Genomic DNA, 60,948 nt, shown 5'->3' on the forward strand with positions numbered 1-60,948 from the left:
CAACTTTCCAAAAATAAGCAAAATGAAGATGTACCCACTTTTACATGCCTGTAACTACCAACAGCGGCAGTACACTCTTAACTTCTGTCATTTGCCTAAAATAGCTCTCCCACTGGCACAAGAGGATTTGCCAAAAGGCATTGTGTAACAATTCTTTGGAGACTTCAAATACTTACTAAACATATTTTCATGTGAGAACAGTAAATACATTTCAGAGGCAAGTTTCTCAGAGCATTTGGCAGCATTTCCCCAGAGGATGTCAAAACATGTGTTGTGTTGTCGCATATCTGTCTACACAGCAACACTGACCTGAATCCTGAGATCTGTCATCTGGGACAGCAGGTCTTGAAACAGTGCTCTGTCTGCAGCAGGTAGCTCAGAGGACAACACTACCCCAACATAATAGCCTGGAGCTGGCGCCATCATGTCCGGAAACATAAACACACCAGTGTTACACAGTAGCACTGGAGAGTCCATGGCCATGAGAGGGTATAGCCAGTCACACACCTGCCAGGAAGCAAAAGAATGTTGGGAGGAATAAAGAAGCAACAGCTGGAAAATGTGAGAATAAACAAATGATGTTTATCAGCCCATAATTTCCAATTTATTTATTTATAACAATGTAATCTATATACAGATTGAATTTACATGGAAGTCATATGTATGAGGGGAAGAGAGCTTTAAAAAAAGAGAGAGTGATAAATATAAACCTCAAAATGATGAGCCTTACATGTATAATGGTGATTCTGATTACTAACACAGTGAACTGTCTGAGGGAAGACAAACCAGAGGACACGTCTCACTCTGACTGCTGCATGTCTAACAGGATTACAGGGCATAACCGTGTAAGCAGGGTTTAGCTAATTACTTGCACTCATGTGAATCATTGATGTCACCCACTAGCAAAAGCACCTGGGAAATTCCCCATTGAAAAGTCAAATGTCGGTCCCATGATCCACTACTGTGAGTCTAGTGGTTGTTTTATCTTATCAATTGTTGTAGTGCTACATGTGACCTCCACATTTACAAACCCATCTAGAGGTTCAAAGGCCTCATGGTCTGTACACTAGCTAAAGTAAAAGTGCAGATTGAAGTACCTAAATGTGATTTATTCCTGTGCATTTCACTGACTAAATTAAAGCAAGGCAGAAAAACAGACATATCTGGTGAACATCTCAGAATAATTTGAGTAATGTAAAAATGTATGTGCTATAAAAAAAAGACTATATATAAAATATTTCATGGTGACACAGATGCACAATGCAGAATATTCCTAACTTAGATTAGTTGCTATGTTAATAATCTGACAAATAAAGGACCCAACTCCCTGTTGTGTAACATATTTTCACACAATCTTAGCTGCTAGACAGTTGCAGGGCTTTTCCTTCATGAAGAATTTTAAACAGAAAACATTTTGCTGAATTTCCATCTTTCAAGAGTTGCCTTTACTTTATCACTGCCAACTGTAACTGCAACAGCAGAATCACTCCAGTGTTTTGGATTGCATCATAGTGCACGGGTATAACTATTTTCTGGTATTTCACTGTGTATTTTAAGCACTACAATGTAAAAAAGATGTGCTATTGCAGGCTTTTGTGAAACACGTGAGGTGTGCAACAGTATTTTATACTTGAACTCTTTGTAAACCCGACTATAATTTAGATTAAAATAACATTTTTCAATTAGTCATAAGTTCATCTGTGTTTTCTATATGTGGAGGAAGTTCATGTCTGTCATGACTGAGGTATCATTTTTGTCCAATTTTAAACCAGTCACAAACATGATTGTTGAGACTGACAGGAGGATAACATCATATCCATAAACCCATTGGGATTAGGGCACTGACTAAATAACCCTCACATGATCACAGCCATAGTGCAAGGGATAGAGATCATTAACAAGCCTATTTTCTCCTGATGATGACTCACAATCAAAGAGGTCTTGAACTGAGCAAACATCTTACAAAATCAGGTTAAAGGGCACGAGCAAGACTGAAGAGAACTGGTGACACTGCATTGATGACATTTCACTTGCAGTTATTGCATCAGATGGGCACGAGTGTGGCTTGTCTAGTCCTTTCAAGGTTTGCAACAGAAAGTGCTGTAGTGTGCTGAAAAAACCTGTGGGAAAATATGTATTTTCTCTTACCTGCAGAAATGCTGGTGGTCGGTTGGGCATTCTATCAGAGTGATCACTACTAAACTTCACCAGCCGCAGGTAGCCCGGGTATGATGGAGCACTCACTTGCCCTTCAGGTGTGACAAAGAATATCTGTACACCATGAGGGATATACAGTAGCTCCTCTCCCTCTTCGCCCATACTCTGGGGAGATGGTGTTGAGTTAGATGTACGACTGTAGAACTCATCCCCAACCAATGACATTTCCCCTGCATCTGTCCCATATGAGATAGACAAGTGGCCGTCAGCCGCCTGAGGAGAGTAAGCTGGAGGCTGCTCGACTAGAACCGCAGGCTGTCTGGTAGGTGAGAGAGGTAGACCCTCACTACTGCACACAGGCATGCCTCCTACAGCTCCTGCTGCCTGGCCATTAGCCGACAGTGGGTTTGGGGGAGCTGGCCTCTCTGGCTTCTTGTTGATGGGAAGTTTTGGGTAAAGACCTTCTGCAGACATGTCTGTAGCACCAGGGACAGACACACTGCTAGTGTTCAGTGTAGGTGCAGATCCAAGGTCAGAGCTGGTCTCTAGTATGGCCAGACGAGTGGTGATGTTGTTCAGCGTCTCCTGCATCTTCTGCTGCATCTGTCTGGCTAATTCCCAGGAGCTGCCGACACACTCCTCCCCCTGTGAGGGCACACTGGTGGCCCTGAGAAGGTGCTGTCGCCCTCGCTTGTAGAGCTCCAGGGCCTGTACCTTGTCTCCAGCTTCGTCTAAAGTGAGTCCTTTATTGATGCATTCAAAGGCCCTCTCATAGCCATCTTTGATCACTTGTAGTCTGGCATTGTCGAATGCATCTTGTTTAGCTTTCTCCATTCCCTCTGAAACAAGACAATTAGCTTTATTTTATAATTTGCTGTATCCATCCAAACATGTCTGACACTGATTCATCACGTGTATATAAGTTATCACACACACACACACACATATATATATACACATATACCTTAGCTAACGTTAGACGTTGATTATAACGTTACTTAAATTTTACAGCTTACTTAACTTTGGCCCCAGTGTTTAGCTCACCTTGTCCACAATCATAAGTGATTTCCCATCACTCAGAAACAAAGTAAGTGATATGACAAGTCTGTATTAAACGTAAACGTTACCCGATTCCCTCTATGTGCGTTTGTCCATTATCTGGTATAAAAGAGGTCGATAAAGTAGGCTAACACAGGCTTATGTTAACGATAAAGTCGCCAACAACAGCTACGAGTTCACCTGTTACGCCATGATACCTCAACATAAATATAACACTGACAAGTTAACATAATGTGCGACTTAGCATTAGCTTCTTCGTTAGCTAACGGTATGCACGCTTAACTTACCTCAGTGAGCGAAAAACTCAAGACAAACAGCTTAATTAGCCAGTTAGCTATGTAGTAGCTAACGTTACGTGTTCGTGTCAAATCCTTCTAGTTGTCGAACAGCAATAACTTCAACCGTCCACCTGAGGAGAGTTGTTGTATGTTGGCAGTGGCTGCTGGACTTTTTCACGACACACCGACGTACTGCAAGTTAGTGATGTTACGCAAACAACTGTCCACAGTATTGACCTATCAGAGCAAAAGTATCGTGGCAGGATGTGTCGCCTCAGACATCTTGCCTACGCCCACCACAATGTCATACATCTGGCCTGAGCCTTTAGCTTTATTTTGAAAGCATTAACCGGAAGTGTGAGTATGCTACTAGAACTGCATCGACGGTGAATTGATTTAAATTGTTGCAGTTCGTCCCTGTGACCATTGAAGGGCAGTAAACCACCACTCTATGATCATTTGTCCACGCTAGGCGGAGAGGACAGTTCCATATAATCCATAGACTGTACAAAAAAAAGTTATAATCACGATATTTAACTGCTGACTAGTGGGCACAGTGAGGAACAGCACTAAATTCCAATTGGTTAAGTTAACGTCAATGCAGAAATAGCGTACTAACATTTCCTGTGTAGCCTATACTTTAAAAATACAGTGACTAAATGGAAGCGTTTAGAAACGAACAAACTATGATTTTAATTGTTTTCAAGTGATCACAGAGACTACAACATGTGCTATTTTCAGTGGGAATAATATGGAGTTAATATTGATTATTAATGAATAGTCTTTAGACATATCAATAAGCATCAAAATAAGCATGCAATATAAAGCCCTATGTAATGCATTTTGATAAGTACCTGTAAGAAATCGGGAGACTTATGGAAAGCCGATGAGATCATTATTCTTGACCTTGTTCCATGTTTTAAATGTCTGTTAATTTCGTTTTATATCAGCTGGCGTTTATAAACGCAGTTGCAAAGGCCAGTCAGCGTTTGTGAATGCAGCTCAATGGCACACGTGAAGAGCATAAAAATCAACTTTCCAATTTAGCAATATCTTTGGAATTTCTATACAGTACACAAAGGTTGAATATCACTTTAATTCTGCTGGTAAAATATTATTTACACAAATGCAGATTGAAGAAGACACATTATCTTTTTAAAATAAATAATTTATATTTATTATTTTACTTATTTAAATTATTATTATTATTTTATTTAAACTTTGTGTCATTCATGTTCTCTGTTGTGTTGTAACGATCTAGTCCTGTTGTACAGATGTCTCTTTAAACTTTTGTATTCAATAAAGTGGGGGAAAAAGTTGATTTAAAAAAGCAAACTTTCTTTACATTTAAGTAGTGGCCCTACAAGTTCGGATATAAGGTGTGTTTGACTTCATGTGGCGCTTTGCAGCGCTGGCTTAACATGATACATGTTGGACTTATAGGAGACCTATTATACTGCATTTCCAACCCTATATTGTAGTTATGTGACTCCTTTATGGTAGCTTTGCATGATTCAAAGTAAAAAAAAATCCATCTCATACTGGCCCTTCATGCAGGCTCTCATTTCAGGCTCTGTCTGAAACAAGCAGTAGATTTCCCTGTCTCTTTAGGGGGCACACCGAAAAGACCACTGTCTTCTGATTGGCCAAGACCCTGAAGCATGTTTACCAGGCCTTTGGCTGAGCAGTACAGACAGAGTGAGCATAGCATTGCCAGGCTGTGGGCAAATTACCTTATATGGAAAACCTGCTCTATATGACATCATACAGAGCTGAGGGTAGAAAAAACTGTTGAAACCAGAGCATTCAGAAAAGGGGAAATCTTAAGTTTTGGCTCACAGGGATTTCTTTTAAATATGTTTACCACATTATTTGGAGCTTTGGCCATGTTTAACATGAACATCCGACATTGTAACAGTATAGATATGCCAGAAAATACAGAAAAGCATAATAAATGTATCCTTTAAGGCATATTGGATCTCTCTCTCTCTCTCTCTCTCTCTCTCTCTATATATATATATTCTTTATTGCAACACCAGTAATGACAAAGTACATATATATACCAGGGGTAAGTTGTAAAAAAAAATACAATCAGCAGTTCAGGCAATTAAGAAATTTACATGTATTAAGAGTCTTTAAGGCTTTGGGTGTGAATGGTTTGTAAGTTTTGTTGCATTTTATTCATAAAAAAATTCATTTAAAAAAAGGTTTGCGGTTACAAAATCTACATTTGTGAATGTGAAATGTTGCTAAGATAATCAAGTTGGACACATTCTAGCTCCCTTAGAGTGCACGAGCTTACTGTGAGCTCTGCGACATACTAGTTCAGCTACCCCGTTTTTTCATGCATCATGTTAAGTCAGCGCTAGCGCTGCAAAGCATTACAGTACATGAAGTCAAACCTTGGGTCTAGCTTTTCTCCAGCTGCTTTTCTCCCAGAATGTACACTGAAAAGTTTACCTACAAACTAACTGGGAAAAACTAAAATGATCAAATCAAACAAGACTTTAGGCTATGCTACTGCAGCACATAAAGAAATTATGAAAACTTCCATGGAGCTCTAAACATATTGGCTTCCATGGTTGGTTAAAGTAGTAACATAAGGCATTCATAAAATACTACAGTCGGGTAAATTAGCTGACTAACATCCCCCTCAAAATAGGTTGATGTTGGATTTAGATATTTTTAAGTCTTTGTGTGCCACAGCAATGTAAATTCTGTACATCAGCTTGTAGTTTTGTTTAAAATGTCTATCAATACTGGTGTCAATATATTGTATACAGAAGTATTACAGTAAATGGAGAGGAGTACTGATAGACAAGGACTATAATCTGCAGAGGGCGCCAGATCCAATCTCAAATGGAAAGATCTGAGAGACATGTAACTAGAGAGGGAGTGGTGTTTATACTGCTGTGGGTTCAAGATCATCAAAACGGTTTTATTACACTCATAATTTAAGCATTTTGTAGGAGTATGGAAATGATTAGACGTACAGCTTGATTTAAATGTGCCACTAATGATCATTAAATTGCATTCTTTTCATCATGTTGGCATTAAACAAAAAAGACTACAGGCATTTAAAGTCAGCAGTGCAAATCAACATGCATAATTAACTAAGAAGTCACTTTTTCAGAATCTTTCATGTCGTCATTTTATTGTTCTGACTGCTGCCAGTAATTTGCAAGAGTCCAGTAGAAAGGCATGTGATAATCATCAGTCTCATCACCAGTGTGACAGATTCCCAGCATACATCATGCACAGTTACTACAGCACAGGGATCAAACTGGACACGGTCTTTAAATATGTGGAGGTAATACCCCCCATGGCCTTTTCTCACTCCATATTCTGTTTAACTATGTCACACCCAATGACATTTTTGTTTTCCACCACAGACAAAGCACTGTAATTACTATGAGTAATTTAAGCTTTTGTTCTTAACATTTTAATGTTGCTGACTACCATGTTTACTATTGTGCATGCTATCGCAGTTTTAGTCAAAGTGAGTAAAAGAGATTTTGTTGATGATTCGTCTTTGAATAAATTCATGGTAAATACACTACACTGTACTTTAACTTCTTTATACTTTTTAGTTATATAACTCTTGTGTGGCTTATTATACATCTCAGAGTATCATATGTGCGTTGTACTCTCCACTCTGCTACTTAATTGTAGTTCTTGTCTAGCACTGACATGACTGCATCAGAGTACACTGCAAGTATATTGCATGTCTCCATATTGTTGACTATTTTTCCAGCTGAAGCTCCATAAGGAAGTTGTCAGTTTAATATGTTTCATCATAGTGAGTCCAACAACAACTAATGTCTGTAACTGAAACAGGCGGGTGTTACACATCTTGTGTCTTTCAAGTTGGTTCACATATGAGCAACATATGTGGCCTTAATCTTTTTGGATGGTTGATTTCTTTTAAATCTGTAGAACCATAGATGTGGTTTGGTCAAAGCAATCATTTGACATCAAAATAATAATACAGTTTCTTTTTACCAGTGTTAAAGAAAGCATAAACATCCACTAATCATAATTCTAGCTGCACTAAAAAGTAAAATTTAGTAAAAGTAAAAGTTAGAATGATACTATTACTGCTTTATGTGTTGTTATTGTTATTGTTATGTTGCTTTTCTTCATCAACGGTTGCCACACACAAAGAAGCTACATTTCATGTATTCTAAAACAGCTGGTCAGCATTCTTTCCACAAACTAATCAGACTTCACTGTTCCTTTACTCACTGAAATGAATGATAACACAGTGATAAATTAAGAATGATAACTTAGCCAACATTCAAATTATGTGCAGGTGCTTGGTGAAATAAAAATAAGAAGCAACATAAAACACAAAACAGTTTATTGGTTTCATTGATCCTTGGCTATTTCAGTAATTTCAATTCACTGCTGTATTTTCATAGAGTTTCAATTTTTAGTTTTCTCCTCAATTTAGTTGCAGAGAAACTTGTAATGAATGTACTGCTGATTTTTATAGGCTGCTCTGTGGCTCTCTTTTACACTATTATTATTATATTAAAAAAATCAATTCATAAAACTGTTTTGCCCAGTTTCCCTCTGTCTGACCTCTTATTTTCGTAGACTGCTGGTCTTCAGTTTAATCACCGAGTACATCAAAACACACCATTACATTTAATGATAGTCAGTATGTCACAGACCTCTTTCGTGCTTATTTATGTATTTCTGTGTGCCAGATTTTATTATTTCTGCAATGGATAAAAGTTTGGCAGTCACAGTTATATGGTATTCTACACTCCACGTCACTTTGTTTCAGATAGTCCATATTTGTTCCATAACTTGTTGTATGCAATATGAATATGTTATTGTCTATGTTTATGGGAAAATGATGGCCTAAAGTGTATAATTAATTGATGATGATGTCTATGTTTGCTAAGGTAAGGTAAAGTAAAAAATTTATTTTGTTGCATGTTTGCATAGTGTACTTTTGAAATAAGGACAGAGAAGAGGTCAACAGACAACATGCTATTGGTCTAAGGAGCGGTTTTCTCAGGTATGATCTCACTTGCAGCTTCTGCCTGTATGCCAAAAACAAGAGCCTTTCTGCAAAAACATAACATTGGTAAAAAACTTATTAGTGCAAGTAGAGCACCATAAATGTGACTTTTTGGTGCAAAAATCCCACAAATAAAGCAGCTTTAATGTCAGCCTTCGTAAAGTATTTGCATTATTTGTACCATAAATAAAGATTGCTGTCAATTTATGTCACTGAGAACAACACTATGTGAAATTACATTCATGCATTCTTTTTGTCTATGCATCAGCTGCAGTGGTCACTTATGATTAAAGCCCATTTTATAACCTATCACCATAACAAGGAAAAGGTGTCACTGCAACAGGTAATTAATTAAACAGAGCAAGCTATTATATCTACATATGTTCAAATCAATACAGAACAATGTATGCTGTCACAGACATACTGAGTACAAATATTCTATCAACAAAAGTATAAAATGTGTAATCAAAAGTGTTTCATGTTCATAAACAGATTTTTAAAGGGTGATAGAACAAACACTACCACGACTATAGACAGAGACAGATGAAAGGTATGCAACCAGGACAGAGTGGGAAAACAGAAGACACATGGTTCCAATTAATGCTTGTGTCAAAACTCATGTCAATACTTTTCCTTCTGAAGCTCTAAAAAACAAAGATATCAAGAAACGGGGCAGCTGTGTCCTCTGGCCCACATTGTTTGAGACATAAATGCATACTTCTTGCACACACCCCTCAACCGTCTGCCCAGGCTTATAACATGGTAAGTTATTGTCCCCAATGTGCAATACTAGTAACAATAACTCTCCCCTTCAGCCACCAAAAATGTGTTCTAGTTTCAAGAAAAGTGTTACCCAGCAGCTTGTTCACAACTGTTCAAATTAATCATGGTTAAAAGAACATTCCTGTAGTTGATTTTTAAACTTTTTGCGTACATAATTAGCAACTACAATCTAAGTGGAGAAACCCACCTCATGTCATACAATTATAAGGATATAATCATTCTTAGTGTCATAGAGAAGTGTCATGTATTATAGCAGTCAGGTATCAGCTCTCAGAGATACATCTTTGACCCTTGTACCTTCATTTTAAAAAGGTATGATGGGGTATTTGAAGAAACTTAATTAATCATCAGATATATACAACACTATAGTGAGAAATGACAGATGGGTGTTAGAACACATCAATAAGTCTCGTGAGCTCGGTTTATGAGTCTAGTCATTAAGTTGGAAAACACTGAAATAGTGTTAAAACCTTCAGCTGTGTCAGACATACTATATTCCTACATTTTTTGCAACCGAAACACTTTATATTTTCAAAACATAGCCATATAATATCTATTACATCTTGAAAATCTTACACTTTTACACCTAAAGGGAGAGAGACAGATTTTTTTATGTTATACAGCTTTTTTGTCATATGGAGTCCACTATTGACAAGCTAAAATCATGGATACTGGATATTCAAGAGGACATACAAAGACTGATTGCGAAAGGAGATGTTTTAATGTCCCGAAAACAATCACAATCAAGCTACTACAAATGGTTAACTTACATTACACCTGTCAAACTTAATAGTTGGTCCCCTGAAGTCCCAGACACTTACATTAAGTGCTTAGAAGGAAAGGGTACTTTGTGTCATTGTGTATGGGACTGTCCCAAATTAAAAACATATTGGGAAACAGTTGTTCAGACTATATCTGAGATTGTTGGGTACCTTACCAAGGAGGGATATATATGCATGTTTACCTCGATACATGGATGGATGAAGGAGAATTTGAAAAAGTGGGGAAACCTTAAATGGAGTTTCTTAGACGTCAAGGAGCACAATCATCTTTCATCATCTCTGCTGTGTGTAGCTGAGTGTGAGTAGCTATGTTGATGTTGTTGTCATTCTCATTGTTCTCATTCAATATCCTCATAGGTTACAGAAGGATTACATTTTTTTAAATGGTGGATAAAGACAACAACACTGGATCATAGTTCTAGTAAACATTTCTCTACCTTATGATTAATGTACAGAGAAATCCTGTTCTTTTCTGAGCTCCAGAGTTTTGAGCTATCATTCTCGGGGAGAAACAATTGGCTCCAATATTTGGAAAAACACTGTCCCCAGTTTAACCACTTGTTGCAAGTGAGCTAAATATGGAGTGGGGTACAACTAATCTGCAACAGTTGTGTATTAGGAGTGACTGAGTATAACATGAAGGTAAACTTTGCTCATAATAAAAACAGTGTCTTCAATAAACTGCTCAGCTGTTAAAAAGTTATCAGCTTTATGAGAGGCAATAGTAAGTCCTTCCAGCAATCTGACAGCACTGCATGCATGAGCACTTTATTTCAGGAGAAATGACCTTGATAACTCATGTAATCTGCACTAAACTTGTTTCTGTGGTCTTACATTTTTAATTACATTAAAAATATTTCATGGCAGTTTCAGTTTTGGCTGTGCGTGGCTCAACTGAATTGTGTTCACGTGGTTGTGGATAACTCTCAAGCAAAAGCAAATTAAGTAGTTTTGCTGACGGACAACTGTAGCTACATGATATTTAGATATAATGCATCACTCTGTTTATACTTTCAGGCCATGGAGCTAGGTCCACTTTTACTTACCAGTGAAAAAGTTATCTTTTCTCACTAATGCTCACATTGTATACTTTCTTGGCAGAACTAGAACTGTACAAACATAGACACACATAATCGCTTTGCATCCAGATAGTCTGATGAATCACATTTCCATTCTAACTGCACATATCGTCATATGTCTTTGTCAGGCCACTTTTGATAGTAATGGCTGAGCTACTAATCATCATGAACCAGATTCAGGAGTCAGGTCAAATGTATCTTGCCATATCTGTATGTTTAATATAAAGCATGTGAACCTAAAGTCACTGACCATATTTCAAGAATATCAAGTAGATGAGCCATTCTAATGACAAAGCCAGTAATGGAAGATTCGCAGACACATGCAAACATCATTGGTGAGGTTTCCCAAGACAGTAAAATATCATTGGCAGGAAAGTGTGGGAGGAAGGCCAAACATATTGGGTCTGCTACATCAACATCAACACAGCCAACAACTGATCTAAGAGCTAGAAAAATAAAGAACATATCAAGTATCTTGCTTGCATCAGATTTTTCAAATCTGTAGTGACGTGTTTTTAGATTTAAAGATCTTTTTGTAATGAATGATATGAAATTAAAAGATGCTGGATACAGTAAAATGGGGTTGAATGACTCAGTCCAATCATCCCCAAGAGAGATTAGATACTGTAATTATCATCACGACTGACAAGGTTTATAAAATGAGTGTCGAAAAAAAGCATGTTTAATGAACTGAAATGGTACCTTGAAAACCTGATGCAACAGTAGAGTTTTTTTAGAGATAAATTGACCAAAACAATATCAGAAAAATAACCTCATGTCAAAACAAAGATAAGCTCTCTGATGGGGTTCTTCATTTTGATGGACATAATACTAGTCAAAAAAGTAAAATGTATTTATTTACTCATGTAACATAACCCACAATGAAAGTGACAAACCGATACAAATCTTGCTGTACAGTAACAATGTCACTACTTGCCTCAACACATCATGACTTACAGCACTCTTGGCTAAATTCTCAAGTGTGGAAAAAGGAGATGCGTTCAGCATGCCAGCACAGATAGAGGAATTCATCAGCTGCATTTAGGTGTGGTGCTACTATATTATTGTATCTCAAGGCTATGACTGAAACAATCAAATCTCATCTCAGGGTCTGAAAAACTTGACATTTGAACATGTAATAAATTCTGAGTAATGATGTATGAATAACCTGGAAGGACCTGGTGTTAAGGTGATGCAATTCAGTATGTACCCAACAGCCAGTGGTGGAAAGTATTGCACTTGTATATAAAGTATCTAATCTTGTATATAAAGTATCTAGTACTAACAAGTACTTTTCCTTCTGATTCTTTATGTAGCCGTCATTTCGCTGCTAATACTACTTTTACTTTAGAAGTTTAGATGCATGACTTGTTATGGTACTTTTACTTGAGTAAAAGATCCAGGTACTTCTTCCACCACTGCCCACAACCCTATAGAACCCACTAGTCACAGTGTAAACTGTGAAAAAAAAAGGGGAAAAAAGGGTTTAATCACATTTTTTGTTTTTGCATGTCATGAGAGTTGGAACTCCTCATCCTATCTCACAAACCCATAAAAAAAGTCAAAAAAAGTTGTCTTTGCTACCATTATGTAAATTAGCGTTCATTATGTTAATGATGAACTCCTTGAACCTTCACATTGACAATAATCATGTTAAATTTCCCACAGAGCTTTGATTAAAGTTTGATTGAAGTTTAATTAAAGTCCACCTCCAGCCAAATGATATATTTTGCTAACTTCACTTGGATGTTTGACCTTTACTGTTTGACATTAGAATGCTGTTTTTTTTTTTTTCATCTGTCGAAGTCGGAAAGTTTCTCTGTGCTCACATCAGCTTACAGTAAATCTGAGTTAAAGGCAAGTGCACATTAGGGTTTGAACTATACTTGACCACATGAATATACTGATGGACTTGCTGCAGTCTGTGGAGATGATGAGGTTGGGTCAGACATGGCCTTAATGAAATTTTCTTTCTCTCAAAATGAAATTTATGCTGCACATGAAAAATCCACTCCTTTCTTCCAGTGAATACAACTTACATGGAATTTCTCACAATTTCTTGTGTTATGAAATCATAAATCATATAATCAATGATTCAATTAGTTAGCTTCCTAAAAATATCATATTGTTTGACTTTAAACAGCCTAGCCTACTACTGATGGAGAAAGTTACCAGTGAAATTTTTGTCTCCCTGCAGTGATGCAGAAACACTGATCCAAGTCTTAGACCATTTCCACTGGCTGGACAGAGAGGAAACGGCAGACTGGAAATCTGGACCATGAAAGCTTAGGGAATCCCATCTACGTGGCTCATAACTACCAGAAAGTGCTGGAGGAGAGGAAGGGGAGTGTTGTTGGCCACCAGCTAACTGATCTTGAAGGAAAAGAATGAAAAATGCTTTCCAAATCCTGTGACCATCAACACAAACAAAACTATATGTTGGCTATAATGAACAATGACTATACTGTGCATCTGAACACTAGTGGCTTAACTATAAAGTCACATGTAGTGGATCATTTTCAGCATCATTCCCTGAAGTAACAAAAATCAGAAATTCCACTGGCTCCGTATTGTACACGTGAATAAATCCATTCTGATGCATTGTTAGTGTAAAAACTCCTTAGATTCTACTGAAAATAAGTAAAAACAAGTGAGACACATTTTACAACTGGTTTAGGTTACAGAATAAACAATTGAAGAGGCCATGTATAGTTTTCAGTGGCATCTAGCAATGAGGTTTCAGATTACAACCACTACTTTCCAAGCGTGTCAGAGGTCAAATCAGAGGCCGACACCGGAGACGGCATCACACAAAATGCTGGAAACTCAGGTAGACTCCCACTGCAATGTTACAGTAATATTTTTGTCAGCTGGACTTTGAACTAATCCATGCACTTTAGTATAAAAGTTAGACCGTAGTAAATAACGTTACTGTACTGAATGGGTCTTCCACTGAGTTGTTGTCCTGCACCGTTATGTTGCATTATTGTATATTATGTGGGTCACATAAGTTACAGCGACTGAGACCAGCAGTGTTATCTTACTTGAGCCAACTAAAACACAAAATCACAATATCCAAGGAAGGTTAAAATCAAGGACAACTGGACTGGTTGATGATACTCGAAGACTGTTTGCCTCTCATCCGAGAGGCTTCTTTAGTTCTGACTGATTGGCAGAGAGTCCCATCATTTTAACCTCTGTGGGGTTGTTGTCAAGATGATCGATACCGCTTGGTTAATTAGTGCTCTTGGCTGTTGTGATGACAGTTGTTATGGTTGTTGGCCTTAGGTGTCTCCAAGCGGTATCAATCATCTTGACGTTTACTTTTAGTCTAAGCTTCCCACAATGCAACTTGACAGAGTCTTTTCAGTGGAACATTCCTTCTTGCAATTTGTACTTCTTCAGTGCCCCCAGCTGTAATGCAGATTTTCTGTCAAAAATGTTTGTCTCTAAGGTCAAGCCATGAAAACCCTGGTGTCATCACTCAGGTTTTTATGTCAGACTAGACATAATTTCCTCTATACACAATATGTGCTAATTTATTCTGGAAGGAGGCACAGTGTCTCCTTGTGTAAGCACAATCATTTGTTAATCTGTCAGTTAAATTTATACTGCTCAAAAAATAAGGGAACACTGAATCATCACAGTAGAGCACCATGTTAATTAAACTTCATGGATATCAGTCTGTCCAGTTAGGAAGCATAAGCCATTGTGAATCATAATTTCATATCTCTTTTGAAATTGTATCGGTATACATTATTGAACCGATATATCTCCCAGCCCTAATAGGAGTTACCCAAGGTCTGTTGCCATGACAATTTACACTGCATCTCTAAACTGCTCCGAGCAGGTTTTGTTTGTGGTTAACTCGAGGTTACCCTGCACGTGGACTACACACCACATCTGTACTCAGTGTTAATGATGAGAAGTAGGCTATTAATACACACAACTTAATAAAATATGTTTAGATTTCATCCTGATTTTTTCCACTGCGGTTGCAATGAAGTTCTGAACACAAAAGCATTAAGGAATCTTAATTAATTAACAGGATAGTTTCTTAGATGTAGCCCATCTATAGTCTATAATTGAATTCTCAAATATTTAGATTAGATAGACTATTTTGAGTAAAATAACCCCTAAGTGGGTTCACTAAGACAAAACTGAGAAATATCTTGGAGCTTTTTTTCTGATCCACATTTTGGACTGAAATTACACTTATTTAAGACACTGTAGAGATCTCATCTTTTGATCAGAGTAAGACAGAGAGGAGTTTTTTGCTCCTGAGGCCAATATAAAAAAACTGAGACATATTTGAGAAGAATCATGAGATCCAAGGAGTCATAGCTGAGTTTTCTTTGAGCTCTTTCTCTGATCTCATGGTCCAATGCTCAGGAGAATTAAATTAGACTTATTTAAGATCAGTTAGAGATCTCTTGTTTTGATCAGAGTCAGACATAAATGAGATTTGATATGATTTTTTCTCCTGAGATGAATTTGAGAAGTGGGAGAAAAGGCCTTTGGTCTCACCTTGGTATTAAAAGCAGCTCATTTGTGTCTAGGAGAAAAGAAGGAAACAACTATGAGATCTCATCTTGGATTTTGCTTTCTTATGGGCAACCATGTAGCCTAATGTACATTGTATCTACAACTAATGAAAGTTTATAAACTCTTGTAAGTCAACACATTCCCCAGACTCTCAAACCAGTTTAACATTAACTAAATAAAACTGTAACGTTTCATGATCAGCAATAAACCTGTAACCGGTTTTTCACAGAGCACAACCATGTAATATGCAATGTAATCAATGACAGCTTAAACTCTTGTAAGTCAACACATTCACCAGATTCTCAAACCAGTGTAATATTAACTAAATAAAACTGTAACCTGTTTGCAGCCAGTGTTAATAATTAATGTGATGGCAGACAGTGGGACGTAAATGATTACGTTAATCGACTGCCAGAAGTTTGGCAAGTAAACAAACGCTCATTCATCTTTTCATAATAAACGACAGTCGGAATTAGATCCCGTAGGTCATAGCTAAAGCTAGAAGCAAGCTAATGTTAGATGGCCAATGCTGAGCTAAATATGTTTACTAACCTCAGGTTACTAACCTATTTTGTGTTCAGCGCTTCTTTTGTTTGGGCCTTGTTATATGAAGTTTTAATACCAAAGTTTATGATGAATGGTGGAGCATCTTCCAGTGTTTGTTGTTCTCTCTCACGTGTGGCCACGCGCAGCTAATACTATGAGTTACGTAGGCAGGTTATAGGTAACAGAGGGAAGGGAATAACAGCAAGCTCATCAGACGTTTCCTAAAAATAAACATTGTTCACGAGTCCCGCACCTCGTGTCTGAGTCAAGTCTGAAGTCTTTTGAAGTCTCAAGTCAAGTCTGAAGTCACTGTGTGTGCGACTTAAGTCAGACTCGAGTCCCCATCTCTGCTACATGACACACGATAAAATGTGAAACGTGATCATAGGCACTTATGAAATTGAACTGAAAGATTCACACTCAACACCCACATACAAACACTAAGAACTGACATCAACTTAAACATCTTTGTTCACCACTCCTTTTTCATGTTCTACCATCCGCCTAATACAATTTCTTGCAAGCATTCAGTTTTCTGTTTGACTCTTGTCTTCCATATTTGATCCATCATCTGCAACTGTGTATTCAAACTCAAAATTAGTACTTAAACATGTCAAGTACATATGGCCGTACAGAGCAACCTATTTAATATGTACATTTTTCATAGAAGTGGATTACTTGGTCTCAACACTGGTGTAGCATCTCTAAGCTTGCTCTCTAGCCAGAATGAGGGAGAGGTACCATGCCATGTAGCTTTCATTTCAGGAGCTGTGTGCAGCTGACATTCACTAAGGTTCATTTAACTTAACTTACAAATTAGCTACACAGCTTTATGTGGCCTGTCTTGTCATTGTTTATCACGAGCAAATATGTAACTTTGGAGCAAGTTCTCACATGCCATGTCCCCTCAATCTTTCACAAAGTTAACACAGTATTGGATACTTCCCTCAATATGTTAACCAAATTAGGGAGCTGTATGCCTAGCTAGGTGGCAAATAGCTGGCAGGTAACTGAAACAAGTGTCCTAAAACATATACTATATTCATAGGTAAGCTTGCTAGCTTTGCTCACGTCACTTACACATAACATACCTTTTTAATGCTTTCTTTCTAAATGGCAATAAAAATTTAATGTGGTCCCAGGCTCTCTGTAAGCATTGCACTGCAGAATTTACAGACTGCTGTGTGTTTTCTTCTGGACGTTGTTTTACAGATTAATTCTTTATGGTGTAAGTAGCCACGTTTTATTACAAAGAACACAGTCAGTGCGTGTGAAAGGAGGCAGGGAGGGGTTGACAGCCATTAACAGTAACAAAAATCTTAAAGCAATTTTAGCAATGAGTCATATTATTGGTTTCATTTAAAGCAGTAATTTTTACATCCAATAAGGATTAGTATGTTAACAAATAAATCAGACAATGCACAGGCAAATGCGGGCGATTCCAAGACGAGACGAGACCTTCAAAAAGTACCGATCTCGAGTACTACAACACTATTGTGTGCATCAGACTTTCATGCAAGAGACTAGTTTGCATCCCATCACATACCTGCAGTTAATATTTGCCTTTTAATTAACTGTAACCGCAATTTCTCCCCAATAGTAAGTGGGTGTTTTACTGCCTATAGCCACATTTTGTAATCCTAACCATGTTGTAGCTGTCATGTGCAGTTGTTGTTGAAACATATAATATTTCACTGTTGGCTTGTAGGGGTTTTACAGAATTATTCAATATTGTTCCAAAAGTTGCACTCTCTGTGACAAGTAAACTGGTCTTGATGTGTAAATTCAGTTGAATGCCTCATTCAGTTATTTTAACAACTTCCTTAACAGTTTATACTGTTTATACAATGTGGTTGGTATACCCAAAAAGGTCAAAACTGTAGTAAATCATGTTCTGAGGAGTTACCTCATTGAGTCGCATGAAAGAAAAAAAAAACTTTACACCACCTTAACATTATAATGTATTTCCTTCTTCAGCACAATGGGAAAAGTCTGGATTCATGAAAAGTGAGTCATGAAAAAACACAAATGAAGCCAAACGTCTGCATGGTCTGTTGGTTATACTGTCCAATTAAAACTGTATTGCACTTTCCAAATAATATAAAATATTCTCCTAGCTGTCACTTAAGCCAAGAGTAAATATCCAGTAAAAATAAAGTGTATTATGATACCACTGTCCAATATATGTCTGCAACACAGGGGGATAGTGCTCCAGAGGAAAGCATAATGCTCATTTTAACAACATACTAGACTTTCTAAATCCTATTTAGACAAGTGACCACATACTTCTTGGAAGCACTAAATTTGCATTGAAACACAGTTGTTGATCTCTTGCTAGGTTGAAAAAGACCAATTGCAAGGCTGCCAAACTCATGTTAGCTGGCATACTACACCTACAGTAACATCAGTTCTCTGTCTCCTTCTAGTTGTTGCAGGGTCCTGAAAGAGTTAAAATCCTCAATGAGTCATGCAAGCTGTCATTCATGCCAGAGCTCATGACAAGTAAGGCATTTCAAAGTATTTAGGTTGGTCCTGGTAATGAAAGGTGTTGAACATGAAGGCAATGAACTGCTTTAAACAAGATTTATTTGAATATCTTACACTCACATGTATTTTAATTAGCATGCAGGTCCTGTCTGCTTTCAGGTTATAGTTCGAGTCACTAGGTCAAATAACTGCACAGTCCATAGTAAGTTCAGTAGAAATATTTTAGTGGTAACAAAAAAGTTAAAACAAGATTGATGTTTGTCAGTAATGTGGTTGAATTGATACTGGAATTCTCTATTGTGTCAAAAATAAGAGAAGAATCCTACTGAAATATTACTATATCTGTTAAAAAAATGTAACATTACAAAATCTTTTCTTTTCACATGACTGTGTTGGACAAACTGTTCGGGAAGTTGCTCCATGCTATTGATCCCTCTTGTGCTTTGGGCTAGCCATGGAATTTGAGAAAACATGAGACTCCAGCTGCAGGTGGATAAACTGCCTGTAGTATTTTTTTTGAGAGAATGCATTAATATGAGATACACAATGATTTACGGCAGGAAATCTCACAGGGAAATCTTGTGGGGTTGGGGTGGGGAGTTAACTATGTACAAATAAAGGGCTCAGGTTCAGGAAAAATTATCTCTAGCCACGAAATGGACCTGTCCATAAGCACTTAATTCATCTTACATTTCCATACAACCATCCCGGAAAACACACTGAAATGACAAGTACGTTCATAGATGTTGTGTAATGCAGTTTAAATCACTGCATTAAAAGTAAGGGTTTGTAATGTTAAAAGAAAAAAACAATTGGTTCCAAAGAAAAAAAATCCAAAGTAATTAGGTTTCAGTTCACTCACCATGTACTGTACAAACATCTCTCAGGAAAATCGGAAAACACCACATTTGGAGTACAGTAAATTTGCTTTGGTTTCATTGTTCATTCATCATTGTGTATTGACCTAAAGGCATTTATTTTCTTAAAACATAAAAAGCACATGAACATCAGATGCTTAAATACAAAAACTACCACATGAAATGAAAGTATAATGAAAGTACATAACAGAGAAAATCAAAATCACACATATGACAATATGCATAAAAACCACTTAAATTCCAGCTATTACCATCAAACTGATGTTACGACCCCTCCCCCTTCCGACTTCCTTTTCTTGCAGGAGGTTGCAGGCAGGGAGGCTGATTGGGCTGGGCAATCACCTGTGCAGCTCTACCTTCAGAGCTTATTTAGCCAGGACTGATCAGTCTCTTGTCTCTCTCCTCCGAGGCTGACGTCCTACTGGGTTTGTCTTGTGTTTCTTCTTTGGTTAATTCTGACAACATACACATCTCACTCATCCATTCACTGCTGACACATAGTCACAGTGTCATACTTTGCCACACCACATATTATTGGTGATCATTTGATCCTTCTGTTACTTTTATAATAAATCATACCATTGGGTTGGAAACCTGTTGTGTCTCCCCTCCTTTTTGTCACTGGCTAAGAGTTGGCTTGTCACACTGAAAACACCTTTTTTGGAGCAACCATTGTCAGATGTCCAACGAAGGTTAAAGTCAAGGGCAACTGGACTTGGTTGAAGATACTGGAAGACGTTTCGTCCCTCATCCAAGGGACTTCTTCAGCTCTGTGGTAGTTCAGACTTTAACCTTCGTTGGATAACTATGACCTGGATGAATCTTCAGACATTGTCACATGCCACATAGACTTAACAATTTGATAGCATCAAACTGATAGGCCTAAAATAGTGTTCACAGGTGCCAGTTGAGTTATTTTTTCCATGTGTCAATATTTCATTGAATTTCCCATTTGTTGCAGATACTACATCACCTGATTCCTATTAAGCTGTGTTTTTGTATTGTGCTAGATTTACTTCAGAGTTGACATTGGCAGGTGGATGTCCTTGAAAAGGAATATTGAAAGATTTGTGGGTAAATAAAGGGATTGCGTTTATTTAATCCACATGTGCTTTTAATTTACGTAATTATCTGCAATGGAGCCAAATGATCGGTATTTTGGACCTGCATGTGGTAATATAAAACATAATGATTGTCTGCTTTTCATAGGAGGATAATAACTGACTTCTGACATCTGTATGCAGCACAAATGTTTAAATCAAAGAGACACAGATCTATTTGAAAAAAACGCAGATAAGAAACCATGGAAAAGATACGGTTATGGTAAGGCTCAGAAGCCATTTTTTCTGTAATAATGAAGCTTATAATTCTTACATCAGTCCATTTAAACTCGGTTTGAGCTGAATGTTCCCTTCTCCAAATGATGTTGATGCATGTTTTTGCTTTTCAGAAAATGAGTAAATCCCAATTAATGGTGCAGACATTTTCAAATTCGACGAAGAGCCTACTTAAAGTACATTTTGGAGAAAAAGTGAATTTTGTACGGATAAATGGCTCAGCTTCAGGAAACATGAGTCCTTCCTATTATGAGATGTTTAGGGTAAGGTGTCTAAGTTCTTTAAAGGTGGGGTATGCAGTTCTGGAGAAATCCAATGATACCATGACAAAAACCATGAAAAAGAGTGAACAACACAACAGCAAGTAATGTAACTAATGTTAGCTAAGTTGTGCGTTGCAAACTGTCACTACAGTTCCTGCTGCAAACACCAGCTCCAGACAGAGACAGATGTTCATAGCTCTCCTGCTACTATAACTAACATCACAACAACATGGGTGTGTGTGCCTGTGTGCTTGTACTCACTTTGGCGCCATGTGCATGCTAGGTAACAACATTTAGTGTAGCTGTATTGTTGTCTGTTTGTAAACAATAGAGAGTGAGAGTTGTATGGCTTATACTCGCTGTACTGTACCAGAAACAGGTTGTGGTAATGAAAAGGACAAAAAGTTGTGAACATTTGTCATAAATCAGGAGAAATACGGGAGAATTGTGAAAAACGTCAGCACACACACTGAACAAACATCTAGTGGACAATGAGGAGATATGCGCTGAATTTGACAAAAAACATGTAGTGGATTAGAATTACATAACCCACCTTTAACTTGTTGTTAAGCTGTTTTTTCCTAGTTAACTAAAGCTTTTCATCAGCTTTGGCACCAGGAGCAAAAAAACTTTTACAATGAAGCAGCTGCAGCCACAATAAAATGTTCAGTTTGCCACTGATGGCTAACTTGTAGCTTAATTAAGATCAGTGTAAAGTTTCAACATGTTTTGGTAGTTTTTGTGTCACTAGATTGTGTTCTGTATTTGTTAACTGTTATATTCCTTCGGGGGTGGCGATGGTACAGTGGATAAGGCGTATGCCTTTGGTGTGAGAGACCCGGGTTCAACTCCCCACTGTGAGACGTCCACGAATGTGTCCCTGAGCACTTAACCCCTAGTTGCTCCAGAGGCATGTGACTTCTGACATAAATGGCAATTGTAAGTTGCTTTGGATAAAAGCTAAATTAGTTAATTTTGTGATCACTTAAGGATTTAATATTCTATACTGACAGTGTCTCCTACTAGCTGCAGAATTCACTATGCCAGAGTTGCTCTTCAATACTTGTTCACAAATGTACAATGTCCTTTAATCTTCATCGACAGATTTCAACAGATAGAGACAAAAGCTGACATGTGCTTATTAAAATATCTATGTGAAATCTGTTCTTTTGTAATAAATTCATCCAGGGGATGAAACTATAATCCTTTACTCATGCATCATTCTAGCAACCCCAATATTATGTAACATCTTGTTATTCATGAATGGAAACAGTCAAACAAAATTTAAAGTCTTCATGTTTTGGACATAAGGTGAGTCGTGTCTGGGATATCTGGCTTCATTATGACTAATAATTATGTTATTTACAATTATAGCTGGTAGTTTTGAACACATTAAATAAAAAATAAAGTTCTTACCAAAGACATTTTGGTGTGAAAGTACATAAAGGCATGATTATACAATATACACTTCTAGAAAGAAAGATTTTTAGCCATGTTGCATTAGAGTAAATAAAGCTCTTGGCAAAAGATGTTTAATAAATTGTCTGATTTGAATACAAAGAACATTATTTATTGGGCTCTATTTATCTAGCTCTGGCAATTCTTCCTGGCAGTCTGTCAGAGCATGACAGATTATGTAACTTTTGAATCTCCTTCTCTGTATGAAATATATCACAAAGATGGAAAACTAAAGTCGTTCTTCTCTGTAGATCAAATGACCTTACTTAGTATTAGGCTTAATAGCGTTAGTGAGGATGGTTTAACAGCTCATGTGATGCCAAACGTGATAATAGTCCTGCAGACATTCAGGTGTGTACCATTGTTCTTAGAACAATAAAGTTGACCTGGCTGAGGAAAGGGTGCAGATAAAGGACATTTGTAAATATATTTCTTAGAACTAATAATTCCGTTAATTGGAAAACAACAACATTGACATGTTAGAGTGTCTTGTAATTAACAAAACAATTTACATTGCAGTAAGCTAAATTTGAGGACTGATCCAAAAGGGATCTAATAAAGTCTAGTCTCCTAGATGTCAAGTGAAAAGACAATACGGCACAGTAGATTTAATAATGGAATTGGGAGAAGGCCAACAGATTGGAAAGTGAGTTTTTGAGGTAATAATCTTGGTAACTGAGGTCTATAGAATTTACCAACCCAGCTACATGTGCATTCACAAAGTGTCATAAATAACAAATAGCCAATACAAAAGCTAGGGGCACAAATTAGCCCATATCAAAGCTACAATTTTCACTTCATGAGACATGCTTGATAAAGCAAACACAGAGTTGTTAGTATTGATAAGCTACCATCAAACAAAGTTGCTTTCAAGTCATTTGTTGTTACAGAACAGTATAAAGGGTGCTTAATTCACATTTTTGCAAATAAGAGTATTTGTTATATATTCATTTCCAAAGTCACCCTACAAGTTCAGGTGTTATGGTTTTGCAGTCATGTAAGTTAAAGAAACACTTCCCTGACTTGGCACTGTCACTCCGAACTCTTTCAGATTGCTTTACTGCTAGATTACATAATGTTCAATCGTACTTCTCACGTTCTTCTTCTTCTCATGTGGATAAGTAAAGATTTTATTTTATTGCAACCAAGTCTATACATGATGGTGCTGCAGTGGAAAGTCATCTGAGACTACTCACACAGCCACTATGCCAGAAACATGTCAGCACTTTGGAGACGATGTTGCATCCAGATCACTTTCACACAGCTGCATTCAAGGCATTCACTAATATGCACATTTACTGGCCCAGAGAGTTATTTTGGTATGCTTACATGATTGATTTGGGCCAATTAAAAACAGACTGAAACCTCGCCTGAACTCCTACAAATTTTAGGTCAGATGGTAAAATTGTATACTACATCAAGAGAATCACACTATTCATCATACTTTCCAAAATGCAAATGTAAATGTCCTGCAAAATGGAGTTTGATTAGATAATTAAATCAGTCAATGACATCAGTCATTATCTAACTGGTATAACATATTTAATGTATTATTGAATTCTGGAACACACAGAAATGAATGCAGTTTTATTATAAAATTTCACATGCTAATTCCATTTTCTAGCTGTAAGAACATGTTTTGAAAATAGTGTTTTGTCCAAAATCCACAGTGTGGTAAATCTGGTGAATCCATTGTTGATGATACTAGCAGTCTCATAGATGACTTGATAATTGATTGGTAGATCGCTGCTGAGTTCAGTGTGGAAAATGAAAGACCAAATGGAAAAGCAATATGATCCTCCAAAAGATTTTTTCTCAATTCTCAGACAATTTTGTACATGTATAAACCATTTCCTGCTGCGCATCTGACTACATAATGTATTAATTTTCTATGTAGCAAGATGTTACTGTAGCAGTATGTTATTCTTTGTTGGTAAACCAAATGTAACTCAAGAATTTTAGTGAAGGTGGAAATTTTATATAAAAATCAAACAAACAGAAAGATAAATGGTTTATTTTTATGGCCATGGAGAGCTGATTTCCAGCACATCTCCAGCATTACAAACAGACAACTTAATAACAATATTTTCATACTGCCATACTGTATCTGTGCAGCTAAGGATGTCACTGTCACTGAATTAGGATCAGTCAATTCCTTCATTACATAGGACAAGACAATAAACCCCCTGGAACGAAGACAGTGTATCAAAACTCCATTTGAGATATGGTGCCTCTTTATTCATTAGTCTTTAGTGATGTAAAGCAAGTAAGCAAGCAAAAAACAAGGTATAGGATTTAAGTGCTATCATCTATTTTCTATCATACATACAGTACATCTCATACATCATATGTCACATATCTCACATGTCATACGTATTTCTTTATAGTAAATAAGGCAAATATTTTTGTACTTGTTGTTTCATTGGCAGGCAAGTAATTATTTCGATTTTCCACAGGCCACTGACGATGATGAACAGACACAATGCTTCACTTAAGATGTCATTTGAAATATTACTAAATAAAGCAGCATGTCACTGGCACCACAATGATAATGAGTAGGATGACTTCATCTTTTTAATGTACAGTAAAATTACAAATGAACAAAAAATTGCTTTTTCCATTTCTCCATGTTTGTGTTTTACCCATTTTAGTCCATCCAAGAAGCTATAAACTGCACTGAAGAGTTTTGCACATGAGCCAAAAAACAGAGGATCTGGGCCTGACCCAAAGCCACAAGCCTTACAAGTACATTAGAAATGACTCCAAAAAACCAATCTCTTGAGGTGCCCTTTTCAAATTGGTATTTTTATATCAAAGAATGCACTTTATTGGAAGATGTTTGAACAATAAACACGACAAAACTGGCAGTACATTGTTCCAAATGTTACAAGCAGAGAAACAATTTACATGAAACCTTTAAACAATGTACAGCCAGAGAAATTAAAACTATGTAACAGAATATGTCTGAAAACATGTCATCATTTCTGTTATAAATTTTATTATGCTGAGATTTATAAATCTTCCTGAACAGCTAGTAAAATATCTTTGCTTTAACCTTCACCTCTAGTAGAGGCATAGAGAAGTTTTGCTGCATATCTTTAAAGTCATGCCAACATGATAATTTGAACACTGTTTACATATGCTGAATTCAAAGACTCTTTTCAAACATTGCACACTAGTAGAAATAAATCCAAAGCACCATTAAATTGTTTATGAAATTAATTTTCTTTTTGTCAGTTATACCTATTGCAGGATATTTGAAATCACTGACATTTTAAGTGTATCCCCTATATTAAAATTCGAGTTACAACGGCTGGGTTTGGTGTTTCTCTCTGCCTTTAAAACGTTGATATTCTCATCCGTCCATGCTCAGTCCCATCCCCTTCTCCTATTGCCAGCTGGTAAAAAAAGGAAAAGAATACAACCATAGATACATGTCAGTCAGCCAACTCACGTGGAATAAATTATTATCTGAATATATTGCAAACACTGCATTGAAGTTTGGCATCTAGGCTCTGATGTCTTCACTCCCCCCAATATATATATGCTAAACTCAGCACAGTAGGAAGTGGGGAAAATGATATCGTCATACCTTGTTTGTTCAATTCCTTCAAAACTGAAATGAAAGACAACCTATTGTGGTTTTATGGTGGGTTATGTAAAGGATTATTTCTTGGCCAGACACAGACACTTCCTAAAACATTCCTAAATCGATGTCTTCTGTTTTTATTTCAGACTTGCTTTGGAAATTTAAACATCTGTTTCCCATGCCAATAAAGCCTCATTGAATTGAATATAGTTAATAAGTGAGCGTCAGAGGTTGGTAGACAGATATAGCAACCTTTGAACTGAGCCAGACTAGCGGTTTGTACCTCTTTCATGTCTTCTAAGCTATTGGCTTCTGGTTGTTGCTTCATATTTATCATACAAACATAAGAGTGGGATCAATCATCTCATCTAACTCCTGCAAGAAAGAGAGTAGTAGACTAAGCATATTTCCCAAAATGTTGAATTATTCGTACACCCACCATGATTGAATATGCCATGTAAATGTAACAGTGGACTCAGTATGGCTTGAACTGGCTCACAGGCTGCATTTGTTACAAATGCAGGATTTGTTTTAGACTGGCTGATTTTACTTTACCTAAAACTCTTTGGAGAGTGGGATTCTTTTCAATGTCAGCAATTTCTGAAAGGTCAGCTCCTGAAGGAAAAAGAAAAACATCCTTAAAGTGAAACTGGAATATGTGCTGTCAGAAACTTTACCTTATATAATAATTAGGGATGTGACACTTAAACGACAAGACAAAACACAAGATTGGGTTTACAAGATCGAAACGAGACGAGGCAAGATTTTAACACTATTTTTAGGAAATCTACAATGCTGAATTATTTGAAAATTAAACACTCAATTTCCTGCATTTTGGTGAATTTTCTGCACCAATTTAAGGAGGATATATTTTATTTATGTAAAGGGAAACAATTCAAAATACACTGGCATATAAAACGGTAAGGCCCTCAGGCATTCTGTGCTGCTTTCAGATATGTTTCTCTTGTAGTTCAACTTTTCTCACGTAATATCATGCCTGCAGAGTCAGCACACATACAGGCATGAATTAGTCTTCCCTCCTCTTTTGTGTCTTTGTTTGGGGTAGTAACCTCTTTAAATGTGCACCTTGTCACCTCAATGATAAATTAATTCATTTTAATTCAGTTATAAACTCCTGGACTTTAATTGCTCCTGTGTTTCTGCTCATGTTCAAAACTTTCACATGCACAATCAGAATCTCAGCCTCATATCTGTGTTCTCTCTCATGTCGAGAAAAAAGTCATAATATAAGAAGACTAGCGTCATCGTTTGATGAGTAATCTCTTCAGACTTGACTTGGACTCGAGGTGCGGGACTCGTAAACAATGTTTATTTTTAGGAAACGTCCGATGAGCTTGCTGTTATTCCCCTCCCTCTGTTACCTTTAACCTACCTACGTAACACATATTACGTATCTGCTGCGCATGGCCACACGTGAGAGAGGACAACAAACACTGGAAGGTGCTCCACCATTCATCATAAACTTTGGCTTTAAAACTTCATACAACAAGACCCAAACAAAAAAGCGCTAAATGCAAAAAAGGTTAGTAACCTAAGGTTAGTGAATATGTTTAGCTCAGCATTGGCCATCTAACATTAACTTGCTTCTTACTTTAGCTATGACCTACGGGAGGTTATGTCTATCGTTCGCCATGAAAACTTGAATGAGCATTTATTTACTTGCCAAACTTGTGGTGGTCGATTAACGTAATCATTTACGTCCCACTGGCTGCCATCACGTTAATTATTAATGCTGGCTGCAAACAGGTTACAGGTTTATTGTTCGTTACAGTTTTATTTAGGTAATGTTACACTGGGTTTGAGAGTCTGGGGAATGTGTTACCTTACAGGAGTTTAAGCTGAATTTGATTGTATTGCACATTACATGGTTGTGCTCTGTCAAAAACAGGTTACAGGTTTATTGTTGATCATGCATCCATCGTTAACCGCTTATCCAGGGTCGCAGGGGGCTGGAGCCAATCTCAGCGAGTGAAAGGCGGGGTACACCCTGGACAGCTCGCCAGTCCATTGCAGGGCCACACATAGACAAACAACCACTCACATTCACACGTAAGGACAATTTTGGAGATTTCACTTAGCCACCAATTCACTTAGCCTGCATGTCTTTGGACGGGGGGAGGAACCCGGAGACAACCCGCGCGGACATGGGGAGAACATGCAAACTCCACACAACCGGGGTTTGAACCCACGTCCTTCTTGCTGTGAGGCGACAGTGCCAACCACTGCACTACCGCACCGCCCTGATCGTGCAACGTTACAGTTTTATTTAGTTATAATGTTACACTGGTTTGAGAGTCTGGGGAATGTGTTGACTTACAGTAGATAATGAGCTGTCATTAATTGCATTGTACATTACATGGTTATGCTCTGTAAATTAAAAACAGTTTACAGTTACAGAATCCCTTACAGCTATGCAGTGTTATAAGCAGCCTGGATTGAACGCAGCAGTTAATACAACATTAATTATAACCACGAGTGACTTGAGACTTGACTTGGACTCTTGCTCAAAGACTTGAGACTTGACTTGGATTCTAACTCAGTGACTTGAGACTTGACTTGGACTCTAGTTCAGTTACTTAAGACTTGACTTGCTAGCTCAAAGACTTGTGAGCATCTCTGACAATACGTTATTGCTCCACTGGTGTTTTACCCTCCAGACCGTTTGACCGGCACAGTTTAGGACTGCATTTGTGATGAGGCAGAAATCTTAACACAAATCCACAACATGTTAACTTCAGAATCTCCGATAAAGTGAAGCTCACAGTCCCAAACAGAGCAAGCTTGCGCCTCAATTTTTAGATGTTATATTGCCAAACTCTACCACTGCTGGGCTCACAGCACTACAGGGTTAACCTGAATACTACCGCAGCGCACGCCAGTGTCACATCAGCTGGGCAGAGTTGATTCTCTCCGCGAATCTACGTTATCAGTTATACATTTAATTTGTGTAGTGACAGCATCCTTTTTAACCTTGTGAGATCTCATGGCAAGAGATCCCTAATATTCTGGTTATTTTAGCCTTAATATACCAATGATAGCATTCACATTGTACCTAAACAGCTTCATGTGATTTACAAATTTGTTTTAAGTCATTTTAATCAACCATTAGTATCCATTATAGTATGTTTGTATATTACTTTATTATTTTATTTATAAGTGGGAAATTGCAAGCTAATGTTAGCTAACTCACGAAGCTCTATGGGAAATTGTAGCAAGCTAGTAGGCTAGCATTTAGGTATAGGTATATTTTGTATTTGCAAAAGAAAATGCATTAGTTTGTTAATGGGGTTATGTATTTACAAACCACGCTGTATTTGTTAATGAATTATAGAGTATTTGTAAAACATGTTTGTTAGGTTTAGGCAGGATTTTAGCTCCATAATAAATAGAATTATCCTTAAATTTCTGTGTTCAAATCTGAATTAGTTCTACTGACCTTCCAGGTTGATGTGAGTGGTGCCAGTGCGAACTGAGGACTGAGGGCCTGTAGAAGACAGCATTCATGAGTTCTTAAGACAATAAATTATATAAGGCTTATGACATATTAATTCAAGTAAACTTTTTTTTTTAACCTGAGACAACCCTGGTGACTTTGGTGATGGACGGTTGACCTTCAATGACCCTGGTAACTTTGGTGGTGGAGGGTTGACCTTGGACGACTCTGGTAACCTTAGTAATGGTGGGATCCCCTTGGACAAATCTGGTAACCTTAGTAATGGTGGGTTCCCCTTGGACAACCCTAATCACTTTGGTTACATCAGGAACTAAAAAAGCAAAGAAGTCCTGTTTCAGTACATTGCAATTACAGGCAGCACAGCATTGCCCTTTGATACAGATAATTTGTAAAGGAATCACAACAAATGGACCTATGGACAAAATTGTAGTCCAAGATTATTTTTGCAAATTTGTTAGAATTTTACAAATTGTGTAAATTGACATATTTTTGTTCGGGAATTTTATTAAATAGGAAAATTGTGAATTCAACTTTGATCCATTTTTATTGCTGACTGGTACAAGAATTAGCCAGTAGCAGATAATAACAGCCAACAGCCTGATTAGAAATGACATGACGATGATACTATATAATCTTCATTACTGTACCTTCCTCGACGACACGAGTGATGATCCTCTCTGATAACAACAAGTGATAAGAAATCCATTAATGACAATGAAGAATGCCTTTTAGAAGATTAAAAATACTGTATTGCAATTTTTTTTATAAAAACACAAGTAGGCCTATCAGTTCAGCAACAGTTGTGATTGTGACATTGCGAAGGAGGTAATGAAATATACAGAAAAATATTGCTACTTACTCATAAATGTAAGCGGAATTTCCTGATATCTGATTCCTGAAATATACTGTAAAAAAGGTACACATCTGTTATAGCAGATACACATTAGCAAAATGGTGTACAGTATGACCATACTTTAAAAGGTTTGTATGTACTTCATAACAAATGCTATAATTAATGATTCTGTGGAAAATGTTCACATTTAAAGGAAAATAAAACAATTGCCATGCTAAGTCAGAACCACTACACACACTATGATAGCCTTGTTTAAAACCACTAGCCTAATGCCCTGCACAGATGGATAAGTACAAGACAAGCAGGTTCTTGTCTTGTACTTATGTTGAGTAACATAACCTTGCAGCTTTCATAACAAGAGGTACATTTTTGATACAACACCTTGATTTGCATGTAACTGATGAGCCTCTTCAATAGCATTAAGAAATCCTGGCTTCCAACAGGGACATCTGGAAGAAAGCGCAGGGCGTTAACTGCGGTCGGGCCTTTACAACAGTATATCTCTTGACAGATTTACAAAAGTAAGGGGATATTAACAAAGTTGATGGGTTGAAAATTGTACCTCCAGGATACAAGACATGGTTGACGAAGTGAATGACTCCATTTGTGGCCATGATGTCCGATTTAGGGATGTTTACAGAATTCACTTGCATAGTCTTGTTTGCCTGGGGGACACATTTAAAACAATTACAGACTAGAAAACCACAAAATTAGGGGCTTGAATAAACCTGTCTTTTAAGTATGAAGAATGAACTCTACAGTAAATGCTGTTATTGGCTTGCTGAGATCACTGAGTTACAAAATAGTTTTTTGTACTTTACATCATTACTACTTGAATTACTCTAGAAATAAAGTTTATTGACTTAAGATACGAGCTGTTCACCAAATACTTACAAATGTCACTTTGAGGTTGCTGCCCTGGAGAGTCTTGAGTAGGTTTGTTACCCAAATCTCCAAACCACCACCAATGAAGACACCATTGTTGATGTGATACAGAAGGATGGTTCTGAGAGCATTTATGTCACCTGAAATAAGGAACGGCAAAAATAAACTACTATTAATTTATTTTGTGGGATTTTTAACAAGCAACATATATTCTTGAAACACATTAAATTATAAAAGGAGTCTGTGAGACCTACTCTTCAACAAGGTCAAATCACTGTCGCTCAAACCAGTGAAAGCTTCATCGCTTGGGGCAAACAGAGTAAATTCTCCCTCCTGTTTCAGCAGGTCAGTCAAGCCAGCTGCTTTCATCAGAGACAAAAAGATCCTGCAGCACAGAGAAGAAAACAGTGGCTGTTACAGAAACCGCTGAGGGCTGACATATTGCAACAACAGCACTTCCAATATGTGCCATGTGGATTTAATGGAAAGATACAGAAATATGTGGTTTGAGTATTATGCTGCATTTTAATACCACAGTCAATTTTCACTAACATTGCTCTGTACTCACTTGAATCCTCCATTTTCTGTCAGAATCTCAAACATAGTTTTTTCCGCTGGCTTCAACAGAGTCTTCATGAGATGAAGGGCCCCATTACTTCCTTCTTTACTGCCTCTTACCAGACAGGCATTCTCAATGCACACAGCCTGCAGAAATAATCCACAAGTTAAAGGCAAGGGGATTCATGTTACATCTGAAGAATATGAGGACTGATGGTGAAATTATATGGGTAATCCACATAGTGTGTGTTTTTTGACAACCAGACACAATTTTGGGGCACAGCTTCAGAGAATAGGACGCACTGTGCGATAGATGAAGACCCTCAGAAATTTTCCTCCAATGGTCTCAAGCCTCTGCCCATTGTATAACTGTCCCAGGACAATCTTATTCTTCAAGATGTGGTTCTCCAGGATAATCTTGAGCAATCTCTGATCCATGGACATCACTTCATCTGTAGGGAAAAGAAATAGTTTTATATTTCCCATTAAAACTGCATACCAATAATATACCAGCAGCATTGTACATTAACATCTAATGTATTGTCTTTAGCAACAGAAATAGCATTTATATTCTTATTCTTATTATTTTAGCTACAGTGTCCCAAGAGCAGTAGCCACAACACTAACTTTGGGCAAGACATATCTGCTCTCACTTGATCTACTGCACAGTTCTGTAAGTGGACCATGTACAGTAACCTACAAATATGTCTCATGATTTGTAGGTTACTGAACATACTTTACAGTATGTAATGTAAGTGTCCTGTAACATCCAACTGTTGTTTTTGCGCATTCCTTGCACCCATTTAAAACTGTATGCACATAAAGATAAAAGTATTCTACCTCGATTAATTACACATTCTTGTTACAGAAACAAAACTACTCCCACCAAGTAAAGTCCAGGAATGTTCTCTGGGGCACTGAACAATATTCCCTTTTATTCCAGATTTTGACTGAGTGTGGAATGGCCAGGGTTCATATTTAGCCAACTTCGAGTTGAAAACAGAGGGACAGGCATGATGTAATGATCAGTATGTGACTCACCAGTGAAGGCAACATTGAGGGGAGCCAGCAAAGTGTACTCAGCATCTGCTCTCATGGCAGAAGAAAGGCCCAACTCAGACACCAAGTCACCAAAGGTTGACTGGGAATTTCCCAACAGTTCCATCACCTGTTTAGCTTAAAGGGCACAGGAAATCCCAACACCAGTGAGATACAGATTTTAGAAAAATAGCCTGGCACAATATATATATTTCTGACACTTAATTATGAGGAAAAGAGGAAATGGGAGTCTAACCTGAGTCTGGCATGAGCACTTGGTCAATAAGGTGGATGACACCATTGGTGGTGACAATGTCCTTCTTGTGCACCATCTTGATGCCGTTGACTGTTAAACTTTCGCCATCACAACCAATCTCAATGCTGTTACCCTCCAAGGTCTCATAAGAGTTGCCAACTGTAATGGCCTCAGAGCACTGGACTGAGTCCAGGAGGTGGGAATTAAGAAGAGCTGAAAAAGCGAGACAATGTTTTAATTTAATGTGTGGTTTAGGTGTATAGTATATGTTTGTTTCAATGAAAACCAGGTCAGTTGGCTGCATGGTTTTATGTTTTATGTTCTTTCTCATGTTACACTGCAGCTGAGGAACCCTGGGAACCTGAAGACCCTTTTGATCCCTTGGGTCCTTGACTGAGAAGACTTGGGATTTCTTCACAGTTATGTTTAACGTTGTGTTAAATGGTCTGATCCAACATCATAGGGTAAGCTGTGGACTAATAAAAAGTTTTGTGTTGTTGCCAATTTGACCAGCTTGCTCAGTGAAGCAGATGTTTCCTGCCTCTCACACAAAACAAGCTAATATTAATGTTAAAATTCTGTACTTTTTTGTTGCTTTCTCTGTGATTTTTCAAGAGCTCCCAGTCATTGCATATTTGAAGACTTCTCTGATTGACAATTATAGTGCTACAGTTTTTGCAAATGTTTAGGAAAAATAGTCATAGCCACAGTATATTAATCCTAACCTACTCACAACATTTATAAGGGTCATATGATGTGTTGAATTGTTTGACTTTCTACCCAAAATATCACACATGACTTCAAACTAGGCACTAATTTTTATTACTCTCAGACACAACTTTGGTATGTGTAGCTTGCCAAATGTGTGTAAGTTCCAGATCCATTATGGCTTCATCTGTTTTGAATTGGAAGAAGTTGAACATGTGAAAAAAACACTTTATGGGTGACTTAGTCTTAGTCAAACATGCCGCCAGGGAACCACTGCATTTCTTTTCCTGTACCATCATCATTAAATATAAATATATTCCTAGTTTTCTACAGTTAAAATAAAGCCCCAGTCTCTGCTGCAATATTTTAAATTGCCTTGAGTGATCATTTGGGCATTACAGACCTCCAAGTATAAAAAGTCATTAACCTTTGAGGACCTCCTTGTTGCTATGAAGTCTCTCCAGAACGCCGCTGTCAAGACTCTCAAAGGCTTCATTGGTAGGGGCAAAGAGAGTGTAATGTCCTGGCTCACCCAGCTTCTCCAACAGTCCAGCGCTTTCAGCCACATCCTAGATGATGATTTCCCCAGGATTATGTTTAGTGAACTTCAATAAACAATAGAGTGCAGAAACTATTGCATATAGGCATAACAAGCACAATCATCTGAAATTTTTATTTAAAGTAATAAAATCACAAATACAAGCTCTGCATGTGTTTTAATTGCATTGAAATACCTGCATAAGTTGAAGCCTGAAGTCTTTGTCTAGTTTTGCTGTTTTGTGATTGATTGTACCTGCAATATTTTTTTAAATTTTAACTTGTAATGTGTTCAGGGCCTACAGACAGACATTTTAACTTTAGCTAACTCATTTACTGTTGTGTTCACTATTCCTGTTAAATGAAAAAGTAAAGGAAACAAATGATTTGTCTTCTTTGCCCTGTTAGTTGTCTTGCATTGCTGTGAAAACTCCCTTATCAAATACCGATGCAACCCAACATGACCCACCTTTGCAGCAGTGTTTGCAATTACTTCAGAATCCTTGTCCTTGAGGAGTTTACATTATTTCACCTAAACCTGTTTGTACTCACGCTCAGAGTTGTCAGGTCATCGTCAACCTCAATGACATTTTGGATTGTGTTTCCAACAGCGCTGATAACACGGTCAATGACATGCACAACTCCATTGGTAGCAATCTGGTTGCCATAGATAATCCTGGCACAGTTCACAGTCACCACCTGCACATAATATAAATAGACTTCAATGTTATACCACTGAAAAGTGTTTTTAGTACAACTACAAGCAGACTGCTATGACAACACTGAATTATAACACTCACCCCATTGGGATAATGGTTAATTTGGAGACCAAGGTCATTGTACATGGAGGTGACTGTCAATCCATTCTTTAAATCTTTGGTCAAGAAGCGTTTGTTGGCCATGTGAAAATGCAGAGCGTTGTACAGCTCAATGTTGACATTGCTGACCAGTGCACTCCTCGTGGCCTGTTAGGTGGGAAAAATAAGATGTTAAAACCGACAGAGAGGTTCCACAGCTTTTTGTTTTGTTCTTGACTCACCTCATCCAAATCCTCCCAGGCATCGTTGCTGGGGGCAAAGAAGGTGAAGGATCCAGATCCCTCTATCTCAGTCCTTAGCTTAGAAATGTCAGCGTATCTTTGGGTTGAGGTGGCCTTCACCAGACCCAAGGTGTTATAGACATGGTCAATTTGGGCCACTAAGAAATACATTAACAACAAGTATTATTACATGTCAGCATGTCTTTCTGAAAATAGAAAAAGAAATAGAAAGACTACATGTGTTGACAATATGTTGCTGTTCTAGTTTATTTAGTCTGATTTCAAAAACAGCAGACAGCTGCTCTACAGTTGGAAGAAATGGCCTCATCTAACCTTTATACACTGTAATATTTAATGCACTATACCTGCAGGGCAACCACGCATGCCCTCCAGCTTCGTGTACCCCGGGCAGCACTCATAAAGCACAGTCCTGCAGGCAAAACACACAGATCATAAATGTGGGTCTCACCTTAAATAAGTAGATACTTTTAAATACTACTTAAAAGTATACATTAATATGGCTGTGTGGCAAATTTTTATTTTTTCTGGCTGCCATGTATTGAGCTGACTCATCATTTGAAGTTGGGCTTGTGTATCCAGTGGATCCATCTGTAACTCATTATCTCTTTCATTATCCAAACAAACTATGTGATCCAAATGCTTAGGCCAAAACCTAATGGAAATGGTGCCTTGAGGATTATGCTACCATTACAGTAGTAGATTTATATTACCAAGACCTCCTCTTTGAAGCTAAACAATTAGTTTGGACACTACTTGGCATTTGGTTAACCTCAGAAACATTACGATTTTGGCCTTGAAAAACTGGAGAGTAATTAGAGTTGAATTTTAGGAACATGTTGACACAAGGAACATTTAAATGTCTTTATGGAAACTGTTGAGCTAATCTGAAGAACAATGTTGTCACCAGAATTTACATCTTATTTTTATTTTTTTTACATACTTTAGAAAACTAATATTGTGATTTCGGTTTGGATAAATTAGTTACAAATGAATGAACATTTTTATTTGCTGTTGGATAAACATGTTAGAAGCAGTCTCTTCTTTCCACTTACTGTGTACAGCACCGCATGGACACTGTAGCCTAAGGAGGATAGTAAAAATTCTAAGCACATCTGCTACATATAAACATGATTATACCCCTTGCATCAGCAGGTTTGCACATGTTGGAACTACATTGTTTCCAGCTCTTGGAAGACAAGACATTTGGAGATGTATATTCAACTCAAATAACTAACAGGTATGCAACTAGACCCACAAAAAGTACACCACAGATGTAGTTACTAGGCGTAAACAATACCACATGTGTCCAGAGTTGGCTGGAGAGTTCATTAGTGCAGATTGTGTTTTCTTGTTAAAAAACAGGGAAGCTGCTTATTCTGACATTTTACAACTCAACACTATTAAAGTAATAATGACAAATAGTAAAAACATTATCAAGTCCTCATCTTTTACAAATTGATCACTTTCAAATGTCACTATGTAACAACTAGCATTCTATTTGGTTGTGTATGGGAGTAAACGGTGTATGGGCTGCAAATCTGAGGAGTTTGCCAAAGTTAAGCAGTTCATCTTCATTAGCAGATTCCTTGTGACATGTGCCCACCAGGAAAGCTATCTTATGTGTGGCATTTGTTGTTCAAAATGGCCAATAGTGACTTTGTCTGTAACTATACAGACAAAATCACTATTGTCCATTTTGAACAAACAAATACATACTTGAATTGAATTATCTGGTAACTATACACTATACAAATATACTGCACACAAGAATAATCTTATGTGGATAGAACAAACAATTCACAACTAAACATTGAGACTTTGGATCAAAGACTTCAAAGTATGATTTGCTTCCTTTACTGCAGTGAGAAGCTCACAGCTGCTAATGTTTTAGACAGGGTACAGACTGAGGCTTCTGGGTCATGGCTAACTGGATCTCTTTAACAGCTGTATTTGAATAAAAAATGAATAGAGTTGGAGGGACTGGGAAGAGATCACACAAGCCCCATTGGGGCAGAGTCAGCAAAGCCATCACTACATTGCACTCCCACACAGAGGGCCTGTGTCTGGCCATGGAGATGGAAACTTTTCACTTGTCAGCATTTCTATAAAATAATCTTTCCGCTAAGGTTCATGATAAACATTCAACCCATCACTAATGGGCAGTTTGGAAGTTTTGTTGTACAAAGCTTTCTTGGAGATTCTTGGAATTTGTTGAACCTCAGTGGGTGGAGACAAGTACTTTCACTGGGCTATTAAAATTCGACTGGGCACCAATTGCCAAAAACTGTTAACTACTGTTCAGTTTAAGACATATTAGATCATCTTGGTCAGTAAGTTAGACTGAATTACAGTAGGAGATATGTCTTATTATATTGTATCTTATACACAAGTTTATGTGGAAAGCTAAATTGCCCTTTAACATGTTTGTCCACCTCTGAATACTGTTTAATGAACATTTCATTAAAAAAAACAACTTAAAAGTTAAATTTAGGTGGGGTGGGGTATGCGATTCTAATCCAATACACTTCTTTTTGTCAAATTCAGCAGATAACTCCTCATGGTCCACTGGATGGTCCAGTCAGGGTGTGCACTGACATTTTATTTTGGTGTTTGTACAGCCGTGGTTCTGTAAATGGGAAACAAACAAAGAGTCTGGACTAAGCACCACCATTCCAGCCATTATTTGTGTGTCTGTTAACAATAAATCTCTTGCCCAATGACATTTAGTTTACAGTTTATTTTGCCAACATATGCTGTTGTTGTGATGTTAGCTATGGTAGCAGGAGAGTTGTGAATATAGCTGTCTGGAGCTGGTGTGCTGGCTCTGGGAAAGCGTCTCCTTATTTCTGCATGTTAGCTTTGCAGCAGCAAATGTTGCATCGGTTTGCTAACCCACAGCTTAGCCAAAGTTAATTTTCTTGCTGTGTCGTTGTTTGCTTTATCTCATGGTATTTGTCATAGTATTGGGTTTCTCCAGAATCATTTTTAATTAACCAACTAATCTATGTAAACTTAGTTTGCAGCCACATAAGAGATATTTGTGAAACTCAAATTGGAATCTTCAGTATAGTAATAAGATTTGCTTTCAGGAGACCTTGCATGAGCATAAGATTTAAATCAGTAAATCTGTTTACTGATTACTGATCATAATGACGTTGGCCCAGTAGCAAGCATAGGGAACATGTATGCATGTGTGTGGGTGTATGCGTGTGGGGGGGCTATTAAATAGGCATGGCTTTGATCCATGTTGAAACAAAAAAGTGCTGAGAGAGCTAGAACAATAAGGGAAAAAGAGGCTGACTAGAATGATTGAGCTTTTCCATTCATGAATACAGTCAACATTTTGCAGCCACATCACATCCTGGAATCAGTGGTTCACCACTGTGGCATCCAGCGAAGACCAGGCTTCCAACGTTACCTAAACCCTAAATTTCCAGTTTATAGGATTGAATAGGACAGTCTTCAGTACAAAGAGTTTAGGGCTGCTTCAATAAATGTGTTTTTCATTTTAAGCGGTAGTTTAATTCAAAGTAAGATAACAGATGTCTCTCTCCGTGGAAACATTCAAGTGTCCACCAAAACCCTTCAAGAAAAAACAGCTAAGGAGAAGCAAACACTGAAGAGAAATGCTATATTTTCAAAAATGCACAGAACTTGTCCTGTTGGAAACATGAAATAACACTCACGCTTTCTTTCCACAGATGGCCCCTTGGTGCCAATTACGACAAGTACTAAAGTACTTCTTCTTGGTCCCCATGACCTGCTGGAGCGCGCAGACATTGGGTCTGATGAGAATTCAGGGTGAAAAGGAGATGAAGCATTAATTTCCAGGTACAAGACATGAGCAAGATTCTATGGAAACTCTGATATAATTCATATTGAAATTATTATGTGACAAACTGCCCCTGCTGGGTAAGACAAGACTGTCAGAGTATCTATAAATATTTGCCAACTACCCCTGCTGCTTTGGAAACCAGACAGTCAATTATGAATAATGACATTCATGCCTGCTGGATATGAAATTGGTTTGTCGGATTTGAGTTATGTTTCTAAAACTATCTCTGCTGGCTTAACCTTTTAAGTTAAATGCAATATTATTCAATAACATTTCATGACATATGCCATAAATGAACAATGTAGCAGATTTCATCTAAATAGACAGAAATGTGCATAAATGCTACAACTGATGCTTGTTATTTTCAAGGTTCAACAGTATTACATGTAAAATGAAAGAACATTACATCAAAAGGGTGTCAAAACTCCAATATAATCAGGATGAAAAATATTGATAAGCTTACCCTTCTTGTCTTGCCCTGATGCGACTGTGAGCGACTATTTTGTCATAAGCTGAAGAATCAGCCTTGTCAATTGTAGAGAGCACAAAGAGTGCAAAGACAGCTATAAAAAGGAGCTTCATCCTTGGTTCACTAGCTAGCCAGACCCAGAGTAATGGGAGAAGACTCAGAGTGGGAGTTTATATACCACAAGTCTCACCCCCCTACTCAAGGAGGATGGCAACATTTCATGCGTACATGGACCACCCTATAAAAAGACAGACTTCTATACACAAATATACTGAGCATTTTTTGTGTGATAAATTATGCAAAATTATATTTAGTTAATGCTTTTATGTATTGAATAATTTATGAAGTAGGACCACAACCATATTTAGAAAACTTTGCCATTCCTCTTTTATGCAGGTTTAAAAGGGCATATATTTGATGCATTTCTCACAAAATGATTTCTTATGTAAATTTCTAGACTTCTTTATTTCACTTGTTTTAAGAATTCAAAAAGTCACATTACAGCACAAGCACAAAGACAGTGTTACTTGATTTAGACTAATTAAATAACACAGTTGATTGAATTATCACACTTTTTGCTTAACATTAGGTTTTGAAGAAATTGCTTAAGTAAATATATTTCTCAGTACATAATACTGTGCACAATAGCTGAGCATATTTTTTAGAGCCCTGAAGCTGAGTGCCACAATAAGAGATATCATGAGCAGATGGGATAGAGAATCCAGCTGTATCTTTTCTGTAAAAGTGTAATTTATTTGGACTGCAAACAAGGAATATTGCATAATATCTTCTTTGAACAAATGCCAGAGCACTGGTTGTATAAATGTCTCTGAATGTAGTTTGCCACCTAGTGGTGTGAGGGAGTGTATGCAGTTAGTCTCATTGCATTACTGTTTTACATGGTTAATATTTTCACATTATCATTTTTACATTGGAGGGTATGGATACTGGGTGAATCATTATTTGAACTATTAAAGACTTCCCATAAAGCCGAGACCCAGACAACCCAAACTTCACTTTTTTGTTTTGAAAGTTCAGGTTTTTTCAGTTCTAATTTCTGTATATCAATCAAACTTCTTTTATCATATTGTCAAATGTATCCTCACTGGAGCCACACTTTCCATTTAAAGGCACAAACCCAATCTATATCTGAAACACTTAAACTGATTGGCAAGTCTTGTACTACATGAATTTACAGGGCACAGACATTTGTACTTTAATATTAAACAATAGCATCTTAGCGATAACAACAGACACAACAAAATAAGCGTTTGTGAAATGGGTCAGATGTGAAATCCCAGAAGTATCCCAGTAGTTGCTGCAACTCATAAACAGCTTGAGCATACCCAAGTGGCTTACACCATTTGTTCTGCCACATGTTGCTCAACCTCCTGGCTTGCCAAATGTTACAACTTTGAGCAGGAAAGTAATGTCCCCCAGGCCAGCTAAGTTAATGGATTGTAAAAAATGGGAAAAGACCCAGCCCAGGATCAAATACTGCTGCACAGATTTGAGACAAATGGTCTTGCTTATGCTTGTGTATTTTATGTATGTTTAACAGTGATCCTGAGAGTAGAAAAGTTTTAAATATCAGAAAATAAACAATTCAGCAAGCTGTATGTCCTAAAGATGACACTTTCAAGGCAACAAGGCTCTTATGAACCAGATTAGTCAAGGCCTTTAGAAATTCACTTATGCATAAAATCCCTACCCATTTTTTTAACCTCTCCTAAAGTTTCAAAGACTGTAACACATTAACTTTACAATCCAAACATTCCAATGAGCAGGCAATTTTCAAACTAAAGACTCTGTAATTGCTTGCATGGAGAAATAATGGCATTGATTCAACTCACTGCAGTGATAATTAAATGCAGTGTGGCTTTTACACTTTGACTCAGAGCACTCTGAATCACTCACTTTCACAGACACACAAACACAAACACTGATGTGTCACAAAGAATGGATAAAGTAGGTTTTGATCTCAATTAAAGTTTACTCTCTTTGTATGTTGCTAGTGGGCTACTTTTAAGTGAAAATTAAAGGAAGAAAATGCTACAGCAATCTAAATTGAGTGAGCTTTTTAGATATAGTACAAATACCAAAATATTCTGTTGATTGGCCTTCTAAAGATAGTGTGACTTGCTCTCGGCTGCTATGGTAACAGCAACCTAAATACTTCATCCAGCACCTAAGGTTGCTTGCAGCTTCAAGCTTTGAAGGTGTGAAGTTATAAATATAGAATATGAGAAAATAAACACCATTATCAGAACACTAATAAAACTGATCACTAAATGGTACTACTGTCAATTAATTCTATGCCTACAGCAGTAATGTAGTTATTACATTACCTCAAATAAATGCAGCTAAATGTCAGGCCTATGTATTTAAAGCTTTACAGCTTTCATCACCTGTTCTGCGCAGGTTTAGTAGTTTTCCACTTTAAAAGTGCTTGCACAGTCTTTATATAGTGATGCCATTATTGAGTCATTTGCACGCTTACACATCACTAGGTGCTTGATGCATGGTAAGTAAGAATACCTTTAACACAAGCTAATTATTAACTTCATCTGCAAATTAATTAGTGTAGTAGAGTAAAAAGCATGTTAAATATACTGCCGAAGTATAAAGTAGCATATAATGGAAATACTCAAGAAGTATTTAGGAATAGGTCTTACATAAATTAACTTTGTTACATTCTATCAATGCTCCTTAGTTTTGAGAGCAACTGTGTTATGAAATACAGAAAATTTGTCTAGCTTGTTGTAGAAGGTTGTGTGGAAGGAAGATTCAGTTTACACCTGATTGGATATGAATAATGTACCAAATTAACATTTTTTTCCTGCAAATAAGAGCAACAGAGCCTTGAGAATGCTTCTCCTTCAGGTCACAAATTGCAAGAGAAATCTTTCAGAAAGAACATGTCCTTTTCAACTGTGCATCTAGTGCACTGTATTAGATGAATCAGTGGATAAATAGCCAAAGAGAAGGTAACAAACTATTACTTAAATCTTTTCCCTATAGTAAACAAGATGAGAGAGAATATTTCAACAGTAAAGCAAATCAAGACAAAGGCCAACTGATCTTCTCTATCGTTGTGCCATCTACTCTCTCTTAATATTATTAACGTCAGTATTTTGCAATGGAGAAAGAGTACAGCAACCTGAGAGGGGGGCAACATGTTGTGAATTAGTCCAAAAAAAGACATTGCTTTTTGAATTAGCTTTCTCTTTTATTTAATTGTAGAGTAATTTCATCACATTACAAGTTACAGAATTGCATAGTGACAGATCACAAGAGAGCTTTTACGTCATGGTTCTGTGTTTGTGCTGTTGATGTTATTGTTATGGTTTTGTGTTGTGGTTTCCTGTTTTATTTTTTATACCATTCCTCTTGTTTGTGTTCACTTCACTTCCTGGTCTTTCGGTTTTCCCACTTGTGTGATAGTTTGCACCTCCCCGATTGTTTTCACCTGTGTATCATTAATCACCTCACTTTTGTGTATTTAAGACTGTGTCTTCCCATTGTTTCATCTTCGAGAGTTTGTGGAGTGTCTATGCCTGACTTCAGTGTTTCCTTCCGGTGTTTCTGGATTTCTTCATGGATTATTGGATTTATAGCCTGTACCATTTGGATTTTGTTTGCTTTCTGTTTGAACTGCTTTCCTGTTTTGGACACTAGCCTTGCAATTCACTGTGTAAGCCTGTTAATTTTTGTTGTTTCTCGATACACATTATAAACTGCATCTGCTCCGCCTATGTATTCTGCGACAAATCCCTGGTGTTCTGCTATATTTGAGCTTGTGTAGCTGAAGAATACATCCTTCAACAAATGTATGAGTGAAAGAGAAGTTGAGACACATCTCAGAATCATCTAGGTGCTTGATTGTTTATCTACTAGATACTTTGTCCAAATTCAATGTAAAGTTAAATACAAATAAACATATATTTACTCAGTGTTAATTATCTTGATTATTTCTTCCTGTATAATTGATTTGACCAAAAGGAGTAGCTGTTGTAAGCATATGAGGAGTAATACTTTTTCTATAGACTTAAGAGATTTAAGATACTTTTGCATAGGACCAGGTGGAAGAAGAGAGGATTGGAAGCAGGGTTTCAGGGCTCTTTGGAATTAAATGCTCAAGGTAAACTTGCTTCACTATTCCCTGAGCATCAAGTCAGCACTCACTGAGGTCAGTCCTCACTCAGTGTTGTTGTATATCTTCATCGTATCACATATCAGCGGTGAATGCATGTAATATAATGTGAGAGAGCATAATATTATTATATATATTACCATTATATAGAGTACATTACAGGACACAAGATTATTTAAATTCAATATATATTTTAACTACTGTTTACAACATTTGTTTATTTTGATAAACTATTTTACAAAATAAATGAGTTAAAAAATGTAATCCAAAAATGTTTTCAAACTAACATAATTAACATCTCTCACTTGCAGACAGATTCATTTTGATAATTTTTGGGCCCATTTTTCACTTCCTTAGTAGGCTCTTTGCAAGAATGTTCAATCTCCTGAATGTCCTCGACTTTGTTTGAAACATCCACAATTACTTTTCCAATCAGAAGTTGCTGTTGGTTTTGTCCACCAGATCCCAACGAATCTTCTTCTGACATGTATTCTGAATGTATTTCATCACATTTCTGAGACAGAAGTATGCTCTGTCTCTGGAGGGACACAGCCTCTGAGACATCCTTGGATACCTCATTCTGAGTCTGTCTTGTGCTGGAAGGAACAACTAGTGAACAACTGGCTTGCCTGTCAGAGCCCACAGAGCTGGTGGTGTTGGCAGCTCTGCGCTGCACGGTGGTGGTGGTCACATCAAACACGTTCAGCTTCTGTTGAGGATCATCAGTACGTACTTTCGGAGAATATTTGAATGAGTTTCCAGGGTAAGCCAAGGTGGAGCTTGCAACATTACCCGCAACCCCACCTTGAGGTTTACCCTTCATCATTCCCAGGACTTCATAGCGAAAGCTGGAGATATCCTGCTTAAGCTCCTATCAATTATTGAGAAGCAGAGATTAATCAACAGCAGACATTACACAGCAACAGAGAAATGAATTGGGTAATTGAGGCTCCAATGTTAAATAACTACATACTACCTTGAAGTTCTCTTCTGTCAACCCTTCCTCTGTCTTGGCATCTCTGATCATTGCGGCCACATACCGTTTAACAAGGTTCCTTAAAACCTCCTAAAAAACACATTATTTTTAAGGCAAAACTACAGATGATTTTTAAATAAAAATAAATAAAAACGTTATAGTATTTTATGGAAAATAAATTACTACCTGATATTCATGGTTTACTCTTACATTTTCGGCTGCACGTCTCTTTAATTAAAGAAAGAAAAGCTCCATTAACAAAGTGAGACATGTAATTTCTGTTTTCAATGGTAGGCTGAGTTGTTCTTTCTTTACTTGCCCTTTCTCCATAAGAGATCTTAATTATGGGCACAGTGTACCTTTTAACTTAGTGCCTAATTAACAGGTTATATAATTGACATTTAATTAGTTTTGAGCAGCCTACCAATACCAGACAGGCATTGAAAATCACAGATCAGAGCAAATCTTTGGAAAATCCTTACCCCCAAAGTTTCGAAGGTTTCAAGCCTTTGTATGCTTGGTCTCTTAAACAAATGCATCTTTATCCATCCAATTAGATAACAAACAGACTTTGGACTGGGTATTATATTGAATGGAGATGGCAAAGTTCCCCCTTCTTCAAAGTAGCTCATCCATAATTTTGTTCTTGCAAATTTCCACTCTATATCTGCATGGTCCTGAAAGTGAAAACAAACAGAAATTTATCAAAACCTTTTTCAAAGGACTGCAAGACAACTTAGTGTGGTTAAACTATAAAACAGGTAAGCTACACCACTCACAGCAATGTGCTGGTAAGAGTTGTTCATCATCGCAATTAGCATGTTCAGAAGCACTACTAGGGAGATGACATTGTACGTGCCAAACATGGTAGTGCCCACAAACTCAGTGAATTCATGTTTTGGTTCCACGTTGGTCACATAGAGCGAAATCAGGCCAAATACAGACCAAAATAATGACTGCAGTGTCTCGAACAGCCTGAAAAGCAAACAACGATACATCACATTGTGCGCTGCTGCAAAACAAACATATTAATCATTAACAATGCAGATATGTCAGGGACAAATTATTAAACTTGCGTTGAGAAGGCGTTGTTTTGCTGATTGCAGCGAATACCCGTGCAACTATTACCCATATCCGTTTCATAGTAAAAGTATAGCTGGTTGAGGCCATTGGCAAAGGCTAATAACACTAGACAGTAGATGAAGAGGAACTTCAGGATGTCCAGGAGCATGCGACCCAGTGAGATCTGTAAGGGTCCTAGATGGGAGTTGGCAGTGAAAAGGCATATGAGGCGCAAGGAGCTGAAGATGTTGGCAATGGCAAATAATGCCTCTGCCACCAAAGTCGGGTGCCACATTTCCCAGTTGCATCTTTGTTTTTTCCCACTGTACTGTAAAAATGAAAAGGAGAATGGAGTTCATTATTTTATCATTAGAAATCAATCTTGCAAAGATTTTGGGTTTTTCAACACACAAGTTGACTTTTATACTGAGAAATTAAAGAATATATACTAATCTCATTTGGGTAAATTTTCCTCTTAAAAGTAAACTTTGATTTAGACTGCAGCAGAATTAAAAGGTGGTTAATATACCTGTTTTTTAATTGAGTAAACATGTTGCATATACTGTGTAAGCAAAAATTATTTTGAGGTTGTCTAATACCTTGCTCTGTAAGATGTACAATACCTTTGCATAAGCAACAATCTTCAGAGATATGGTTGCAAGATACAAGGAGTTCATAATGAAGTCCATTAAATTCCACCAGTCATCTATGTAGTCTTGGAAACCACTATCCCACATCTGTTTTATCTCAGTCCATATAAAGCCTTCAAGAGATGAACAAGACAACAAGAAAATCAACATTGTAACACAGTCGTTCAAGTATAGCTCCACAGGAAATAAATTATGTGACAAACAACCAGTGTGCAGATAGTACATGTACAGATCTACAACAGTGATAACATGAGAATTAACAGCTGTCTGTTAGTGTGTGTAAGTTCGTTCTTACCAAGCACCCAGGGCAGGATAATCCATTCCACAGTGGTGGGTGGTGGGCCCTGAAGGTCCCGGTTTGCAGAGGCTATATGCTGCGAGGCCAAGAAGAGCATGAAGAGGAAGGTCAGGTAAGAAGCAGTGTGACAGATGAACTTGATGAAGGGCTTACGGATGAATAAGCCATATCTGCTCTTTGGAGAGATCAGGTAGAAGATAGATAACAGTGGGAAGAGGAGGCCGATGAAGATACACGTGATTAACTTTCCTGCCCAGTGACGCCTCCTCCAGCCTGGGAACTCATCATACCACCGAGACGCCAGCAGTTGCTGACAGTTGGGCTGAGCAACAAACTGAACAAAAGAGAGAGACAAAGAAAGACATGTTAATGTTAATGTATTAATTATTATCTTGGCTAGAATTATCTCCTCTATAAAGCTGAAATAAATGATGAAAAACCTCAATAGTAAGTACATATGAGGTGCCCCTAGGGACATTATTCAGAATTACCATGCATATACATGTACTTTTCCTCTCACATACACATATGAAACCAAACTCATTCACATACTATACTGAAAAGCTCACACACATACAAGTGAAATGCTCTCACACATACAAGTGAAACACTCTCACACACACAACTGAAACGCTCACACACACACAACTGAAACGCTCACGTACATACAAGTGAAATGCTTTTACATACACTACTGAAACGCTCTCACACACACAACTAAAACGCTCACACACACACACACACACACACAACTGAAAAGCTCTCACACACACAACTGAAACGCTCACACAAATACAAGTGAAATGCTTTTTCATACACTACTGAAACACTCTCACACACACAACTGAAACGCTCACACACAACTGAAAAGCTCTCACACACACAACTGAAACGCTCACACAAATACAAGTGAAATGCTTTTACATACACAACTGAAACGTTCCCCCACACACACAAATGAAAACCTTACACACATACAAGTGAAATTCTATGGTTGGTCCCAGCCAATGATCCCAGCTTGCATTTCAGGTAAGTTAACATTAAAGCTATACACCAAAACTTTAAATAATGACTTATATGTTATTGACATTATACATAAGATTTAAAATGCCTTAATGATTTTAAGTATTTACTGTAATTGTGGTTTGCAACACAACAATTGTCTAAACGTGAATCAGCTTTAAACTAAGTTCTAACTGTTAAATGTCTAACAAACTATTTGAAGCAAATCAATTAAACCTGAATTCATATTTTCAGATGAGTCAATAATTTGGATGTCACTTGATTATAGTGTTTCTTTTAATAAGTCAATGGTAAGCTAATGTGAAGTTAAATATGGTAAAATGAGCTATTTTGCTTGCATAATGGTAGCCATAGTTATTATTTCCACTTTTTGGCCTATTAAGGCATTAAAAGGCCTTCTCTACTTCTTTTCCAACTCCCTGCTAGGAAGAGCAGCACTGGATCTCCTCATCGTCCACTGTAGTTTTAAACATCTGTGTTTTATGCCCATTAAAAAAATGGTTTATGGTTCCCATTGCAATAAATTCTAAATATATTTATACTTTAGACTTATTTTGTCTTTACTACTGACTGAAAATGTTCATTTTACATTCTGATTGTCAATTGAAAGTACCAGCTCATCATGCAACACAGATAAAACATTGAATATTAAAGCTTAACTCTTTCACTAAGGGAGAGCAGTCTAGTATAAGTTGAAAAGTGAAAATATTGCTTCGTCTTCTGACCTTGGTCAGAAAAGGTCAGAAGATGAAATAGTTATGCAGTTTTTTTAACATTGTACCTTATACTTGAAGATAACATAGGAGCCTTACACTCAGCAACTAGAGCCAGAGAAGGTTTTGAAGAGTGCCTTGTTTGCTGCTCTCATGTACAGTAAGTCTAGTTTAAAGACAAGAGAATGAGCACAAATCCAAACAAAACTAGGTACAGTGCTTAAACAAAGAATGAGAGAGAAATTATGAACCCCACTAGATGTATCATTAATTGCAATTTTGCAAACTCTGAGGTATTCTCAGGCAAGTAGCCCACACAGAGCAGCTGAATCGAATGCACTTGTAGCAAATATATGCTTTCTATCAGTTAATGTTTTTCACCCTTTTGCCTCACTACACACTATACAGTAAGCCAATAAACATGTAATATCCACAAGACCTACTCAAGGGTCACAATAAATGACACCATCTATAGAGCTTCAAAACTATTCAGTGTACAAGTAATTCTTTTTTTAATGCAACTTCTTAGTGAATGTCACATTTGTCTCTTAAAGAATTTCTCCTTCTCCTCTAGCTCTGCCAGGAGTCTGTCTGGTAAGAGTGCGCCTCCCTATGGCGCTTCCCAGCGCTGATGTGCTGGCATTTGATAACTAGCAGTGGGCTAAAGCCGACCCATCTGATTAGTATGAAATTGAGCATATACTTTGGAAGAAATCAAACTATGCGCCGATGCTTGTCAGAAGCAATAAACATAATGCCGTTGTACAGTTGTTTGCATGTATTGTGAGATGTGTGCTTTTATTTAAACAACTTCCTGTTCAACTGAAATGCCTTCCTGTTTAACTGAAATGCCTTCCTGATCAACTGAAATGCCTTCTTGTTCAACTGAAATCCTCTCATACAACGTACTAAAATGCTTTTATACAACATACATTTTACTTGTTTCAGTGTGTGAGAGCGTTTCAGTTGTGTGTGTGAGAGCGTTTCAGTTGTGTGTGTGAGAGTGTTTCACTTGTATGTGTGAGAGCATTTCACATGTATGTGTGTGAGCTTTTCAGTATAGTATGTGAATGAGTTTGGTTTCATATGTGTATGTGAGAGGAAAAGTACATGTATATGCATGGTAATTCTGAATCATGTCCCTAGGGGCACCTCATAAGTACATGTTTTTAATTTAAATAAGCATGGTTTATAAAATACATGTAAAAATTTTGTTCTGTTTATTTACAATGTCTTACACCACCACAGCCAGGATAAACATTTGTTTATTATTATGCTGTGGTGTCTAGTCCACACGTATGGTAAGTAGGAGAAGATATTAAATTTAATATTTTAACAAGATATAATAATGTTATTATTATATCACTTATATTATCACTTATTATTGTAGCCCCATGTTAGTTTTATGGAGTCGAAACTGCCATTATACCGGTGGCATAAAAACTCAGGTCTCATTGTTAGTGGTCCTACACATAACAAGCTTGTCTGCCAACAAATTTTGCATAACCGAACATGTAGAACCTTACTGAAGTCTAGTAAACGATCCTTCAGGAAGCTTTAATAACCTCTCTAACTGAAGACAATGAACAAACACATGTAAATAGATTTTCCCTTGCTAATCAGAACTGCAATCCAGGTAGGCAACACATCGTAGCATTTGCTTAAAATATACTGGTAATTTGTACAGAGAATACCAGCAAACATACTTGGAACACAACATCGCTCCCTTACACAGATGTTACACAGATTGAATCTCCTGCTGTTTTAAACTCTTCCGGGTATGATGTTAAAATTACATATACTGACTAGCTGGTAACCCTTTTATGATCAAGAACAGTGTCATACGGGTTTCCTCTGAACACATCATTGCAGCATTATTGTTCGGACACCACAACAGCAAGGGCAACATTTAGGAATGGAAAAAACATGCTTTAACATTCTTCACCCCATTCGACAGAAAGAGAGAGAGAGAAGCACTACTTATCTAACATTTAATCGCAAGAGTCTTTAAAACACTACATGTGACTCAAATGATACACGATTATTAATTAACAGAATTTTATCTTGTATCTGCTGAAACAGTCAGTTCTTTTAAATTAAGACTGAAGACTTTTCTTTTTACCATTGCTTTTAATTAAATATTTAACATTTTTCTTTTTATTGATAACTTACACTGCACTGTAACGTTTACTGTCCTGTTTTCTTTTTCTCTGTTTTTAGCTTTTTATCATTGCTTTATTCCATTTAACTCTTTTAACCCTGATTGTAACACTGTAACTTTTATTATATTTTATGTTGCTTTTATGTTTTGTGTAAAGCACTTTGAATTACCTTGTTGTTAAAATGTGCTGTACAAATAAACTTGACTTGCCTTGCCTTGCCTTGTAAGCATGCAAGACAAAAGTTTCAAGTGGGCAAAGCTTTCAGGAGTGTTCTCTGATCCTCTGATTGTCAATTGTTTCCCATACACATTGTCTCTGCCCTCTGAGATTTGATATAAACATCTGCTGGACATCTGCGGATTGTGATGGAAGTTAATTTCAATTTAACCAAGTTAAGGCCAAACGGGATCCCCATTATGTTACTATATAGCATTAAATTATGGGTGATGAGGTCATCTATCAATGAAGAATCAAACATATAAAATGTTTCCTATCTGTCCTTGTGAGATGTTGACTTGCTATTACATGCCTGGAGGCAAATGGTGGCATCTGGCAGGGCCAGATTTGGTCTGAGGACACTTTTGGAAGGTGAAAATCATTTCATCCACATGTCACACCACTCTCCAGTTCAAAAACAAGTATTAATTCTGTCCTAAGGCACATTCATAGTGATGACATACTGGAGAGTGCTTAATAATTACCCTAATAAATAACATCGACTCAGTTTATTTGAATATATGATCTAAATAAGTTCCACATAAAATATTTTCTGCCGTTTTTGGTAATTAACATTAGCAACTGTCAGTTTATGTATTATGTATTGCACTTCCATAATTAAATTTTAAAATAACATGCTATAATTTTGCAATAACAGCATGAATTATACTGCAATTATGAATATGAATTTGGGGGGTTAAAGATGTGAGCTTAACTTAGCTTGTAATTCCACTTTTAAGTTTCACAATAATGAAACGTAATAATTAACAACCTAATGATTTGAAAATAAAAGCAATTGAAAATAAAAGTAACTACTCTTTTGATAAGTGATAAGACTTTTTTGTGTTTCATCTGTAACACAAAACATAATGTATACAGTTTCATCAATATTTTACCATTACAGGTCCAATAAAAAATTTGCATCCAACGATCATCGAGTGCCAAATGGAGGAATGACTGCAGAAGGCAGCAGAAGAACAGAGGAAAACATCTTTATTGAATACATTAAAGGAAAATGTTGCCACTAAGAATGAGGACATCCAGTAAGTGCTGGTGGTCAAGCAGTCCATACATAGTACCTTTTCTTTGGAGAATTCCAAAATGGCTAACCAAAGAGCCCAGCTTAAGGATGCAGGTGTGTTATTTGTTGGGTCAAAACCAAGTCCAAGTCCAAGTCAAGTCTGAAGGCTGTCACAACAAAGTTTTCATAAGTCAAAAAAGGTTTTAACATTTTCCTTTCATAGTTTTCTAACAAACCCCTATTGTGTTTCAATAAAGCATTTGTAAAATAAAAGGGCTCTAAAATGTGTGCTACAAAAACGAACAACAGGCATTCTTACTTTAACACTAAATATAAAATACAAAATTTGTATCATTAGCTCTAATAGAAGGGGATCAGAATAAAAATTATGTGGTCCTGGCTTGTAGAACAATAAAAAGGTGACTTGTAACTAATACGTTCTTGTGCACAACTTCAGGACACATCATAGATGTAATCACGATGACAATTACTAAAATTATTATTACCAGCACATTAATTATTAATTATTAAAGTTGTCAAATTTTACTTTAGCAAATCCACTGTCTCCAACTGATTACACTGTATTTGGGTCATGAATAACACATTAATTGTTGTAATTCATAAGTCAAATACAAAACGCTCAACATTAATAATTATGTAGCATTAAATGAAAAACAACTATGATAACCAAAATGCATGAACTAAATACAGGCACATAAATAATAGCTAAAATTAGATGCACAGCTGCAGTGAGGCAAGTATTACCATTCCTCAAAACATGAGCACAAATGGGGAAAAACGATTACGCTCTTTGTTTTATCAAGTTTGTTGAATTTTCGTGATTCAGCCTCACTTTTGGTTAAATAGGCCAAATACTTAAATACTTAAATACAGTAGCACAGCTATACATGCCTACCTGAACTTATCATATTTATTAATGCCCCATGAATTTATTGGTTTAAAAAGAATCCAATTTCAGTTACGAAAGCTCGAGTCTTAAGGTATTTAGGTCTCAAGACAGTCAAATCTCACTGTTGATAAGTGAGAGGAGAAATAATATCAAACTTAGGAGCAGTAAAGCAAGACTCATCATTTTTCTGTTACATACACCACATACTGAGCCATACACCAGTCATTGCCATTACCCCTTAGACCACAGCCATTCCACCATTCCTCCTCATCGATCTGCCGGCCTCCTGCCATCATCAGCCACGTTTCTCCCCAAATCGCCAGCCTCACCTTTGTTTGTCATTAGACCACTTTAATTTTAACATCCACCAGCGAGGAGGTGGTGTTGATTTTTAAAAAAGTTTTTCCTTTTTGTAATGCAGTCTGCTGTCTTAAACTAAAATAAAAGACATCCACTGAAACTCAGTCTGTAATTTATATTGTTGTCTGGTAAGCAGGAAAGAACAAAACAAATGGTAACATTTGTGACAAGACAATACTAGTCAATTCCTACTGGAATATAAATCTAGGTACAGTGAAAGAAAAGACTATAGGAAACAAGGGAGTGGCAATTGGGCCATTTAGAGGAATGGGGAAATACATTACACTCTTAGTATTTTTGTAAAAACAGGGTACAACAAAGTTTTAAATGTGCTGAATTGAGAAAAAGGTTTATACATTTATAAATATAATACACTATAAACTTCAAAAGTAATACTTAAATTGTTGCTTACTCTTACTATGTAATCACAATGTGTACATTTTCAATATAGTTCTATTTCACAATAAATGCAAAAAGGCTGCCATTGGATTCAGGAGATAAATATTTCAAAGAAGATGTTAAAAGACAGTAAAATGTTCCCTCCCTAATTAAAATATTATGAGTTTGAATTTCAAGGAAATGGCCATCATTATCCCCAATTATCCAGTTGTCATGGGACTGTGTGAGAGGGCTACTGTAATGCATTGCTAAGAGCCAGCCTGGCAATTACATCTTGTTCTAAACTCCCCAAGGAGATCTCCACCCATCTCAGGCCATTTAAAGCCCATCTTGGCACTGCTTTTGTTACACTGTGCATGTTTGATTAAAAAAATAATGATTAATCCTTATTGTACTTGTTCCTGACACTTAAATGTCAATATACTCTACAACCGTGTCAGTTCTCAGTATGTCTGTATGTATACCAGTGTTAACAAGACTTCCAGTACTCTTCTTTACATCTTTTTCACTGTGTTGTACTACTGTAGGTCATAGCAGTCATATGACAAGGACGATATTATAACAAATAAAGAGCTTACCTCTTTCTGGCAATATTTGATAGCCAGCTTCAGTCGGGCCAGATCATTACCATTCTCATCTAGCAGAGGGTTGATGTCATCACGGTAGTTGAGGATTATTTCCAACTCTTTAGAGCTTCGGGTCTGGTCCAAGAGGTCCTTTGCAAATTGTTGACACGTATAAGACAGCATCTCATACTCTGACTTGAACTCGTTCTCCACTGTGCTGAGCTCCTTCAGCTCCCAACTAAGTTGAAAAGCCGTGAGGAAAGGATCCTCGCTGGAGAGAGCAATGAGTGATGGGCTAGCAAGGGCCTTGTAGATATTAAGACGAGAGCGTGAGTGACGAAGGCCATCCACATCTGAACTGGACACACACTCCATGCAGTTGCAGCGCACAGCATGGGGCTGAGGTATGGAAACACCTCGCTGCACAAGTAGTTTGATGATCTCATAGTTGTTGGTGTGGGCTGCAAGGATGATTGGAGTGATGTCTGGGGTGAAGTCTGAAAACTGTTTGTCCAGCAGAATTGGTGGAACCTTTTCAGGAAGTCCAGAAAGGAACACAGAGATGAACAGAAGTGAACATTGACAGTACACCAGCATAGTTAGTTCATAGTTAGATAGATAGTTTATAAAAGAACATTGCGTTTTTAACCACAGAGGAACTGCAACATCTGGTCTGAACGGGTCTAATTTCATCTGTCTTGGGTCTCCAACCACAAGCCATTAGCACACAGCTAATGGCTTGTGGTTCAGCTGGCCTCAAAGTATATTCCTGGTTGGAAGCAACTACACCCTTTGTTCTTTTTCCTTTTACCCAGCAGCATTAAAAAACAAATTTACAAAGATGTTAAGAAAAACTCTTTAGATATAAATTCCTAATTTCCTAACATAAACGCAGCCATGCTTGAAACTCAGAGACAGAGAAATGCCTTTAATTATTTATTGTTTTTATCTCGATCAGATTTATAATAAAATGACATTTTATTCAATCTGACATAACATTGACCTAAATGGTTATTTTGTCCCTTCTCTATAGCTTGGGCTGGTATTAATGAAAGGTGTTGTTACCAGAATCCCAAAATCTATATTCTAAACTGCATATGCTCTTCGGGGTTGTGGAGTGCTAAAGTCTAGAAGAGCAGGGTGGAGCCTTGACAGGTCACCATTGTATCCCAGGGATGCTGTCAGAATCATATGAACCATTATGACCAGCTGATAGCGGGCATAATTTTAAAACACTGCTGGAAGTAAATAATGAATACAAATTAATATACTCAAAACCTAATCTAACATTAACTGATATTGATGATTTTGTTCATCTGCAACAATGTTTTACTTGTTGCTAAATAGGACGGTTAACAATGTATCACTTAATGTACATAACTGACTCTTTTTTCCTATACAGGCATGTGCAAATGTTTATTTATTTAGAGTAGTATGTAATCAAAACAAATCACATAAGGGATCACCACTTAAGACAAACTTGAATTAGGAGCTGACCGTGAGGGATCATGACACTTTACACTTATGATCAGCAATGCCATTGAGGCATAATTTGGGTGGTGATGGAACAGTGGATAAGACACACACCCCCCATGGTGTGAGTGTCCCAGATTTGATTTCCTGAGCAAGGCATTTAACCCCTAGGTGCTCCAGAGGTATGTGACCTAATTGTGTGGGGCAGGCTGGTTCATATTCTGTTGCAGAAGCAAAGAAAAAGTTTTGTGAATGCCAAGAACACATAAAATTAAACAAACTGAAAAGAAGCTAGAAAGGTTAGCAATAAACCATAACATTAAAAGTCTATAAAAAAAAAAAATAATGAGGGAATGTAAATTGTATATGGAGAGTTAACATGAATCTACCTGTTTTTCCCCACGTGGCTTCTTGTGGTTGAGCAGCAGCTCCACAGCTCCCACCACTTCTTTGCGGATGGCATGTAGCAGGGCATCACCCACATATACATTATAACTGAGCAGCAACTCAATTATCTCCAAGTTCTCATTTTCAATGGCAATGAGCAGGGCTGTGCGTCCCAGGGGGTCAATGCAGTTGATGTTGATCCTGAAGTAGATCTCAGCTTCCTCCAGGGCTTGCTTCACACTGCCATAGTCCCCCCTCTCAACCGCCCCCAGGTAGGCCCTCTCCAGAGCAGAAAGCTCAGACTCGGCCCGCACGATCCGCAAAGGGATGCGGTCCCTGTATGAGGAGTTGTCAGTTTTCTTGTAATACAGCTGTGACATTGCTGCTACAGCATCTCAGTCTCAACTGAGAATGAACGAGAAATAACAAGACAGGGGTAAAATATGAGATTAAGTTTCAGTGCTAGTTGACTTCTCAGACACAGTGGGTACAACTGTCAAAATGTACTTTAAGACGATCAATTGAAAAATGTTAAATTTGAAAAATGTTAAATTGCAAATGGCAAGTAATACATTTCACTTCAGAATTATTAATGTTTTTTGGACATATTTTACCAAAAATATGTAGTATATACGTTTTTCATTCAAACTTATGTTAGAAATACTAATCTAAAAACACACACTTCTTGTGGATATCCACAACAGTTGACACAAACATAATCTGAAACAGATTTAAAAGTAGGCTATTTTTCGTAAGAAAGAAATAAATTACAACAATTCACGACAGGTGACTAAAACAGACAATTTTCGGGTTACAAACGTAGTTAATCACATTGGATAAAATCGACGCCCAAATAAAATACGCTCAAAAAGAAACAACTTTAGAAACTTTACCTTCCTCCTGTTGTGATTTACTCATGAACCACTCGACGGAGAACCAGAGGCTGCGGCTGTCAGAAAGGAAACTTGCGTGATCGAATCCTCATCTTATCGCTACAGTCTCCACTGGAGACACTGTCATGCAATCCACTACCCAGCCCTTTGCTGTGTTTGCAAAATACACGCGTCAGATCAGGTGGGAACAAGAGGTGGCATCCTCTCGCAACTGTGCACAAAGTGCGCGTTCAAGACTCATCAGCACAAAACTCATCTTCAGTCATCACCGCCCCTTTACCCTTGGGTTTGCTGTATTACAGTTTAACAAGTGTTGGAGTAGGAAGACTTTCCAATGAAGAAAACCACTTAGCCACTTTTTATATTCACGTTGTCAGGGCAGTAATGTTATAGGGTTCTTTTCAAAAGCAGTGTGGTGTTTTGTTAATAAAATATGCCTTTAAAGAAATTCTTGTTATCATTGTTAATTTGTTTTCTTGTCAGATTAGGCTAATTATAGTAAAATGTATTGATCGTGATCATGATGAAGTTCAAATGTATGTATTTATTCATGTGATTCAAATCCTGAAGCCACTGATCAACATTTCAAGTTGTCATTACATATCTTGTTTTGATTTCCAGAAACCATTATCTTTTATTTTTACTTTCTTATTATTAACTAAGGTTTTTGTATTTCTACATAAATTTTTTACACATGGGTAAAAAATGACCGGTATCTTTTCAATATGGAATTTGAGAGCACCTTTGATATTTGTAAATGTTTGCAATTAGGAACAAATTTACTGCAGACCACTATTCACCTGCCACACAACTGAAAACGGCTGATTTTGCACATATGATGCATGTAAGTCTATTTAACAATCATTTTACCTAAGAAAATATTAAATATCTTGTGAAAGATAACTGTACATAATATTTAAACATTAGGTTGACATTGATATCCATTAATAGTGAGAAAGAGTTTGTGCTTTTGATTTTGATTTTCTTCAGCCAGCGTGTTAATATGGCTGGTCCCAGTAATTACCGATTTACAGCTAAAATGGTCATTGAGATGATGCATGAAGAACAGGATAAGTAAGATGAGGAGGCAATTCTTGGTCCTGATTTTGAGTCTGAAAACTATGTTTCTATCTGGTGTTGTTTCATGCTCAGTCTCTGTCTATCTGTCAAGTGTTAGGCTGTTTCCCACCCTGCTCCCACCCTGCTCGTTAGTATCTGGTATATGTGTGTTTGGTGTTTCTGTTCATTCCGCCTGCAGTCATTGTCATATGATGAGTGTTCTGCCTGTTGCTGTACTACCAGTTCTGTACTTGGATTTTGCCAGTTTCCACTACCCGTGAGTTTTGTTCATGCCTGGTGTGTTGGATTAAAATCCCCTGAACTGTATGTCTGCTCTCCAGTGTTGTGCATTTGGGCTCCCTCCTGCTTTGCATTCACCTAGCCGTGACATGGAATACAACTGTAACTATAATTGATTGACATTTGATGAAAAAAACTAATATACAACAGTTATTACACAATTTTTCAAAAATATACCAGGCGAATGTCCATGTTTTGGCAATATTTACTGTTTATATGTTTACTTTTATTGGAAGTTTTTTTCAAAACACCATTTCAGTGAAAAAAACAGTGAATATTGATCAACATTCCTATGACCAAAAGCACTCCTATGCTTTACAGGCCCACAAATTGAGAACAGAACATTCTACATCCTTCGTATTGAGCAGAAGAATCGTTTGATATACTGGATGTCTGTGTAGCTAGTAGACGACGATAAAGACCATCTGTTCCAAAGCAACACTTCTTCTCTCCTTCATTTTGAGAGAGAAAGGAAACCTAACAGCTCAGGTATTTCGTGATACCAAGATGGCGGCCCGGGAGCTATTTTTTAGACACAAACAACAGCTGTTTTTGGACTGAAAACTGCGAAAACGTCAAAAGTAAGTTAGCGGTTATAACTGTATGTATTTTGGTGTGTGTATTCTTATTATTATCCGACTAATAACTGTGAGTTTAGTGATTTGAGTGATATGAGTTACACAGCTGATCAGAGCTGGAACTGGGCAAGCGGGACATATGAAGGAGAGAGAAATGGAGTCAGAAGAGAGCGTGGAGAGCGAAGCAGGAAAGGAAAAGGACACAAAAGGATTTGTGAATCGGAAAAGGAAGAAGGATAGTGTTTCAAGTGATGGCAGCCAGGCGAGAAGAACTGATGAGATGTATTGAGTTGGTAGCGGTGACAAGAATGGATGGGATCTTCAAGAACCGGTTATCATTGATTGTGTCTCAAGGCGGTAGTGAGATCAAGCTTTGAGGATTCAAATGTATGAAGATTATAGCAGCAGAAATGCTTCCCACTCGGGTCAGAAATCAAAAAGAAAGGAGTAATAAGGGGTGTACTGCAGTCAGTGGAAGATGAGGAATTTCGGGGTATTGAAGGTGTTTGTGAGGCGAGAAGACTTACAAGATTCCGTCAAGGAGAAAGGGAACAAAGTAACTCTGTGTGTTTGACTTTTGAGGGAGATTTGCCATACAGAATATATTAACATTATATATTTTACAGGGTGAGGGCTTATGAAAGAGCTCCATTAAGGTTCTTCTGTTGCCAGGAATATGGACATGTGGCTTCAGTATGTAGAGGAGTCAGATGTGGGAGATGTGACATGTCCATATTCTTCTGTTGCCAGGAATATGGACATGTGGCTGCAGTATGTAGAGGAGTCAGATGTGGGAGATGTGAGAAGAACAACTGTGAAAGAAAGGAGTGTGAAGAGGAGCAGGAACAAGTAAAGTGCATTCACTGTGCGGGAAATCACCATGCAGGGTCAGCACAATGTTCGTAAAAAATAAAACAAATAAAAGTGAGTAAAATCAGAGCAGAAGAGGGTGGCATTTATTTATTCTGGCATTTATTGCTATGGTGGTTATTAAGAGCAAGTCAGAAAGGATTAAGATGGTGTTGGATGCGGCAAGGAGATTCTTGGACATTGTAGACATATCAGGAGAAGAAATGGTCACTATGCTGAGGGAAGTATTTCCACCATATCAGACAACTGAGTCTGAGTCATAGAACGGACAATGCATTGAATGGGATTACTTCTGGTGGTCACTGTAAATTTATTGCATGGGGAAACTATTTCATCTAGTAGGTGGTGATAATGCAACATTTTGGATGCCAACCGCCATAAAACCACAGAAGAAGAAGAAGAAGAGCTGAAGCTGAGCTTTCTTTAGAGTGGTCGGACCGCAGTGTAGGATGAGATGAGAGATCTGGATGGCAATAACTGTAGTCATGTACAATGCTTACAGAGTGATTTATGTTGTAACATAAGTTCATTTACACGGTGTCTGCGGGGTCTTAAAAAGTCTTAAAAGGTAATTTTGCCAAAACATAGTCGGTGTGGCGATCAGGGGTAATGGGATTAACCCAGTTGGCCAGCTGGCCACTTGAACAGCCCTATTCCTCAAAAACAAGAGTGAGATGCGCTGCCAGCAGCTGTATTGGCAAGACAGAAGAAAACAGGGAACATTCAAGGAGTGTGTGGGTTTGGCTAAAGTTAGCTGGTTATTTAGCTAAATCGGTGCCTTTTATTGAAACACATTCAACTTTTCATAAAGCCGATGCTCTTGTCAATGTCACTGTTTGTGAACAGCTCAATCACAGCCTGGATGGAGCGGGATTTAAAAAAAAAGTTTGATGTGCTGCAACAAACTTTATAAATGTTGAACTCATTGTTCT

The 60,948-nt window shown here is 37.3% G+C and overlaps 3 protein-coding genes across 7 annotated transcripts in view; all 3 read right to left on the reverse strand.

Moving 5' to 3' along the window:
• spartb (spartin b) overlaps positions 1-3,699 on the reverse strand; it is a 7,684-nt gene extending 3,985 nt beyond the window's left edge. For 3 of the 4 annotated variants that reach the window (XM_038693294.1, XM_038693296.1, XM_038693297.1), the window contains exons 1-2: positions 2,149-2,991; positions 310-507 (exon numbers count right to left, since the gene is read on the reverse strand). In XM_038693294.1, coding sequence (XP_038549222.1) covers positions 310-507; positions 2,149-2,991 — 1,041 coding nt within the window. Of the gene's footprint in view, positions 1-309; positions 508-2,148; positions 2,997-3,503 lie in introns of those variants that run through there. The other variant, XM_038693293.1, reaches the window with a different exon arrangement.
• A 20,983-nt stretch (positions 3,700-24,682) lies between these two features.
• postnb (periostin, osteoblast specific factor b) lies at positions 24,683-40,098 on the reverse strand. Of its 2 annotated transcripts, XM_038693412.1 has the most exons (22): positions 39,942-40,098; positions 39,330-39,428; positions 35,988-36,052; positions 35,623-35,780; positions 35,384-35,548; positions 35,136-35,282; positions 34,474-34,615; positions 33,339-33,551; positions 33,086-33,220; positions 32,348-32,496; positions 32,055-32,191; positions 31,741-31,871; positions 31,496-31,626; positions 31,164-31,266; positions 30,983-31,050; positions 30,608-30,653; positions 30,396-30,425; positions 29,945-30,058; positions 29,867-29,905; positions 29,731-29,778; positions 26,829-26,888; positions 24,683-26,082 (listed from the first exon to the last, which is right to left on the reverse strand). In XM_038693412.1, the coding sequence occupies exons 1-22, from the start codon at positions 40,058-40,060 to the stop codon at positions 26,054-26,056; spliced, it is 2,328 nt and encodes a 775-aa protein (XP_038549340.1). In that variant the 5' UTR covers positions 40,061-40,098; the 3' UTR covers positions 24,683-26,053. The 2 variants fall into 2 exon arrangements, with proteins under 2 accessions (XP_038549340.1, XP_038549339.1); XM_038693411.1 differs by having other exon boundaries at positions 29,867-30,058.
• A 3,057-nt stretch (positions 40,099-43,155) lies between these two features.
• trpc4b (transient receptor potential cation channel, subfamily C, member 4b) lies at positions 43,156-57,431 on the reverse strand. Its single transcript, XM_038693413.1, has 11 exons — positions 57,210-57,431; positions 56,319-56,721; positions 54,469-54,987; positions 47,084-47,420; positions 46,762-46,901; positions 46,153-46,466; positions 45,856-46,051; positions 45,559-45,753; positions 45,263-45,304; positions 45,077-45,166; positions 43,156-44,971 (listed from the first exon to the last, which is right to left on the reverse strand). The coding sequence occupies exons 2-11, from the start codon at positions 56,694-56,696 to the stop codon at positions 44,402-44,404; spliced, it is 2,781 nt and encodes a 926-aa protein (XP_038549341.1). The 5' UTR covers positions 56,697-56,721; positions 57,210-57,431; the 3' UTR covers positions 43,156-44,401.
• Positions 57,432-60,948: the final 3,517 nt, after the last annotated feature.

The sequence above is a fragment of the Micropterus salmoides genome, unplaced genomic scaffold, assembly GCF_014851395.1.
Source record: "Micropterus salmoides isolate LMB-PRFRI ecotype aquatic unplaced genomic scaffold, ASM1485139v1 Ms_hic_scaffold_3, whole genome shotgun sequence".
In the NCBI taxonomy this organism is placed as follows: domain Eukaryota; kingdom Metazoa; phylum Chordata; class Actinopteri; order Centrarchiformes; family Centrarchidae; genus Micropterus; species Micropterus salmoides.

Bases quoted from the DNA above. Each gene is read 5' to 3' on its own strand.
- trpc4b (XM_038693413.1), bottom strand. From the start codon at position 56,696: ATGTCACAGCTGTATTACAAGAAAACTGACAACTCCTCATACAGGGAC. The intron at 46,467-46,761 runs GTATTGTACATC...TCATTTTTACAG, and splicing joins AGATTGTTGCTTATGCAAAG to TACAGTGGGAAAAAACAAAG. The intron at 45,167-45,262 runs GTAGTAATTTAT...TGTGTTTTTTAG, and splicing joins GAGTAAACCATGAATATCAG to GAGGTTTTAAGGAACCTTGT.
- postnb (XM_038693411.1), bottom strand. From the start codon at position 40,060: ATGAAGCTCCTTTTTATAGCTGTCTTTGCACTCTTTGTGCTCTCTACA. The intron at 39,429-39,941 runs GTAAGCTTATCA...AATTCTCATCAG, and splicing joins ATCAGGGCAAGACAAGAAGG to ACCCAATGTCTGCGCGCTCC. The intron at 36,053-39,329 runs GTGAGTGTTATT...TTTTGCCTGCAG, and splicing joins GCCATCTGTGGAAAGAAAGC to GACTGTGCTTTATGAGTGCT.